Consider the following 72,089-nt stretch of genomic DNA (forward strand, 5'->3'; position numbering starts at 1 on the left):
AATAAGGCTCCATGTAATAACAGTTCATAGAAATGTTATTACATAATCTCTAGAAACTTTTTAAATCCTTAGCTGTTTATTATCCATTAATTAAGGGAGAAGGAAACAAAATCTACTGATTTCTTGCCAAATAGTGAACCAGATTTTATCTAGAGTTGTTATACTAAACATTTCAAACTTCCTTTTAAGCACAAAGGAAGCCGTACAGATGTGATTGGAAATAATGAAAAATGTTGGAATCATTTACTTAAAACGAGCTCCTATAACTTGCTGAAAAGTTACTGGTAAGTTAGTTTTGTATCATTTCAAGTGTAATAAGATATTTTCAGTAGTTGTTTTTGCAGCATGCTTTTGTTTTATTCCTCTCTCAATCATTTCCTGGTGTGATTTCCAGGTTAACTTTTGCTACCTGTTTGGAAGTCCTTTCCTCCAGCCTGTCCCTCCTAGAGCGAGGCGGTGGGAGGAGAATAAATGAGTCGGGTGCTGATGTTCAGCTGTTTCTTCCTTCTCCTCATGGTGTTAGCGCGGCTCGCCTCTCCTGTCGGTGGGTAAGCACTTTGCCGGGTGACAGCACCCATCCTTCACCGGGCCCTGCCATATGCTGTGCTGCTGTCAGAGGAGACAACTGCAGATGCTCCAGCTGCTCTCTCCCTGCACACTGAACAACACACACACAGCTTTCTGAGCCAAATAAAGAGGCAGAGGTGGAAAGAAACACAGGCGAGAGGAGTGCATGTTGACTTTAGTTTGTTTAAGGAAAAGCCGAGAGGTAGAAACCACGTTTGGGTATCGTAAAATCTGTATGTTAAGATGAGTGTTTGTTGAATAGAAAAGGCAGAGGTGAAACAAATGTTTTATTACTGGGACATAAAAAGAAATAAATTACAGTATTTTGTTTGTGTGAACAGAAGAAGTTGCAGATGGGAAATGAGTAAAATGAATTGGATCAAAGGAGCTGATTGAGGGCAACAGAGTGTAAGGAAAAAGAAAATACTTTGATTTGTCTGTCTTATGTTTACTATAATAGGTTTCTGACACACTGGCTGATGTGTTTGTATTCATCCAGCAAACATTTCCTTAAAGCAATAGATTGTTCATGACTCCTAAAGCTATTTCTCTTTCTGTTCTTTTGGAAGTGAAAACCAAAAAATGTTTAGCAAGAAATAAATATATAAAAGTAGGAAAGCCCAGTGGGTTTTACTCACAGTCAACATGCAGAGGATCATGACCGCTGCTGGTGCTGATACTGCTGAACGTCTGTGTCTGCATGTATATTCATTGGAACAAAAGCTGTCCAGGCACAACACACTTGGCTGTGAATCAGTGCTGAAACCACGACACTCATTCAGCAGCTTGGCTTCAAATCATGCATGAAATTTGCCTCTGTCTCGCAGATTCCCACAAATACCTCTGTGTCTCTGTGCCATCGGTAGGCCGACGAGTCCATGGGCCTGCTTATCAAAATCTGTGTTTCCATTGCAAATGTGCGCAAACGTTTGTTGGTGTTCAGCTAATGTTGGAAAAACACTATTTCACAATTAAATAAAAAATACAATTAAAATCACGTGAATATGTCAACACAATAAGTCATTAAAAACATGGCCACGCCATTATCCTCCTACCACTTCCTGTTGTCGTCTTTGTCGTTTCTGGCAGTAGTAACATCCAGTTAACATGATTCTTGATGCAAAAAAGTGTTTCCATGGCAATTTTGTGACATAAACCTTTTGACCTAGCGCAAAAATGTTTTATCAGAAAATTTGAATTTCTTTCAAAATTGGTTTGAACCGATTAAGCTAATTTATTAATACATTAATTTATTAAGCTATTATTAATTGCAGTGTTACATATGGGCATATGAACGTTTTGGTTTTTTTAAATTGGCGTGTTTTCTTTAAGCAAATTTATTTTTGGAATTCCAATTTGTGCAGTTTTAAAATAAATGGAAACAATAACCACATTTCCATTACAAATATTCTCAGAACTTTGTCGCTATTCCACAAATATAGAAAAAACACTATTTGATGATTCCTTTAAGTTTCGCAATTAAAACCACATGTGAATATGTTAACAGCAAGTCATTAAAAAACATGCTGGACCATCATCCTCCTACAACTTCTTGTTGTCTTCTTTGTCGTTTCTGCCTGTAGTAACATCCAGTTGTTAACATGCATCCTGTGATGCGAAGTAAGTGTTTCCTTTGCAGTTTTAGACATTTAAAACAAAAAATGAATAACTATTATTGATATTTACTTATATGAAGCAATTATTTAGCCATGTTGTTCACCGCTTTAAAACATTTTAACAAAGATTTAGGTGATTAAAAACGGCTATTTTATAGCTAATTGTACTAGCTTACATATAGGATATTTTAGGTTACTCACTCGCTCTTTGGTTACCTAGCAACAACCTGTTAAGCAGCTTGTGGTTACCTAGCAACACCCTGTTGAGTAACTTGCTCAGCAGCAGTTTCAGATTTCGCCACTGCGCCTCATAACTGCTTATAAATAAAAAAAACTGTGAAAACTGGTGGATGAAACAGGAAAGGTCATACCACCAGTTTGACAATATTTTAGACATTTAAAGCAAAAAAAAAAAAAAATGTATTGTTATTGACATCGACTGATATGAAATGTTTAGTGATACTTTTTTCAGCTATACTGTCCAACCCTTTAAAACATTTTAGCTGAGATTTATGTGATAAAAATATGTTATAGGTCATTCTAAGAAGCTTACCAATCACAAATCTTACATTAGAACAACTTTACTCAATTTCAGAAGATTGCTTTGGTTAATAATTATGATTCCAGCCTTCCTGTATCCAAATGCCTCCTAACTCAAACATCCTGTCATCGCTTGTGATGAAATTGTGTTAGCAACAGGATCAAAGCCTGGGCAGTGGGAAGGAACAGCAAAGGGAGAAAGCTTCGGAGTAGCTCCGTGACATGGAGCCTGTTTACTCTGCAGAGCCGGGTGAGACGAGGGCGAGTCATGCATTATAAAAAGCTGCTGATGGGTTTTGTGCTCGGGGGTTCAAGCGACAAGTTTAAAGATCACAGATCTATTAAGCTGCTGAGATGAAATGAGCTTGTGTGCATGTTTGAGGGTGCATTAATGTGGTTTTGATGAAAATACTGCAGTTACTGGTAACTTCATTATTTGTTTTAGAAGTTGACATTTTTTTCAACTCAGAGGATCTGTTTCATTTTTTATTCAAGTCTACGATGACACTGCACTGCATTTTGAAATTGTTTCATGATATTTACTTTTACCAGATCAGTAACGCACATAAATTAGGTTGACAATCAAGTTTACTGTATTTATTATAACAAAAGACGAAATCAAGTTGGTGGTTAACATCAAACCAGCAGCTTCTGCCTCTAATACATTAAATAAAACATAATTAAAAACCCTAAACAAACTACAAAGCAGTAATGAGCAGCTAGCATCAGTTAGCAGTTGTAAAATTAAACATAGCTTAAATGGACAACATTAATAACAGTTAAAAACATATTCAAAACATAGCAAAGTTACTCATGAAGCACTGCATATGATTGGATTTGTCTGAAATATATATAAAATATTTGTAAACAAAACACGGAGTTGATCCTCTAATACAAACTCAAGGCCCCAGGGCCAAATGTGGCCCAGTGTAGTTTTCTATGTGGCCCTTTAGAGTCTATATTATGTCAATAAATCACTCTAGATTTTCACAAACCTGCAAAATTCACATAAAATTAATAGATCCCTGCATTTTTTTTCAGATTTTTACTGCATATTTCTCTCAAAATTGGGCAAAAACAATGGGTTTAAGTGACTGCTGCCTCAGTCTTACTTGTGAAGTGATTGATCAGTAGAGATGAATAAAAAGTCACATTTAACATCATACATTAGCACAAATATTGTAAAAGTTTCTTACAAATATTTCTAAATTAGCACCACAAAAAACCCACAATCCTGGTTGGACGGATTGTGTGAAAAGATGTTCAATATTATTTAAACTTAAACAATATTTAGTGGGCATAGTGGGTTTTATCAACACATTCTGCCACAACCGGCCCTTTAAGAACATTCAGATTTTTGATAAGGCCCAAAATGAAAACGCACTCCTGCTCAGTTACATAATTACAAATGACAAACAGAAAAAAAGGGGGCGGAGCTGTCAGTTACTGGTTTCTATGGTAACCACCAACTGCCAAGAGCAGAGTAGCAGACCTGAATACACCAACAAAAGTCTGGAAAAACAACTTCCTGACTAAAGTACATTCAAATAATAAATAAACACATTTTGACAAACTTCACACCTGTAATATTTTTAAAATAAAACCCGGCTACACATGTAGTGAGCTGCCGTTTGCTCCCAACCGCCGTTGTGCTGCAGTGAGATTTTAAAGAATACGACGGAAATGATTTATTGGTCAGTGCCAGCAGTTGTGTTTGTTTATGTTTCAGGGGTTGGTTTATGTTTCAGAGGTTATCTCTATGGAGTTCAGTAGCATTTCTTCTTCCAGATGCCTCAAGCTGCCAGATTTAGATGACTTCCAACATGTTAGCATCCTACAGTTGTTGCTACAGGATGTCTTTTGTCAACTTCTGCGGAGAAATTTGACTTTTTTTTTTCTAACTTTGAATCCAAGTTGCCAGAATTTCATGTTATCCATTGAACTTAAAAGTATTTCTGTAGGCTTTCTGAAAACTAGTTTCGACTTTGGCTGCTATTTCATTTCCTCTCTGGAAATGAGTGTTGTCTCAATGAAGAACACACTGCAAAAAACAAAAAACAATCCAAGTATTTTTTGCCAAGTTTCTATGAGTTACAAACTCACAGTTTGTAATAACTGTGATAAGTCAATAAGTCAGTTGACTTATTGCTTTAAGTTAATAATGTCCTAATATTGATTAAAAAGCACTTGTTTCATTGGCAGATTATTTCACTTATAACATGGGGAAAGCATCATGTTATAAGTGAAATAATCTGCCGGTGGAACTCAAACTGAGTTGCTAGGCAACGGGCTTGGCTTGGCTGACGTTGCTAGGTAACGGTGCCAATGGAACTAGTACTTTATGATCAATTATAAGGAATTAGTGACTTAAAACAAACTCCTAAGTTTTGTCTTATTTCATGTTTTCTAAGATATTTCCTCTAGAAACTTGACATGAATACTTGGTAAGATTTAGATTTTTTTTTGCAGTGTACCAATGTTAAATGCCCAAGAAAAACAATAGGTTTCCATTTTATTAGTTCAGTTTAAGCTGATCAACAATACATCAAAAAAGTTTTAAACGATTTTTTAAAACGTTTGTAGAGCACTTTAAAATATGTGCAGCCTTACTTTCAGCTCATTTAAATTATATTGTTGCCTTAATGTTGCACTATGCAGACAAGCCGGCCTAATACGAACATTCAAATAGCAATTTCATTTAAACATTGGGAGCCCTGTGTTATTATAATTAGAAGAGAATGGAATACATTTAAAACCATGAAGCAGTGTCTGTGGGCTACAGCAGGTGCAGAGTGGTCCAGCAGTTTATATTCTGAACCGAATGAATCATAAAATGATTTCAATGATACTTTTCATCAGATGAGAAGCTGCTCTCAACCTTTCCTCTGATGCTGCAAATGACCTGACCTTGCAAATGTGTAATTTAAAATGCATTCAGAGGACAGTCTCTGTTCTCTCCGTTCTGATTATTTCCTGGTATGATTGAGTCCAACGCGCAGTGAAAAATGTATGCTTGTGTCATGATTATTCCTTTGTATTTTCAATCATATGTGCTGTGGCTTAAATAAAGTATTCGTACCCCTAAAAGGTTTCTTTCTTGTCATGTAAAGGTGAAACTTCACCCCCGTCTTAAGTTTTGTTTTGTTTTTTTGCACCGTTTAATAATTTTCTTTAACCTCCTACTTTCTTCCTATGATCCCCACAGCATGATACAGCCACCACCATGTTTCATGATCGGTTATTTGGGTTGATGTTTAGATAGACGTGGCTAATTAGTTATTCTTCAACCTGCTTTATTAGCACTAATAGAATAAAATGAAAATGTAACTTTTTAATCAACATGCAAAATGGTGGAACACTACCATTACACTGCAAAAAATGAAAATCATAGAAAACTAGAAATAAGGCAAAACTACTTTACAAATAACTTTTTAGCAAGATATGAGGTTTTTTAAGTCAATAATTCCTTAATATTGATTGAAAACCACTAGCTCCATTGTCACATTGTTTCCCTTGTTTCATTTGAATATTTTCGTGTTACAAATAAAATACGTTTTCATTAATATTAAATAATGATTGACTTAAAACAAGCTCCGTTTTCTTGGTGAAAAGCTACATGTAAGTTAGTTTTGTCAAATTTCAAGTTTTATAAGATATTTCTACTAGAATCTTAACAAAAAATACTTGGTAAGATTTAGATTTTTTTGCAGTGTAGCGGTAGAGTTTCACCATTTTGTATGTTGATCAAAAAGTTAAATTGTTGTTTTATCCTACCAGAATTAGTTGGTAACTAATTAGCCGCCTAGATTTGATTAAGTGTAACTGGGGTCAAAGATGACACAATTTTACATAATTTTTTACAAAACGTTTGGTTTGAACACTTTTGCGTGGTAGTTAAGTTGTTTTTCTCTTGAAGTTTGGAGCATCATTATTCATGACGTTATTTCTCTGGTTAGAAACAATTATAAAGCGTCTGGATTCTGGCAGCCGCTCTTTACCGACGCTGGCAGCCATTTCTGAAAGTTTCTGGCTCAACCCGCAGAATTGGACACCGATTATTTTCCTCCCCGTTTTTGTCACTTTAATAATTACTTTGACAAACGACTCAGAAAGTTAATGAATTTAAGCAAAATAATTGGCTCTATGTTGCAAAACCATATCTCAATCAAACAGGTGCTGATTGTTGAAGGAAAATGATATGTTGCGTGTAAAATGAGACTAATGGGGAAATTGGGACGTGTGATTTGCATTGCCAGTCATGCTGCTGCGGAGAATCGCACTGAGTCAGATCAGTGTGTGTTGTTTGATGAGGTGAGTGTTTGAATGCTTCCCTCCAAGCGTCTGAAGTGTCTGTTTGAACCGGCGACGTTTGCCAACGCTCTGGACGCAACTGAGAAAATGAGACTTGGAAGTTAAAACAAACAAAAAAAAGAACTGTTTCATAACTTAATGAATTTTATTAGATTTTATTTTCTCCCCCTCTCCCTTTTCAAACTATTTCACACATGGGGAAACACTGTAAATCCATAAACAAGCAGATAAACAAGCAGAAAAAGATTGATGTATTATGAATAAATCATCGGGTTGCTAAAACTCAATATTAACTCTGCGTTGCCTGGAGGCTTTAGCGGGAGCTTACGACAGATCCATCCCGATGTCTGAGGAGCTGACTGCAAGGCAACTGCTTTAGCAAGTACTTATCTTGGGAACTTAATTACCAAAACAAATGATGATTGTGATGATACAACGGCGATGATTCTTCATTACTGTTATTCTTTACCTAGGGTTGTATACAGAATGTGTTTTTGTCATTATGATTATCAGCGTCGAAAACTCCTGGGTAATAAATAAAACCCAGTCAGTTATTCAGTCTGCGGATTGATTAGCCGAACGCTTTCATATCTTCATCACTGCCGGCTGTGTTGCTGTAAGTTGTAAATATATTTTTACGTTCCAGGCAGCAAATCAAAATCAGAGTGTAACAATAGGTTTGTTCATTATGATGTTATTAAAGTTCTTAGAAATGTCAGCCTCTTCCAATACAGAGCAGAGCTTTTTATAATGAGCATTAGTGGAATCTGGATGTGGAAAACCTGAAGATAAGATTTTCATTGATAAACCAAAATTAGAACTGTTAGAACAAATGGAGAATGGTGAAATGTAGTGGGCAAAGTGTTTAACACAAACCTGCCAAAAAACAAAGATTAGGTTTTCTGTTATTGACTTAATGCCAAGTAAATACAGAGCCAGTATCGCCAATAATCAATATTTTTCATTTAAGTTTGATGTATCATCAAACGTCTGAACTCTGGGTGTTTTTTGTAGCTTTTTTTCTTTGAATTATTTCGTTCACACTATTAGAAGAAAATGAGAATTTGGTTAAAGCTCATAATTAACATAATTTTCCTTAACAAACAATCAGAAAATACAAAAAATGGTAATTTGAGAGAAAATTAACACAAAATCTGTTTTGAAGTGAGATGTAAAATAAAATCTAAAGAATCAATCTTTCCATGCTAGTATCGATCCAGTACTGATACTAACCTGGTGTTGATACTTTGGATCAATCCACCCACCTCTGCTTCTAGGATGCAGTAAAGATCAAAATGTAGAGGATTAGTTAGTAGAGGAATATGTTGTGTCAAACCTAAGGCCTGGGGGCCAAATCTGGCCCGCTGTAGCTTTTCATGTGGCCCTCTAGACTCAAAATTACATCAATTAGTCCCCCCAGGTTTTCACAAATCTGCAAAATTCACACAAAATCAACAGATTCCCAGATTTGATTCTGATTTTTACTGCAATGTTTTCTTAAAATTGGCCAAAAACATCAAGTTTAAGTGACTGCTAACCGAGTTGTTACTCAAGTAAAAGTAAAAAGTAGACGTCCAAATAATTACTCGACAGAAAGAAAGTATTTGGTAAAAAAAAAAAATACATATATAAATATAAAGTTAAGTGGAAATTTTGGTATTTTAAGGACAAAAATGACAATAATTTATCTAAATAAAAAAAAGAAGAAAATCAGGAAAAAGAAAAATTTTCCAAATCAGTTTCTTTTGATAGAAAACTTACAAAACTGTAACAAAAACTGCAGCTGTGTTTTGGTGTCTGGTGAATCTTTTGGTAAAATGTTTGTTCTTTCAGTGGGTAGAAAATCCAGAAATTTTAGTCAAGTAGGAGTAGAAATACTTCATAATAAAATTACTCAAGTAAAAAGTGAAAATAGTCCTAACGGTAAATTTTTCCAAAGAAGTTACTCAAGTAAATGTAATTCCTACCCAACTCTTGCTTGTGATGCAACAGCAATGCAAAAAAGGTATAATTGCATGTGGAAATTTATTTTGAAATAAGAAAATTACAACCTCAATTACACCAAACCATATTAATAAAGCAACCTTAAAAGCGTGGTGCAGTGCGTAAACTGGTAAAGTCGTGTGTTTTGAGGAGGAAGACGTTGACAGTGACTGGAGATGACAGCTGAGAGCGTGAAGCCTGACAGGGCAGCCGGCGTTTCTAAATAACCAGGTGCTGCGATTTGCTTTCTGCCTGGTTAAACACTGGAATAATTGGTCAAGTTAGCCAGTAATTAGACCGGCTCTGCCACGCTGCATCTCAGAACCCAACGACGTCTCTGCAATACTAATTGGGCTATTTATACCAAAACACGTTGACCAGGCTCTTTGGCTTCACTTTCAATTCGCTCTTCAGCACTTGTTTGTTTTTTGTTTTTGTGGCGAGTTCTCGGGACGTGGCGTTGGATTCTCCCTCTCTCACATTCCCTTTCCTCTCTCCTCTGAACTTCTGTCTTCTGCCCTCTGTTTCTTTGTCCTTCCATCTGTCTCCTTGTTTTTTCTGCTCTGTGCACAGAAGCTGCATCTCTCCCCGGCTTTATGTGCTGCTTATCAGTGTTTCATGAATGCCAGTTTCTGTCTCTTCCTCCTGTGATGTTTTGCGAGCATTCCTCTGTGAAAATGAAGAGATGGAAGTATGTCAGTCAGTCATCCAGACCTGCATCCCTCTGATTAAATAGAGCCAGCTGTGAAAACCGGGCACCCTCACACCCACATGGATTCCTGCTCCTTTCTTTAGAAAAGTCACATTTTCTTATCTCTCTATCTCTTTCTCTCTTTCTGCCCTTGTCATTTTTCCGCCAGAAATTAGCTGCGGCTAGAAGAGGCCACCTCAAACCGTAGATCCCCTCCAACATTTTGCTCACACTCTTTGTGTGTTATTAGTTTTCGGCTCTGTTTTCCACATGGCCTCCCTGTATCTGTATTATTCCTCTTCCCTCCCTTTAAGGCTTACTCTCAAACCCCCATCAGGACCAAACAAGGCTCCTTGACATTCAATTTCTTGCTTGCCACGCACTTCTCTTTTGTATGTACCTCGCCTCCCATTACAGGACTCTTTTTGTGCAGGTTGAATAGGTAGATGGAAGTGGCACTGGCTGAACAGCTGGGCAGATGGCTGAAGAGGGAACCTGGCTGTTTTTGTGCGCTGTTTGCATGTCAGTCATTTCTTTCAACGCTTTTCCACCAAGGTCAGTTTGGGGGGATGTTTTTGATGGATTTTTTTTGCCCATTTTACTGAAATAACTCGGGGAAACAGGGGAATGATGATTATGCTTTTATTTCTTTGATGCTAGGCGTCTCTGAATAGCTGTAATTGTGCACACGCTGATAAACAGCGTACTAAACGGTTTGATAGCCTAATAAAGTCTGCTGTAATAAAGAAGTAAAGGAGCCTCTTTAAAATTCAATTTTGTACTTTTAATATCTCGTGCTTAATAATTATTTTGTCATAATCATAATAGTGTTAATGGAACTTTGTATCACCCTGTCATAACAGAAATATTACCCAGTAAAGGAAACTGTTTGTAATTGCCTCAGTGTTGTTATGGCAATCTTTCCTCTTAGAACTCTATGTTATTGTTGTGATGGCACAAATAATGTAGAATAAAAGCCTTTGATTAATATTTAAAGTGTGCAGCTGAAGTAGATTGTTTGCATTATTTCAAAATTCACTTTATATTACTTCAGTAAGACTACAGAAGACAAGTAATCACAGATCTGGAAATAGTACTGTGATTGTTTCCAGATCTGAAAAGGGAAACTTTAGTAAATGATCTGTTTTATGTGTTATAGTCCACATTTAAAGAAATAAAGTTTAAACACTTTGTGCTACTGTGCCATTCATAGCATTGTGTTAACTAGCTGCTAATGTACAAAACAATCCATAATACCACTAGCATATCATCCCTTAAACACCCCTTAAACACTCTACATTAAATAATATCGGCATTAAACCCCACTGTGTAATAAACAAAATAAACATTGTGCTAACTAGCTGCTACTGTACAAAACAATCCATAAAGCCACCAGCACTGTCGTTAGCTTAAAGATAATTGGCTTAAACCAACATGTAGATCGAAAAACATTTAAGATGGCCATGGAAGTAGGTTGAGTTTGTGATTAGTGAATTATTTTTAGATATTTTTCCTGCTGAAAAACCCAACGACTTCCATTTTTGGTGTTGAATTCTCTCCTCTCATTCCACTAGGGGGCTCTATAGTCTATTTGCGTCGGTTCAAGTGACCTGACGTAAAACCGGAAGGGACTTGACGGCGAACCGGGAGTAGTTTATGTTGCCGCAAGCTGACGCAAGCTAGTTAAATTAATCTTAAAACCACTTCATACTGACGCTGTACTGTTGAGTACTGCCCAATGTGGTGAGTTAAATGTTATAAGTTATTAAGAGATATGTTTTCTGTTATCCACATAGGTTTAGGGCAACCAGCTACAAGCTAATGAAAGTGCTAGCGGTTTTATGGATTGTTTTATACTTTAGCAGCTAGTTAGCGCAATGCTACCTCTCGTTTATTTCACAGTAGGTTTTAATGCTGATGTTTTATTTACTGTAGCGTGTTTAAAGGGTATATTTTATAATATGCTGGTTAAATCAAGCATAATTTGTGATGATATGATTATATGGTTTACTTTAAAGGTTTATACCTGTGATTTAAGTTTGTTGACTTTAATATTGTACAACCATCATGTCCGCCTAATGCACATGTGTTAAATTGGAGGCCCGTGGGCCAAATTTGGCCCACCGTAGCTTTTTATGTGGCCCTCTAAATTCTAGACTAAACACTAAGTGTACTTAAATATTACGTTTTCAAACAAATCAATGCAGTTTTTATTGGTTTACTGTCATATTATATCAATCAGTCCCTCCAGTTTCTTGAGAATTATTGTGGAAATTCACACAAAAATCAACAAATCCCTGCAGTTTCTTACACTAATACACAACTGGGAGTTTATTGCAGATTTTTCTCAAAAACTTTCTTAGTTTGATTGTTTTTTTTAAATCACAAAAAGTATCATGAAATCCTGGAGGGACTGAGAAAATGTTCAGTAATATTTAATTTTAAGAATTAATTGATATTTTAACAGTCTGTGATCAGGTTTTATCAATAACTTCTGGCACAACCGGCCCTTTGAGAGCATTCATCATCTTGATTTGGCCCAAAACAAAAATGAGTTTGACATCGCTGGTCTAATAAATAAATAAATATCAATAAATAAAGATAATAACAAGAACAACAACTAACTTATGTTCTTTGTAAGACTGAGTTTTTCAAAGCGATTTCAACTCCAACACCGTTCCTCGGGTCTTTGGAAGGGAAACGGGCCTTTTCACACCACCTCCACCATTACAAAAAACCTTAATCAAAACTCTTTTGACCAAAACACATGATTTCAGTTTAGTTTCTGCGGTGTTTACCAAACTCCAAATTTAAATTTGCATTATGTCCTGAACAACAGCTGGCATGAAAGTAAACCATTTTTAAGTGGCTTAGGAAAACGAACCTTTGTTATAATTACACCTCAGGGAAGCAGAAAGTGATGGGTTAGTGTTGCATTTTTTTACACCACAGGGAGGAAACCCCCAGGGTGACCCAGAACTTGTGAATGTTGCATCCCCTTCTGGCCCGGGAACATCCTGGGATCCTCCAGGAGGAACTGAAGACTGTCACTGGGGGACGAGGATGTCTGGGTCTCACCCCTTGAAATGTTATTTCTGCATTGCCTTCAGGTGAACACAGACGGATGGATTTACAAAAAGTAGGGACTTTTGTTATGTTTGTAAAATATACAGCTCTGGAAAAAATGAAGCGCCCACTGCACTGAACCCCGCTGAAAACCTTCTGGTTTTTCCACCAAATATTGATTTCTGAACTCTTCCTGAGTTAAAACGTTCGTTTTGTTGCTTCTAAATGAACATGAACTTATTTTCTTTGCATTATTTGAGGTTTGAAAGCTCTGCATCTTTTTCTCTCTCTCTGCAAATAAATACAAACTTTCTGCTTGGAGTTTCAGAGACATGTCAGTAGTTCATAGAATTTAATAACAATGTTCACTTTATTAAAACATAAACCTTTAAAGAGTGAAATCCGAGAAACCGATCATTTTAAGTGGCTTCTTAATATTTTCCAGAGCTGTAATTATGCAGACACCACTGTAGCTTTTTGCTATGCAATATTTTTTTTCACTTACATTACAAAAAGGTAGCCACATTAAGTTTTGGTGTTTTACCTTGCTAATGTCCAGCTTTATTTCTCCGTTTTGACTGAAAACTCATTAATTTAGTTTGGCAGTAAACTTCATTCATTGTGTCCGGTCAGTGAATTAATGGAAAGCTGCTAGAACTAATTACTGTCCATCCACCTATTGTGAATAAAACGCTTAATCTCAGCTAAATATGAAGCGCTAGCTTAGACAACAGATAATAAATATGTAATTTAATAAGTATTCTAATTTTTGTAATTATAAACAAACACATTAGCTAAGTACATGTACCGTATGCCTCACCAACTGAGTGTTGTTGCCTAAACAGAGCTTCTGCCTGGCATTTTAAAACCGCAAGTCTGTCCATCGTTTGTCAGAAATTACCCAGTAATTATTGCATGTGATGTGTAGTCGTGTATGTGTGTGTTTCTGCAACGAGTCCTGCCGAGAGATAAATGAGTCTGGTTGACATTGTCTGGAACAGGTGGCGAAATCAGCGGGGAAGACGCTCAGACTATTCCTGTGCATGGAAAAAACGCACACTCTCAGGCTCTCCCAATTTGACTTGAATGCTTGGCTTGTTCAGGAGAGTTGCTAGTCTGATTGGATAAAGAGAGAACAATAGCATGTCTTTGAAACGCTTCCATACTGAGTGGCTGGTCTATTGATTACAGAGGCATAGAGACCACATTAATCATTCAAAGCATGTTTGATTGACTTTTTCATCTCTTCTAATGAACTCTGCTATTTATATTTCTTTGTATGAGGCGGTTTAGTTCCTGTTTTGAAACATTTTCTGTGTTGGTAAAATGTGTCAAACTCAAGGCCTGGGGGCCAAATGTGGCCCGCCGCAGCTTTTTATGTGGCCCTCTAGACTCCAAATTACATGAATAAGTCCCTCCAGTTTTTCAACAAATCTGAAAAACTCAAAGTTCACACAAAATCTACAGATTTTCAAATTTGTAATGCAAATTTTTTCTCAAAATTGGCGAAAAACATTGGGTTCAAGTGACTGCTGCCTCATCTTGATGTCAGGATGCAGTCCGATACGGCGATGAATAAAAAGTTACGTCTAACACTAAACATTAGAGTAAATATAAGAATTCCTTACAAATTAGCGCCACAAAATCTTTGATTTTGACAGCAAAAAACCCCAGAAAAACAGTCATGAAATCCCGGATGGATTTATCAGTGTGAAAAGATGTTCAATACTGTCACATTTTAAGAAACAAACAGCTATTTATTGATATTTTAACAGTTTGGTGGGTTTTATCAATACATCAATACATTCTGGCACAACAACCGGGAAATTTACCTGTCATTTAATACATGGTCATTAAATGAAAGGTTCTACATTTCTATTTTTTTTCTGTCAAGATGGGATGCTGAGAATACATTCATGAGAAATAATCTGAACTTTTTAGATTTTAGTTGATGACTACTATGAAACAAAAAGTGAAAAATTTAAAGGAATCTGAATATTTTCCATTCTCACTGTATTATGTGAAGAGAAATGAGTCCAAATGGTTGAACATGCTTTGATTTGAGTCTTTTCAGATTTTACTTCTGGGCCGTTGTCCTGCTGATAGATAAAACTTTACCCCAGTTACATTTTTCATTTGAACTCGCGCTTTAGAAGCACAAACTCTATGCACAGTTTGGAGATGTGTGCCCAACTGGACCTTATATAAAGTATATTGGGATTGAGATTTACATTTTTCTGAGATCCTTCTGGTTGCATCTGATGGAAAAGTAGCGTTGTTGCCAAGAGAATCACAATAAATTACTTGGGAGTGTTGCCAGTTCTGTGTTTGCATGAAGACATGTAACCAGTCCTTATTGATCTCTGATGATCAATAACACACCACCATGCTAATGTGAACTCTCCAACACACTATGAAGGTAATTTTTGGCTAAATTTTAACGTTGTGGTGAGATGTTTTTCTGGTGATTTTGTGAAATGACTGCAGACAGTGTGTTGTGTGCATACTGGGCAATTTGAGTCCAGATTGTTCTAATTTTTGGCTCCACAAGGTTGGAACGAGCAACCAAATGGTATCATAAAAGACGGGCCCATTGTGAATTCATATTCTCCAACAATGACATACGCTACTTTAGCATCATAGCATTTAATGATTTCCTATCCAACTTGGAGATTTTGTTATCGCTGAGCTGCAGAATATAATCAGAGATGCGTCTTAAAACTTAAATTTCATGTTCTTTTTTGTTGGTAGAAAGAAAAGAAATAATAGACTACAGACAGCTCTAAATCTTTACAAAGCCAAAAGTAAGAAAACATTGAAAAATATTGAAAAGCTAAGCAGCAAATTCCAGTTTAAAATATGCAAATTCAGAACTACAAGAAAAACTTTTGACGATGTTCAAACATAAAACTGTTAAAATTATTATAGAAACATGAGTACTGATGGATATAATCAATTATTTTTGGTATTTTTTTGTTATTGATACTTGTTTTGTTTATACCTCCACTCTCTCTCTTGAATATGTAAAACAAAAGTTTTTACATTATGCTTCATCCAGGTTTTTTGTACATATTCAAAAAATAAATGGATAAATAGTAAATATGTGTATTTAAATTGCTTAACTCAGTGGTTCCCAAAGGGTGGGGCGCGCCCCCTGGGGGAGCGCAGTGCCATCGCAGGGGGAAACGCGGGAAGCAGTATGGATGGGAAAAAAAACAGTTACACAAAAGTATTTCACTGTAAAGATGGTTTGTAGTTTGTTTTGTTGCAACCTGAAGTGTGAAATAAACTTCAGTGGAGTTTGAAAACAAAGTATGTGTTTAGGTTTATGTCTGGTTGAACGATGTGTGTGCTCAGTTGATTTTATTTTATTTTTTCTTCTTTGGGGGGATTTTATTGTAATCCATAGGGAGGCTCAGAAGACAATCTTTGGGAACCACTGGCTTAACTTATATCTTACGGTTTTAGTACGATCCAAAATGGAGGAAATGTTATTCATTCTGTTTCACTGAGACAATAATTACATTTTTACTTTAATTTCTTATCAAATGTCTAATTTTAATGTATAACTTTATGTTCTTATATTTTAATACATTCAGCATCTTTGTAGCGAACTACTGTGTCCTGCAGGTGAGATTAAAACTATTTTAGCTCAAACGAACAAGAACTAATTTCATATATTGCTGCTTTAATGACAGCCGGCGTCAGACTGAAAAGTTTGAGGAACTGGTGAACTGTGTGTCTCCGCGGAGACCAGGTGGGGGTGGCGAGGCTGTTCATTATTGGATTTGTTGAAACGTGTGTGAGGAGCCATTTTAATTATGTGCTGCTGTGGTTTGGGGTCTTCCCCTCTCTCTCTTTCTCTCTCTCTCTCTCTCTCTCGCTCTTTCGCTTCCTCTCCCTCCATCTGCGCTCGGCTTGGTCCAGGTGACGTCCTTCCCCTCCTTCTCGTTATTCCCTCTCTCACCTGTTCCCGTGACAACTCTCTGGGCCGTTAATCACTGTGGAGACGGACACAGAGGGATCAAACGAAGGAGGGAGAGCAGCTCAAATTGACTCAATGCTGGATGTGTGGTCTCTGTGCCCGATTCTCTTTGTGGCTCTTACCTTCAGTTTATTTATTCCTCTACACTTTCTACTTCTTATTTTGTCGCATTCAATTTTCCTTTTGTATTTCCTCTTGTTCCATGTCTTTTTCTAAAATTTCTTTCTCACCTGTCTACCTCTTTGTCCCTGCTTTGTTGTCCTCTCTCTCCTTGCCTCGCTCCTCTTCTCTCGCTCGCCCATATTTTGTTGCTGCAGTATGAGCTCACCACTATTCAGCTGCACAATAGAAACTTACCTGATATTCGTCCCAGGAGTTACACCTTCACATTCAGCCATGAGTTTGGTTTCTGTGGAAAGTATTTCAACTGCTTGGATGCAATAATCAGTAAAATTAGACGATTCTTTACTTGCCATCCACCGCCGCGCTTCCGTGGCAGAACAAATCGGTTAACAACATGAAGCCTGGAGATGTAGGTATTATTAATTCAGTGTAGCGCACCACAGCAAAGGGGAAATAACACAGAAAAACTGTTGAAGAACAAATCAAAACCACTGGTACCGTCTCTTTTTTTGCTCTTTGTGCCAGCTATGCTACACACAGAGCCGTTGCCATAGCAACTGACTGACAACAGCTCCATTAGCTTGTCAGGATTCAACACCGAAAAACACGCAAACGTTTCTCACTAAGGGACAGAAGATGCAGCCCGTTACAGTTTTATGTTTGTATTGCGATTATTTTATTTTTTTTCCATTTTTTTTCTTTTCTCCGAAGAGTTTTTGCGGTGCTAGTGGCTCATTTTTTTTTTTTTTTTTTGCGACAGTAGGCAGACAGGAAAGAGGGTGAGGAGAGGGGGAAGACATGCGGCAAAGGTCGCCGGGACCGGGAGTCGAACCTGCGACGTCCGCGTCGAGGACTAAGGCCTCCAAACGCGGGGCGTGCTAACCCCCTGCGCCACCACAGCACGCCCCGTATTGCGATTATTAAGTGATCGTCTGAATACTTGTGGTGATTGATTAGGTAATTTAAACCTCTGCGCTACTGATCATTTGTCAGAAAGTGGGTGTGTGGGTCTCCACTTTTAATTTTTTTTAACTGAACGGAAACACAACACATCTACATGTTAAGATTGTCAAAGTCAAGCTAGCGTAGCTCTCCCTCGCTACTTTTTTCCTGACCACAATGCATTGTGTTTATAGTTCAAGTCATACTTTCACACTCTGTGTATCTAACAGTTGAACAGTTGGATGGACTTTAACTGTCCCACATGAAAGTTCATTACTTTCATGTTCATAAAAGTAAAGAACAGAATCTGTGACAAAGGGCAGCCTTGGCGGAGTCCAACTCTCACCGGAAACGAGCCCGACTTACTGCCGGCAATGCGGACCGGTCATACAGGGACCTGACAGCCCGTTTCAAAGGGGAACACCCAAAGGGTCTCCGTAGGTTGTCTAGGCTCTCCCTTAGAGATAGGGTGAGAAGCTCAGCCATCCGGGGGGGGCTTCAGAGTAGAGCCGCTGCTCCTTCACATCGAGAGGAGCCAGTTGAGGCTCGGGCATCTGGATGCCTCCTGGACGCCTCCCTGGTGAGGGGTTCTGGGCACGTCGGGAGGAGGAACCGGGGAAAACCCAGGATACGCTGTAGAGACTATGTTTCTCGGCTGGCCTGGGAATGCCTCGGGATTCCCCCTGGAGGAGTTGGAACAAGTGGCTGAGGAGAGGGAAGTCTGGGCCTCCCTTCTTAGACTGCTACCCCCACAACATAACCTCGGATAAACGGAAGTCGATGGATGGATGGAGTTTCCCCAAAAATATCGTGTAAATCTGTCGTTTGGCACCAAACTGAACGCTGTTAAATGATTTCAAGATGTTTTCTCCACATTCCACAATTAAAAAAAAAAAAAAAACAATCAAAAATGTGACTTCTGCTCAAAAAGCCGTTAATTTCCTAATGCTTATCATAAAACACATCTTCATTTAATAAATGGTGTCAGCAGCTTAAGTAGCAGATTAAACTAGTTATTAATGTACTTATTTGTGGTTTTTCCTGAGGTGATGGATAAAACCAAATCCCCCAATGAGTCATTCGGTGGTTAGCTGCTTGAGCTACATATTATTAAGTAGTTGAATTAATTAACAAATCATGAACTTTGGCACATAATTAGTAATGTTAAATTTTAATCGCTAGCTAATTAAGTATTCCTTCCTTAATGATGATTCCGAGTGTTGCCCTGTGCGCGCATAATGTGCATTGAAAGCATCACAAAATGGGGACATGATGCTTAAAGCACGACCCTTTCTGCGGGGATAAATCTCCCTCCGCTGGTAAACATTTATCTGGTAATCGGCTCCATCTGTGAGGCCCGGCCGGTGCCGGAGCGAACCGCTGTCACGGCTCGGATGATAAGAGCAAAAATATACCGCGGCGGCACCTCAAGCTGAGGAGCGGCACCAAGATGAGGTGATTATTTTAATCTCGTAGAGTTATTATACAGCAGTGCTTTTAAGTAACAGAAGTTGGAGTGATTTATTAAATTTGAAGCGCTGTAGTTGGTCCGGTCTGACCCGTCTGGGTTGGAGATTAAACATGACCTCTCCTGCTGCGGTCAAGGCTGGAGTAATCGACAGGAACACAACAACCCAGGCGCTCTGCTTTCCGTCCATGCAGCTGAAGAATAGTTTTAGTTTTGATCTATAACAGGGGTATCAAACTTATTTTCATTTTGGGCCGTATCATAAATAATCGTGGATTTGCAGCGAACACTTTTTTTTATCAGGTAAGATGATTTAACGTTTATATATTTTATAAGTAAGTATGATTAGAAAGACATCAAATATCGCCTTATGCTGAACGCACGTCTAACCATTGGTAACCATGGAGATAAGCGCCTTCGTGTAGCCGAACATGTCTGAAAAAACCGATTAGCATCTCGTCTTCTGTACGTTTCAAAGGCTACTCCGGTTTAAGGGGAAAAACAGTTTATGTCACAGTGATATAAATCGTGTCGTGAATTCAAGCCAAGTCGGTAATTTGATCAACACGTCAGGAGGGAGAAGGTTCGGGTCCTTAGCTAGTTATTCCCAACTTATTTAAATACGCAGAGTATGAGCTCCTATCAGGTGTGTTACGTTCACAGACAAATTAACGCGACCTCGTCGCGGAGTAATACTTAATGTGCTTTGTCTGACTGACTTATCTGCTTAATGCGCCTTATAGTGCGGACAATACGGTACTCAAATAATATAAATAAAAATACGGTCCTCTCTAATATGTATTTCTTGTTTATATATATATATGTATATATATATGTGTGTGTGTGTGTGTGAGTGATGGGAATCCTTGGTTTCTAATTTTGTCCAACCAAGGACTGGGTTTGCAAATGCGGCCTTTTGCTAGAAAACCTTCATATACGACGGTTGTTTGTTTTATCATGTAACATTAATAAATGTTACATGATAAAAACATGATTTAAGTCTAATTAAATCAATAGACTTGAAGTTTATTTGATTAAAGTCAGTTTCCACATGATGCTTCTCCATCTCTCATCGCTGTCTATCATCCCGTTGCTCTCCTTGTGCCCTGTGGCAACTCTGTCACAGATATCAGAGACTCCACCATGGTAGCAACTTTACCCACAATATCACCCAGCCTTTGTCTTCGGTTTGTCTGTTTCGCTTGCTGATGTTTAGAGCAATGCTTGAGCATGAAATGGCAGAAAATATGAAGGTGCGTTTTGTTTTCTCTCTCAACAACCAGTTGCTTTTTTCTCCTGTTGGTTTTTTTTTAGACTGCACCAGTGTCATGTTTTACTATTTAAGTAATATGTGTTTAATTCTTGTGATTTTGACATCTTTTCTGAAAGTAGATTTTGTTTGTAGACAAAAAAAAAAAAAAAAAAGACGCAACTGTTGTTACTTTAAACATACACATTATTTTTAGGGACCTGATCTCACCTCAACTTAAATCTAAAGTAGAATATAAATTAATTATTCAGTGGGGTGAAAACACTTACAGATAAATGCAAAGTGAAGAACTTTCAGAATGTGTTACATTATTATGCCATTTTTACAATTATATTAGTTGAAAATGATCTAAATTGACAATATTAGCGCAATAATTACTGAAGCATTTTATCGTCCAGCAAAATATTATTGTGACAAACCTCGTCTCAGGAAACAGTTTTTCAGCTGTGATATTCTCCACTTTGCATCAAAACAATAATGACTGCCTGCTGTGCTTTAGAGAAAACAATTTCAAACACAAGAGTACAATTATTAACAAGAACAACTAGCTTTTTTATAGCAATTAGTGTGCTAATCATATTGCTGTATAAAAATAATCCGCCCTTACATCTCCTGTTTCTGTCGCACTTAAATGTTCTCACACAAATCAAAGGAAATTTAATGCATAAATATTGTGGTAGCAAATATTTTTTCACAGCTCTGTGATTTGCAATTCAGCCTCCCTAATTGGAATAACGCTATAGTTTCTATAAATCTAGGTAAACAAGCGTTTAATTGCCTGCTACGATTACGAATCTTTGTGAAATTTATGTAAATCCACCTAATATCCTCTGAAGTTAAGTTGTGAAAAGCTCAGAGTCCCCATGACACATTTTGTTGTTTCCATCCGGTGGGGGGTGGCGAGATTGAGCCGTGGTGATTTAGCCATCATGTCAGCAGAATATTGATGCCTGCGCAGCTCAAATGGGGAAATTATAAAGCACACGCCAGGAAATGCATCTTAATTGCTGCTTAACTGGGCATCTTCATCAGAAACAGGGAGAAATGGTGGGCCACGTCCCCATATGATTCAGAGAAAACGGATAGATGAGTTAACACTCCTCTGCAGCACTCTATAGAGCAGAGACAAATGAGCTCATAAAGAAAGGCTCTAATAGAGGGCTGCTCTGTGAATGTGGGGGAGCGGGAGATGCTGTAACTACAGGAGAGTTTTCCGTTTATGAGACAATTTCTGCGTTACGGAAGGAGATCCTGTTAGTTTTTTTTCTCATGTGACATCTGTGTGTTTGTGTGCTGTTGTTTTCTTTTATTTCATCAAGACTCCAACACTTTCAGGAGTCAGAAAGACGAGAGCGGTCGCCTCAACGCCAAACGTGAGCGAGCAGTAACCAACCAGGTGGATTTTCCCACCGCATTTGCAAAGAAGGAAACTTCAGCGAGTTCAGACAAGCTGCTGTTAGAGTTGATTATTTATCAGGGTGGTTGTGTTGCTGCTCGGAGTTGACACAAACGCAGTAAACTGTTAGCACACCCGGCCTGACCCTGCTAAAACGCCTTTGGGTGCCTGGCTGACAATAAAGCCTTGTTATAATTGGTTTATTGCTGTGTTCTTCCTCTTATTGTGGAGGGGAAGGTTCAGGTTACAGTCACTGTGACACGGAGCAATATAGCTGGCTTGGCTGGCCTCAGGCACAGTAGAGCAGTAAGGTGTACCTTTTAGAAATCAGTAGAAATGTTAAAAATATATTATAATGTACAGATCTTGAAACAGACTTTGGTATGATATTAATTTGCAGTTGTGAAATGATTTATCTGTTATTTTGCTTAAGTCAGTGGTGTCGAACTCATTTTCATTTTGGGCAATATCAAAAATCTGAATGTTCTTAAAGGGCCAGTTGTGCCAGAATGTGTTGATAAAACCACTAAACTGCCAAATGATCAATAGATAGCTGTTTGTTTCAGTATTCAATAAGCATTTCTTAAAATTATATCATATTAAATATCTTTTCACACTTAGTGCATCCAGGATTTTTGTGGGAGTTTTTTGCAATCAAAATCACAGATTTTGTGGCACTAATTTAGAAATATTGATACGGCTGTTTAATTAATAGCCGTATTGGCCACTGAATATAATTTCAGGAACCCAATGTTTTTGGCCAATTTTGAGAAAATTTTGCAGCAAAAATCTGAAAAAAAGTGGGAACCTATTGATTTTTGTGCCAATTCTGAGTGAGTTTTTTGAATTTGTTGATGTAATTTGGAGTCTAAAGGGCCACATAAAGAGCTATAGCGGGCCACATTTGGCCCCCGGGCCTTGAGTTGGACGCATGCAGCTTAAGTGGAAGAATGAAATGCAGCATATTGGTTCAAGATTTCTGAACTTGACACCTTGAAATTGGCATCACGTCATCACAATGGCTGCACTTCCATTGAGTACATAATTGTGCAATCTAAATTTGCTCAATGGAATGGTTTTTGAATGTGGACCAAAAAAGCAAGTCTGCCAAAATACCTACGTCTTGGTTTATTAAAGTGAACTCTGGTGCTGTTTGAATGCTTATGTGAATGCAAGCGGACTGGAGAACAATCTAATGGCAGGAAACTGTCACCGGACATTCTGGGTAAATAAATACAACTAAAAACAAACGTATGAGCCTCGTGCTAGCGCAAGAAATATCTTGTAGTCTTTTGTCAAAGACAAAAGAGAAATGCTAACAAGTAACGGTACTCCATTTCTGTTTATATTTTGAGAAGAAAGAAGTTGCGGTCAGTGTCTTCTGAGGTTTTCATGTTGTTTCCATCAGTGGTTCTTGGTGCAGCGCCCCCACAGGTGAGGAGGGGAACACAGTTCCTTTCACACAGTTCAGTGTAAAAGTTGAAAATGTAACAAATGTTGCGATTTTGGTCCCCAATCGAACCGAATCTACCAGACCATCAGGTGTGAAAACGCCCTGAAAGCAGTCAGCCTTTTGTTCTCTTGCCTTTTTTGTTGTTAAACCTTTGTAGGGTTTCACCTGTGGTGTCCTCTCCGTTCGTTCAGAGCCGCGCGGAGATAAATGAGCCAGATGTCTTCAAAGGGACGATGTGCTTCATCTACAGAAGCAAGACGCCCAACCTGGACAAGATGGCCGCTGACCTGCTGGCTGCAGCTGACTGGGTGGAGAATGTGTGTACTTACACCTGTTGCACTGTAGAAATCCTGCACTGATCAGCCATGATGTTGAACTTCTTGTCTGCTATTAAAAGCAGACTTTCAAACTTTTAAATCATTTGCTTTGGTGCCCCTGGCTCAACTTTCTTATTTGTTTCTAATTAGCATTTCAGCCTGATATAAGATATTTTTATAGTCTGTTTGTTTAAACTTGCTCCCAAGAATAGCTTCATAAACCTGCAAACGCCACATTAAAGTTGCAGTAAGTGTATACATTAATAATCTCAACTGAAACTAAAAATAAGCCAATTAATTATGTCCCTTCTTCTGTGTTGTTTACCATATATAGGAAGTGTTAAAAGAAAAATACAGTTGACATTAAATAATTGTAGAAAACTAGACAGAAATGTTCTGTAGTAGTACATAGCCATGTTGTTATTGTGTTTACGCTGTGTGACAGATTAAAGTCCCACCAAGCAAATAAGAAAAAGGAATGATTACCTTTGGAAGATTTTATTTAACACAAAGCATAACCAATGTGTTATTTTTCTGTCTGATACAAAGAGGCATAAAACATTTAACAACTCCACAGTAGTGTAAAATGCAGTGGAATAGTGTCATGTAAAATGGACGTTTTTGAGCTTTACATCGTGTTATAATGTTATTCCTGGAGTTTTGCTTTGATTCTTTCATGCCTATTTGAGAAATCCCTTAGTCTCCATGGCAACCACTCAGCTGTGAAAAACGCCTGGTTGGACCGAGCCCCGCCTTTGAGACTCAGCTCCTCCTCAGAGCTGCAGTTTCCAAGCTTCACAACTCCACCACTCGGCTCCTTCAGACTAGCCAGCAGCAATTAGCACACACCTGGTGCTGAGCTCGTTACAGGAGCTGCTTCTCAGTGAAACGCTGGAAAACGGTTAATGATGGATCTATGCTGTGATGACTTTCAGAAAGAGCAGTTTTTAAAGTGACAGGCGCCCAAATTTAAGGTGTTAATTTACAAAGTCGTGTTTCTTTTAGCATCTAAAGTTAACATAGTCACTTGATTTTGTTATAAAATGACTGGAAAACACATAATGCTGTCTCTTTAAGTGAAGTTCAAATACATGACCAATTCCCTCAGTAGAGCAAACTTTAGCTGCATTTACACGACTAATGTGCACAAAATTGAAATCGAAATTATGAGATTTTTCAAAATTGCAGTGTTTCCATTAAGATAATTTATTTTTTTACTCCAATTTGCACAATGTTATAGTCAGTGGAAATGCAGATGCTGACATCTGCAGCTTCTGCAGATTTCAGAAACAACTTTTGTCCTAAACAGTCATCAATGGCCTGAAGCTGAAGTGCAAGTCAACAGAGTGACTTGATGACTTATTTTTTTATTCTCTATTTTAAGTCCTCCACATTTTTCCTATCATTTCTCCCTCTGTTTGCATAATTATTCTCTCCTTCTCTGCCATATTTCCCCTCCCTTCAGTTGAATCGTCGCTGTTTCCACAGGGAAGTAATTCTGTCTGTGTATCAGCGGTGCAGCAGTAGCTGTCAGTGACGCTGCTGTTTAAGTAATTTAGTTTACCCGCCGTGCGTCGTCTCATGGTGTCGGCAGAGACTCTCGTCCTCCCTGACCTGCGCAGCGGCAGGACACACGATTTCAACTTCACCAGCATCTCAATTACATGCTTTAAATAATTAGAGCATTTATCTGCTTTGTCACCTACAAAGCAAAATATTATTTTTACTGACGAGCTGCATTTTCTGTTTTGCGATGAGTTATTATCAGACAGTTTAGTCACATCATGTTTGGCCATTTAATAATAAACTTCAGCTGAAACTGGTAATTATGCTGCAAGCTGCCTTTTTAGAGAAGAAGGTGCTTATTAGCATCGATAGCTGCTGTTTTTGTCTACAGAGAGGGGATTTATCCAGTGTTTCTGCAAACAAAAGCTTCCCCTTGGTCACCATCTAATTTGCTTATTATCTTCCCTGTGTTTTCTTAATTCTCTGTCTCATAGCCAGACACATTTCCCATCCTTTTGTTCTGCTCTCTCTTACCTTTTTTTCTAGCTTTCCTCCGTCTCCTGGCCCTCTTAGCTCCTCTCCCGTCTCCCCTCTCTTTTCCTCGCCTTTATTTCTCTGCTGTTCTGTGCTTAAGAGCTCATGTGTGCCGAAAGGTGTTCAGTAATGCAGATTTCAGCCCCTAATCCCTGTCATTAATTGTGGTTATGGGCGTTATGACAGTTTAATTTTCGACTGCGCTGTTGTGGCGCTGGGAAAATTGGCCACGGGGGACTCCTGGCCAGCAAAGCGCTATCAACCCTCCTCCTGCGGACACAATCGACAGCAACAAAAGCAGCAAAACAAAAATCAATTTGGAGGGTGAATATCGAAAACAGACGGCCGCAGAGGAACCAATAATCCTGCCCCCAGCAGCCCCTCAACCTCTTTCCAGACCCGCTTCTTACAGCCATTTAGTGAAGACAATCGGAGTTCGTTTTAGTGCAGCTCTGTCTCGTTTATTTATCGTCCTCAGGGACGATGCAAAGAGTCAAGAGCACAACTCTCCTTATCCACTTTGTTTATTAACTTAACCCAGTAAGACCCAGACCTGTAATATTTCTATTTTAAGAATTTCTTTTTACAAATATTGACTTTTTTCTGGTTTTTCACCCAAACTTAAAGACTGAAATGATCATAAAATACAACTTCATGAACGTGAAGCTCCTCCGTTGTGTTCTCTTAGTAGCAGAGTTTAGTAGTAATTAGCTACATGTACTTCAGTTACTTTTTTGAAAAAAATTACATTTATGAGTATTTTTACTACTCTGTACTTTTTACTTTTACTGGAGTAATTTGATTATGAAGTATCTCTACTCTTGAGTAAAATTTCTGTATTTTCTACCCACTGAATGAAAAACAAACATGTTTTAACCAAAAATCCACCAGACACAGACACACACCTGCAGTTTTGTTCAAGTTTAATAAGTTTTTTAATGATAGAAACTGATTTGGTAAAATTTTATTTTGCCTGATTTTGTTATTTTTTGTTACTTTTATGAATTACTGTCATTTTGATTCTTAAAATACCAAAATTTCCACTTAACCTTATAGTTTGGTCCGTCTGATGAAGTCATTTTTAAATATTAAATGATTGATAATTTGATCAATTACTCAGTACTTTTTACCACATACTTTTTTGCTCTCACTTTAGTAATTTCTACTTTTTACTGTTACATGAGTAAACATATGTTGAAGTAGTGCTAGTTTTACTTGAGTAGTTTTTGGGTCCTCCATCTTGTCCACGTCGTCAATCATGTTTTCATTCTTTGTCGATCCCAACAGCAGCCATTTTGTGGATATATTTCTCTCTAGCACCTTGGTGAAGAGTGTTTTTGTATTTTCTTTTTGTTGCTCTGGAAGCCATGGTTCATCTGTGCGGTTGCCTACTAAGATGGCGCAGATTATTTCCGGTTCAGACTTATGTTAATGATGTATTGTTATTCTCTATGTCACATGTGTCAAACACAAGGCCCGGGGGCCAAGTGCGGCCCGCCGCAGCTTTTTATGTGGCCCTCTAGATTGAAGACTTGTGCATAAATAAAACCTACAGGATAACAGTTGTGTGCTTAAAAATTATTTTATACATTAAATCAAAATGGCTTTTATTTGTTACTGCCAAATTACATTAGTCAATTCTTCCAGTTTTACTAAATTCACACAAAATCAACAAATTGCGTCATTTTTTGAGCTAATGCATAATTGTGAGTTTACTGAAATTTCCTAGAAAAATGGTCAAAAACATGTTTGAAGTGATGCCAACGCCCACCTGCGGGTGGCAGTGTATTTTACTTCTACACTTCTGCCTCGGCTGTACTTGATGTTAAGTTCTAATCAGTGATCGATTGTTTGCGACTAATGAAAAGTCACATTTACCATCATGCATAAGTGAAAATATTGCAAAATTTCTTACAATTTTTTTTTAAATTAGGAATTTATTGCAAAAAATTACAAAAACATAAGAAATCCTGGAGGGATTGATCAATGTGTAAAACTGTGAAATATGATTTAATTGTAAAAACCGGCCCTTTAAGAACATTCGTGATGTTGATGTGCCCCAAAATGAAAACGAGTTTGACGTTCCTGCTCTATAAAATTTATTTTTTTTCTGCACCTTTACTGCTGTCGTAGTACCACCAGTTTTCTGCCCCTCGTCACTTCCTCCTTCGTCTGTCGCTGCTGCTGTCTTACCCTTCCCCTCCTGCTGTGGCGTCTCTCCACTCGCCCTTTAGTTGGCCCGTCGCCTCAGCTGGCAGCACACTGGCCATTACAGTTTGCAGGGGTTCACATCCTCCACAGAGAATAGGGTCAGAGGTCGGCTGGAGGTCTGGAGCTGCTGTGTGGACGCCAAATGAGCACAGAAGTAAACTCACACTCCGATATACATGCCAAGAGATAAACACAAGCGACTATGCACAAGCACACATGTGGATGTTTGTTTAGACGCAGTAAATCATGAGAAATGTCATTAAAGGCCACACAGCAGCGTGCGTGATAGTGCAGGTCTGCACCCTGAGGGCCTCAGGAGGGTGAAGATTGCCTGGGGTCTCCTGGTTTCAGCTGACATTAGTGAGAGGTGATGACCACAGCATTAAGCTCATTATTATATCTGCTTCACACATGCTGAGAGGTCAGAACGGCTGCGAGGATTACCCGTGTTTTTATTGTCAAGTGCAAGGTTATTAATTAAGCTTAAAAACGACGGTAGGCGTTCATACTTTTCCAGTTTTTTTGGTCTTACTATGGAAAGTGAAAAGCAGTGAAGGCTTTTGGAACGAATAGCTATCGATTTTCCTTTTTTTTTTAATTTGCCCATTTTATTGTGACATTTAGCTGTCAGTGACATTCTAAACTTACACTTTGATTAATGTCACAAAGAGCAGTCCAGACTATTATACGCTACATGCAGCTGAAATGTTGTGTGAAACCAAGATGCAGCTTGTTTTACTGAGCAGAGAAACAAAGATGTGCGAAGTTGATGTAAACAACCTAATTTATCAACATTGGACTGAATAATGCCATAGTTTATAGAGTTAAGTAGACGATCTTTTACTTGTAGGGTAAGTGCAGCCATGATTTAATGGAGGGATTATTTGTAACGTAGCGGATGCACGCGCAACTTGACTGCAGAAAGAGCCGGAGGTGGAGCGCTTTGTTTTTTTTAGGGACGCAACAATATAATAATTTGGATTAATATTGGAATCCAATTACTGTTATGGCCAGTAACTAATATTTACTAGATACTATGTTAATTGGATTAATCAGTAATTGAAATAATTGTCACCTAATTTAGTAATCAATCGTTTTCATAGTCATCTGGAGATGTTGATCATTTTATATAGTCAGTCACGTTCCACTCGTATAAATAACTCAACATTAAACTGTGAGTCACCCGATGTTTCCATCATCTGCCCACATATTTATTTTAATGTTTCTTCCAATAAGTTGTCTAAAATAAAACATCTTATGGGTTAAATGTTTAAAGATATTAGGTAAACACCAGCCCTGCCAGCTGTTGTGACGAATCCTCACTCTCTCATAGCGGCGGTCTGTAGATATGGAGATGCTCAATCTGAGTGTAAAACTAAATATTTTCTTGCCCATTAACTCTGTAAACGTCTTTCTGCTTTCCTCACATTTATATGTTGTGTTAATTTTCTCTGCCATGCTGCTGATGTGATGGAGATCCTGGATCTTTCAGGGAAATGACAGCCTGCAGTAACACTTTTGTCCTAGTTCAGGTGTGACCTCACTACCCATCCTGACCTCTTCTTGCTCCTTTTAGCCTTCAACGATGTTTGAGACTGAAAATCTCCTGGCCAGAAATGACAGCAGGAGAGGAAATCTACATCTCGGGATTTGATAAACTCTAGTGTACGGTTCTGAGACAGTTTGTAGACTTGGTATGTTCTTATTTTTTCAACACTGTCAAAGGCTGAAACCTTAGGGTGCATTCACACCAGCCTGGTTAGTTTAACTTAAACTAGTTAAGTTGCCTAGAAAGTCTGGTTTATAAATGCGTAATTAAACTTTGAGAAAGTGAACTCTGGTGCGGTTCGAATGCATATGTGAACGCCAACCGCTTCCAAAGCAGGAAGTGAACTGCATCGTATGGAATTCTGGGTAATTACAACCAAAACGAAGAAGAGCGTGTAGCTCTAGCAGGAGAAACGGTTCGTGGATTTTTACCCAAAACAGAAGAGAAAATCTACATCCGCAAAATCTGATGCTTCTCTGTTTTTTTTATATGTTGTGAAGAAGGAAGTTGCCCTCAATGTCGTCTTCAGAGGTTTTCCTGTTGTTTCCTTTAGTCGTTCTTGGTGCAGCGCCGCCACAGGCTAGGAGGGGAACTGTTTTTCTTGATTGCTAGGATATTATATTTCATTATTGGCTCCCAATCGAACCCAGTCCACTGGTCTGAAAACTCCATTAGCCGTTATTATAATTAAATTGTCTTGAATATGGAATGTTTTTGAACAGTTCTCACTGGATGTCCAAGGTTTTGGTTATTGGTTTATAAGCTAATCCTGCTTTAAATTTCTCCCCAAATTTCTTGGTCGTCATGGAGACGTTATTCTATAATGTTCTCTAGCAAACACTGAGATGTATTTACTCACTAATAGTGAGTAAATACCAATTAGGTTACTTCTGAGACTTCACAAAATGTGATTTTAATCAAACATGTAAAAAAATAACAACCTATTCTATTAATATTTATAAATTTAATCTATTTTGTCCTCTATTTTTCTTTTATTTTTAGCCACATGTATTGCTAAGATTCCTATTATCTTAGTAATACATTGCGTTTTGCACTTTGCCAGAACATTCAGCCTGTTTTTATATTTCAGCTCCATTTTCATTCTGTGGTGATCAAAGATCCATCTCCTGTCTCCAGCTGTGCAGGACTCTCTCTCTCTTGTTTGACTCGGCTTTGTGGCTTTGCTCAGACAACAGTTAGCTTGGTAATCACTCCCCAGAGAGCTGGAGTTCTTCCTCTCTGTTGTCCATATTTTAACGGGGATTTCTCTGTGCCGACCAGACGCCCGCTCCCCTGGGATTTAAGTCAAGCTCATTCCTGAGCCTTGCAAATCACTTTCCATCAAACGACCAGCTTGGCTGCTGATCTTACGGATTTGCTGTTATTTTTGGTGGGGTGTTGCAGCAGAGAGTGGCTTTGTGGATTTGATTATTCATTAGTTCAGGAACTATTGAAGTTTTCTGAATTTGTAGGAAATCTTCAAGAGCAGGGATGCTGTGACTTATGCAAAAATGATTTCAATATTCAGCTGAAAAACACTATTTTGGAATTGCGGCGATTCCCTTAAATCAAACGTTAATAAATCTGGTAAGTCATTAAAAAATATTCAGTCACAAATTTTTTCCATGTGGGCCAAAATTGTAGACTCAAAAATAGTCACAGTACAAATAAAAACAATCTGAAATCAAGAAATAAACATCAATATTTATTGCAGATCTAAAACTTGAAAGCAATTTTTCTGACATTGTGTTAAGGCCTTTATAGGTAGAAAAAAGGAGTAAATATCCACCAAAAGCTCAGAGAATTTTTGATCAATCAGAAATTTTCTAAAAAACTGAAACTTTCTAGAAAACAAAAATTCAGAAATTTCCACGTTTTTTTTTTTGTAGAAAATTTCAGAGATTTTTTTTGGGCAGAAATTTACTACTTACTACTATAACTTTGCGTGTTTATTACTAAAAGAAACAACCTGCAGGATTTTGTGATACTTCTTGTGATTCTTTGCAATAAAAATCAAAGTGTTTGTGGTACAAATTTGGAAATATTTGCACTTATTTATGAAGGTAAATGCGACAGAAACATTTAGTTTTGATACTTTCATACATGCTTAACAGTTTATTTGAGATTTTAAGTCTTAATAGTTGTTTTTTTCTTGATAGATGAAGTGATCGTAAATAAATTATTTTAAGTATTCCCACAAAATCCCAAAGTTTAGTCCACTTTTAGTGAACTAATGAATTGCAGCTAATGATGCAGACTTGAAACCAACCAGCGTAGCTCTGTGTGCTAACATTGATCATGTTTGGCTGAGAAATCAGAGACAAACTTGACCTTTTAAAGATCTGAGAGAAAAAAAGACGATAAACTCCTAAAAACTGCCTGTTTTATGCTGAGTCATCTTTTCTAAAAACAAACAGGGAAAATAACTTGCAGATTAGGTTTTAAAGATAATAAAAAGTTAGATTTGATGCTTTCCCGTCCGAGTCTGTCCCTCAGCCTAAAATATTTATATAAAATATTAATTATATTTTGGGTATTTAACTTTTCAAAGGGTTGCATGTTTACACTGTTGTTGATTTAATAAGTATTAGGCCTTGATATGATCAAAGATTGGGAGAAACATTGATGTATTATTTATTTAATTGAACTGTCAAATTAAAAAATTAAAAAAAATAAATATCAGCATTGTAAAATCTGCTTCAAAATGTTATGCATTAATGTTGTTTTCATTTTAAGCAGGTTGGTTAACGTGTAAAACAACTTCAGGCTGGAATGTTTGTCAATTACTAAGGTCGGTGTAATCAAATTACAAAAGGTGATGTGAAATTTTCCATTTTTTTATGAGATAAAGTACCACTACCTGGTAGACAAACAAAAATAATACATTGAAATACCACACAAGATGCTGCTGCGGTGAAGTAAACAGACTGGACTTGATGTGAGTGAAAAGCTGAAAGAAAACCTCTGAAAAGAGCTTCAGATAGCATTTAAACAGTTTAAATTCCAGCCAATATTTCAGAGTTTGGTAATTTCCCTGGAAAGGTCAGTGTGTGTGTGTGAGGCCAACTGTGTGAACATGACAGCATGCGGTTCTGAGTGTGCATTCATGTCGGCTTATTTAGAAACGTCCATGAAAGAAGAGGAGGATCTGTTATCCTTGGAGCCGGGCCCGTCTGCGTGACCTTATCCGTGTGAGCTGAAGTTTCAGGGTGTGATTTTTTCTTCTTCTCTCTTTTCGTCTACCTTTGATAGTCAGCTTGGAGAGCAGCTTGCAGCCAATCGTCTGTGTCTTCTTTAAATGTGTGTTTGTGTGTCTCTGCTGGCCTCAGATGAGACGGCCAACGGGGGATGGATGTAGAGATGCATGTGAAGAGGTACGCTCTGTTATTATGTATGCTGCATGAGTCCCTTCCTCCCTTTCCATCAGCTCCATCATGTTCTACGCCTTTTATAGGGGGAGCTGGATGGAGGCACAGCAGGTCAGCGCTGTGGCAAGCTTTCCGTCCATGTCGGCTTGTTCTGACTGAACAGAAAGAAGATCCAGGTGGAGATTGATTTCTGCTGGCCTGGTGTGTCCATAGGGATGAAATGAGAGCAGAACACAGAGAACATTGTGTGTTCCTGTTCATCTGGCAGACTGAAAGCTGTGACTGTTACTGTATGTCGGCGCAATACGTTGGTCATCAATAGGCCTGTCACAATAAACAATAAATCAATGATAGATTCAGACGATATCAATACTTTCCATTTGGATTATTTATTGTTTTTCTTTTTTCTCTCTCTTTCTACCAAAATTGGTGATTACTTTATGCTTTTAACTATCTGAAACATCGAAAAAATGGTGTCATGACCTTTCCTGTTTTATCCACAGTTTTTACTCCATGCTGTTTATTGTTTAAGCATTTAGTGGTAAAACCTTAAACTGCTGCTGCGCAAGTTTCTGTTGCTAGGTAACCACAAGTTACTCAACAGTTAGTTGCTAGGTAACGAGAGACTGAGTGAGCTAGTTGCACCAATCCAGAATGCTGTGCGGTTCTGGATCTGAGTTCAGTGAAAGTATACATAGTTCCCACAGCTACGCTGAGCCACGGCTTTGAGAGCAACTAAAAGAAAACATATGGACGCTCTTGACCAATGAGCAAGAGAAAGATACATTAACAAAATGTCTGCTGTCGGAATCGACCCGTATGAAATGGGTAATGGAAATATGGCAGACGATGTGGACAAGCTGCCTCCGATCTCCTACTAAGATAGTTAACTAACACAAAGAGTGCATACAACATGGAGGAGCTCCATGTTCTGAAATCCATGAACACATACGATCAATGTTTCAACGGATTTGTAAAAAATGGACAGACTCACATGAATTATAAGGTTCTGGTGACTGGCAGAGTAAATACATGTAGTAACACTTAACACTAGGACTACCAGGATTTTGAGAAATTCCTATCTCTACCAAGTGGGGCCAAATTGGGTATCTTCCTAGAACTACCGAGAGAGGGCCACCTGGGTTATTAGCATCCAAATGTGGCCAAACTGACGACTGAATGGTCTAATTAGCATCCATGTAGATGTGAGGGGGGAGGAGAGCCAAACTCACTACATCAACTTTCACGCTGATTGTCCTTTGTCATTGTCAGTAATGGCCTTATTTACATAACAAAGGCGCCTCTTCACACCCTCTCTTGGAGGGCCAAACTGGCCCCTCTCTGGTACTTAGACGAAGATTCCCATTTTGGGAATCTTTGGTAGTTCTACACGTCGGTCTTAGCTTGAGGATACAAGTTACATTAGCTAAGCTAATTTTGCTAGTTCAGCAATAAGTACAATAAATATCACTGACATTTATCTTGGCATCACACGGAGGTAAGTCGAATACTCAAATTGTAATTTACTATTAATTATAACCAACTTATATTATTTATAACTTATATAGGACTAGTTCTAAGCTTTTGGCTTTTTATTGTTGTCATAGCAACTCCATAGCAACAGCCTACCAAGATGGCTGTCGGTTACTATGTTCACAGAAGTGTGACGTCACATGAGAACTACGAACCAAATATTCTACCAGATGTATTGTCTATTAATTTTAACCAAGAGCAACATTTTTGGTTTTTATAAAGCGTTTTTGTTAAAGATTTCCTAACGTTATTCTACTTATTAGTGACGTTTTACCCGTGGTAGTTGACACTAATCGTTCATCATGTAGCACCTGCAGACCAGCACTGCCTAATGCGACATTATTATTAAGAGCATTATAACCTTTGTGAGGAGATGGCTGACCAGCTATTCCTCATGATATCCCGAATAATCCACTCAGATATAATCGTCCGTGACAGGCAAGGAGAGCTCAGGCCTTGGGGCAGAGAAATGGAAGGATGAAGTGACAGGGGTAATGGATGGAGAGAGGGATGAAGAGTGATCGGGTGTCATACAGGTGGGATAGGGCCAGACAGATAGCGAATGAAGGTGCAATGGAGGATGGATGGCCGGAGCACCTCAGACTCTGACAGCGCCGGGAGATTTGTCTTCTTTGCACACCATTTGTCTTGTTTTTCCTTCTCCGCCATGTCCTCGCAAGTTAAATCTATTTACTCTGACAATTCAGAGGCGGCCTCTGTGCCTTTTGCCACTGCTGCGCTGGAGTGCTTGGAGCTGCCATTTTAGGCTCAATCTGAGGGTTTGCTTGGGAATTGGAAGACGTGCGCCGACAAACAGACTGTGATCCACAATGAACTGCCTGCTAATAACCCTGGATGGAGAAATTAGAAGCAGACCTGGGAGTTGAGTCGCACCCACACAATCACATACACACTCACATATTTATATATGAGTTGCTAATTGCTTCAATCCGTTGTGTGGATGTGCCGGTGCAATATTGCAGTGCTGTGGGTGTTTCCCCAGCTCATAACCGCAGACCAATGTGGCAGAGACAAGCTCATATATTAAGATAACCCCGAATCGGAATAGAATTGTATTTCCCCGGCGGTTCGAACGACTTCTGTGGTTGTAAACTGATAGTGGATGAGATTTGGCTTTAATGAAGCAAGACTTATTGTGCGTGGAGCCACAGAGGGGAGTGCATGGGTGTGTATGTTTCATTATCCGAGGGGTGTGTTTAGGACGTGTCCATTTTTTTCCCTTAACAAGGAGTGCTTTCATCCTTACACTGATTGTTATTGTCTCACTTCTTTTGTGTGTGTGCATAGAGGTCAGACTGTATGCATGAAAGAAAGCAGTGATTTGTTTTACCTGAACTAATCAAGTTAAAGTATTTTTTTTTCCTTTTATTTGCGCCCTTCCCTGTTGTAATTTCTTCCAAGGTTGTGTTTGTTTGTTCGGGGAATGCAGAGAGTGTCCTCTTCATTTGTTTATCGAGACGTTCCCTTCAGTCCTGGCTGTAATGAGACACAAGGAATGACCTGAAGAGTGATGGAGTTGAACTCAAAAGGACAGCAGATTCACAACAAGAGAAAAAAATGAGCTGCAGAAACATTAGGCTACGTTTACATGATACCACTGCCTGGAAACTTCCAGTACTTCCAGACAGCTTGAGTCAGCTGTAGCTGCCATTCCAGGCCACTAGATGGCGATGTCATTGAACGCGCTTTTGACCGTCACCTTCCACCTCATTTTAAACAGTTTATTTTTCTATGTATTTCTATGTTTTTAATCAGGAATTGTGTTAAACTTAGGTTAAGTAGCAAAATGTCACAATGCTCTCTGCGATTGTTTTTACTGTCGGCACATACATGTCATTTGCACAATGGCCGTTGTAAATGGAACAAAAAGAATAAATTTCCAACGACAAATCTCAGAAATTCTCTTTTTTTAAAAACACAAAAAATGTGGAAATTTCAGAGTTTGAAAAGTCAAAAATTTAGCTAGAAAAAACTCAGAAGTTTATATTTTTGGCCAAAATTTTTTGATGTTAAGCTTAAATTTTTTTTCTTGAATATTTTCTACTAACTCAGAAATTTCCTTTTTTATCTAAAAAAAAATGTATGAAATTAATATCAAAATTTCTTTAATCTTTTCTTGCAAATTTTTGACTTCTCAAACTCAGAAATTTAATCTTATTTCCAGAAATTTTGCAAAATTAATCTTAAAATCTCTGATATTTTTGAAGGAAATTAAATTTTTTTATTATTCTAATCATTTATGGCCCAGATGCGCCATCGTACATGTGTGCTTTCACGTCTGTGCAGAATTTCACACGTCTGCTGGGGGTGTCAGAAAAATTTCACTCCAACATCGTGTCTCTTGAACACTTTTCATCATGTTACAATTTAGTCAGTCCTGGAAGAAACCCTGACAGAGGCACCACAAGACTTGAGACTGAGGTAGAGCCACAACTGAATGATGTAGGTTATATCGTATTCTTGCACTAGAATGGCCCAGTCAAAGTCCAGACCAAATTGAAATGAGGAATCTATGGCAAGACAGAAGCTGAATGGGGAGGCGAGGAACCCGTTATAACTGCTTGCAGGTCTAGTTTTATTTAAAAACCAATCCATAAGTAAACACTACTTTGTTTTGATCTAGTTAATAAAATACAATAAAAGTGGAAAAACTTCATATGAACACTTGCAAAGCTGTTTAAGTAACAAGAGCATTTGTTTAATCAATTAATTTATCAAAGCCTGATTTTCTGAAGTATGAAGTTCTCTTCATTAGTGGGATCTTTTCTGTGATTGGGGATTTCAAACTAGTTGAACTGAGTTTTAAAGCAAAGGCTGACGCAGCTAAAAACCTCACAGGTAATTGGGCTCACATCATTTTTCCAGCGAAATATCCCCCTTTAATGCCACCTCATGCACTTTAGCGGCGGCTGAAATTCCTGCTGGGATTATTAGCTCAGTTACCGAGCTGCGAAAGGAAATATTTTACCACCCATCTCCCTGTGGAGTATTAATCCTGTCAGAGCAGTGCTGAGGAAAAGCAGTACAATGGAAAAGGAGATGAATGAAATACAAATGCAGGACTGAGCAGAGCTTTAATGTCTCAGAGCCAACATGTGGCTTTATTTATATATATTTCTATAAATAATACACAGACATCTCACCAGATCTGAAGATGCACCTGAACAGATTAGGACTTTGATTTAAATTCTACCGGCATGCCAACATGCTCACAATTTATAAAGTTTGATTGTCTCCATGGCAGCTGAACGCGTTAGCATGTCCAATCGGTGTTGTTGCACATTTTCAAACTGAACACAACCGAGTTTAAAAAACAGAAGGAACAGAAAGGAGAAAAAAGGCACAAAAAGACATGAGGTGGGACTCATTCTACAGAAATCAGAGGTGATTTCAGTATTAAAACAAGATTAAAACAAGATGTCGGAAGCTAATGAGAAGAACAGCAATAGCTTTTTGTGGAGCATTGACTGTAATTTCTGTAGAAAGGTTTGTTTGGATGTGTAGACAAAGCAAGGACGTCTTTATTAAAGTTCATAAGCAGAATTTTCAGCCGTTGTTTACATTTGGATTTACTGCATATGGCGTCTTCTGGTGCAGAATTATGACACGTGTCTCGCATCAAAACATTCATAGGCAAATCCTTAAATTGGATGTGAAATTGGCAGAGATTGGATTTTTTTGGAGGGTCGTTCAGGCAACTGCGAAAAAGTCAGATGTGGGTAAAATAAAAGTCCGTAAATGATTACATGAGATGGAAAAAGTGTCATATTTCAAGTCTTGATAAAGAAAATGGCCGAAATGAACGTAAAGGTTCCTGGAAGAATCAGTGTTCATGTTTGGTGTTGGATAAAAACATTGAACCCGAGGGGCTAAAGTGGTTCACACAATAGAGAAATTATACTGGAGACGAGAAATTTAAACTGCTGAAGGGCAACACAGCAAAACGGGAACCAGCCCTTTTCTTATGAGTACTGCGGTCCATTTGCTACCTGTGTGTGGGTAAATGAGAGCCCTCTCTCAGCCTCGTTAGGCATGATACACCGCCTCACCCAGTGGCACTGCGCTGATTAAAATTTACCCTCCCGAGCTGAAGGAAGCGGCTAGCTGAGACTGCATTCCTGCACCTTCAAAGCAAATGGGCTGAAAGGTCACGGCTCAGCGACCCCCGCAGCCATGCCTTATTTATTTAGCCCCGCACCTCGCCTGCTGCAGGGATACGAGGAGGGCAGCAGCTCTTCATTCATCTGACTCTGCAGACATAAAGACGTCTGATGGGTAAAGGAAACATTTCTGTCCTGTTGAACTCTGGTCTCTTCCTGCAATACGAACTCTGCAATCTGTACACTTGAATAAAAAACATAAATCTCCCAGTGTTTTTGATAATAGAACAAGTACTCAGACTTTAAGTTTTTAAGTGATTTGCCAACAGAAAGCATCACATCGTTAACACAAAATCTTACCAAGTATTTTTTGTCTAGTTTCTTGTGTGAATATGTTACTATACTTGAAATATGACAAACTAACTTACAAGCAGCTTTTAGCAAGATATAGAAGCTTGTTTTAAGTAAATTATTCCTTAATATTGATGAAAAAGTGCTTGTTCCATTGGCAGATTATTTTACTTCCAACAAGACATTTTTCCCACATTATAAGTTAATCTGCCAATAAAACTAACACTTTCTCATCAATATTAAGGAATTATTTACTTAAAACAAGCTTCTATATCTTGCTGAAAAGTTACTTGTAAGTTAGTTTGTGTTATTTCAAGTGTGCCAATATATTTGCACAAGAAACTAGACCAAAATTACTTGGTAAGATTTTGTGTTTTTGCAGTGAACTCTTTAGCTCTCAGTCAGTAGCTCAGTTTAAGTCCAGACTAAAAATTCATCTATTCTCCCTGACCTTTAACCCCAGTTAAAAACCAAAAACGGAAGGAAAAAAAAGGCAGATATTAGCACTTTACTGATTCAAGATTCTGCAGCTGAAATTAAGTACGTCTTAGTTTTTATTCACATTATTAGTTTTTGGTATTTTCTGATCCAGTAATTATTGCTGAACTCTTACATTCCTCAGTGAAGCTCGACACAAAGCCAAACTGCTCAAATAGCACGTGTGAACCATTAAAATAAAAACTGTTCAGTAAAGTCTGAATGAGAAAGTCACACTCAGCCATTTGTTTTTGTTTTTAATCCACATGTGTGCAGAAATGTGCGTATATTTTTAATCCAGATATTTATTTCTGACTGTAATCAGCTGATTCAGTACGGAACCTCGGTTTGGGTGAAGACATGGACCTCGCCTCGAAGGACTCTTACATTGAGAAATTTGCAAGTAAAGTCATTTCTCAGAGAGAGGAGCCAAAGAAGAGGGCTTTTGTTAATTTCAAGGGTGAAAGTGACGCCGATCCTCCAAGCAAGAAGAAAAAGAAACTAAAGAAGATTGAAGAACATTAAAGTCAGAATGAGAAAGTCACACTCAGCCATTACTTGTAAATAAAACCCACACCTTGTTGTGCTCAGCACTAGCTGTTAGCCACTCTTAGCGCTCACAGTTACAGTCTTTAAAATACCTTTCTGGTCTGTATTAGTGAATCCATGTTTGGTGTGGGTTTTTCAGTTTTAGTTATTTATTTTTTATCCGTTAAAGAGCATCTTAAAAAAGGCGATTTTGATAAGTTTAATTAGTAAACTGGAGTTGAAGCGGATGCAGCTGCCATTTTGTAAATCCCAAATTCACTACAGTGACGGGGAACGTACAGCTGGGCCTGTGGGAAGAACCGTCATCCTGTGTCAATTTTGACTGGCTGATAACTCTGTCAGTCATGCCAACTATGGCCTGTTGTTCGGCATTTTTCACCAAAGGGTAGCTGAATTTGTACAGCAGGTCCAGATGCATTTAAGGCACTTTTTAAGTAGGAAATTAAAGTGAAACCTCAATAATACCAATAAAAATGAAGTTATAGATAAAATTAAATATGATTAAGACATTTTACTTGTTTTCATTTTCCCACCCCTGAAAATCCAGCATAACAAAATGTTATGTGAATACTTTTCAAACGCGCTCAATGTCAAACCTTTTACATGAAAAGCTGTGAAAACATTGCCTGTAATGTGACCAGATAACTTATTGCTTTCACCTTATCTGAAATCTGGTAGCTTCTGCTCATTATTTTGGTTTTTTGGCATTCGCCTCCCATCATTTCACCCCCACTTCTACATGGTGCAGATTGTCTGGTGCAAACCTGCAGCGTCTGCCAGTAATCTGCCACATTTGAAGGTTCTGCCGTGTTATAACGTGCCAAGCGCCGTTGTTGTGAACAGCTGTGGCTGTAATTGTTTCTATTATACAGAAGCCAAGTTATCTGTGCTGAAATGATGACAGGAAATGGTCTCCTATAATCCATGTTTGCAAAACTCAACAGAAGGATATAGTTCTTCTACTACAAATCTGAAAGTCGAGCTTTTGCGCAAACTTCTCGTTGCTAAACAATGAAAGGCTTCCTGTGGTCGGTAAATGTTGGTCCAGATGATACTCAGTCTTGCCAAGAGCAAAAATTCGCAAAGAAGCAAGCTAGCAACTTTTAAGATGAATTAGTAGCGGCTTCCAAAAATCTCCCACCATCAGTCACCCCCAGCAGACCCGATAAACTGGGCTCACGCTGAGTAAAGACGATCCAATACCAGACGGAAGAAAAGCTGCGAGGCAACAGATTTTAATCTCCTCCTGTTTCATCGCCTTTCATCTTCTGTCCTCCCCGTTTGGGTTTGTTGCATGAAACTCTCTGACAGGTACAAACATCAACTGATGAATTACTCCCAGCACTTTGGGATAAAAGTAAGGAATTTGTTTCTGGAGAAATAACGGAAGAAGACGTTAACTTTGAAGTGAACGCTCATTACAGTCAGACTCCGACGTGTTGCAGCGACGTACAGCAACACCTGCAGAAGCTGGCCGTGGATTTGCACGCTGGCAGGAGGAAATGCTTTCCAAGTCACCAGCACATGCAGCTAAACTCCTGTCTTATTAGATTTCTGCGTTTCGAGTGCCCGTTTAATAACTTTGTGTACATTTATCTGCTTTTTATGTCTCTAGAAATAGTTTTTATATCGACTGAGAGTGAAACAAACTCGATTCACCTCGTTGGCTGTGGCTGGTAAATTATGAAGCAAGATTTTAAAGACTGCGCTTTGTTTTGCTTCAGGTTTTTAGAGATTGTACACATGAGATGGAAATGTCAATTAAGAAAACTGCAACAAAAGTAAAATCAATCTGTGCAGAAAGTGATCCAAATTGGATTCAGTTCTGCAAAGAAGAATCGTAAAACAGCTTTATTTAACCATAAAAAAACTTTTATTGAAGACAAAACCATAAAAACAAAAACTGGAAGAAATAAGACAAAATAAAAATACCAGTTTAAATGGCTTTCAGACATATTGATGTTTCCCTGAAGTAAAAATGGAGCGATGATGCCTGGAGTTTATTTATGAATACCTGTGTTGATCCACTTACTTTATTCAGGACTCAAACTGTTGATCATATAATTGCGCAAAATTGAATTATGAAAAAAAATTAGCTTGAAGGAAACATCGCAATTTAGAATAACTCTTGTTTTTTGGGATGAAGTAGTTTTTTTTGGCTGTGTCAAAATTAGATTGGAGACATTTTTTTGCATTACAAGTCATGTGACCAACAACAGGATGTTACTACTGGAGGAAACGAAGAAGAAGAAGTGGTAGGAATATGATGGCCCGGCATGTTTTTTAATTACCTATTGCATGAACAAACTTATTTACATGAGATTTTAATTGTGTTTCTTATTTAATGCAAACACGATAGTAGCCAAATTTTATTTTTTGACATAAGCAGAGTATCAAGAAAGTAATGCAAACGCAGCTACTGGAAGCCAGGAAAGTGAGAACAAATATTTAATGTTTCCCACACAAGTTGCATTTTAGTCAGTTTTATTCCAGCTTCCTGTTTTATAGGCTTCCTCATTTGCTTTGCAGTTTGGTTTTAAATAAACGTTAAAATCATCTGTACCAGCCTGCTTCAGATTTTCTGTGCGGTTTTGTGTCTTGGCAGTCAGATCTGCACTCCGACGTACATTAAACCGAGTCAATCTGTCAGCTGTCCATCAGATGTGAAGCTACATTTTATATGCGGTTAGAACTTTGTAACATGTTAGATTTCTCAGCTCTGAAAATCGTTAACAAGGTATCATGATAGATCAGTACAGATTGGCAGCTGGGTGGTCAGAAGCTCAGCAACCCAAAGAAAGGGAGGTAAACATGAACGTTGGGTCTGTTGTACTCTTTAGCGTTTTGTTCATTAAAAACCCGGTTGTGTGGGGAAAATGAGCATTTTGACGTCTCGCTGCATGATTCTGACTTTGAGAGCTTTAACTGTCTGTTAACGCCATCTTCTAGTCTGAGTCACAGTTTTTAAGCTGATTTTCCCCGTTACTTTTTGTCTGCAACATTTTCTTTGCCCTTTCCTTTCCTATCCATTACGGCTCGTCTGTAAAGATGCCACTCAAAGCTCTTTCAGCGCCTGTAGACTTTCTCTTAAACATCCTTCATCTTCGTATTTCTCCTCACTGGTTAGAGTTGCAGATTTGACAAGATGTTACTGGATCGTTTTGTCTGAGAGGAGCATTAATATGTGAAACCTGCTTATGAAATAAAGCAACATAGATTGGATTCTTTAATGAAATCACAATAAATAAATGAATATTCTTCCTGTCATGTATTCATTTATATTTTTGGTACATTTTATTGTTTTTTACTTTTTAAATTTTTATATATATTTTTTTATATGTTTATTTGCAGTAACATTAATTGCACATTGAGTGAATCTGAATCAGGAAGAGGATTAAGGTCACTTTAAAAAAAAAAAACTTTTGATCTCAGAAGATTAAAGTCAACATTTTGAGAAAAAGTCAGAATTTTATTTTGTTCCTTACAGATGATTCCTTAATTGCCACCATGTTTTAAAGCCAGTGTTGCACTTTTTCCTCCAGTTTCAATTAGGACTGAAACGATTAATCGTGATTAATCAATTAATGAAATCATCTTCAACTTATTTGGTAATTGATTAACTGTAGCAAACACTAAAAAAAAGACCATCTGCTGACAAAACAGCATATTCAGAGTGAAACTAAGTCGAAACTGTACAATAAATATGTAAATTTGCATTTAAGATTAAAAATAACCACCAAAACTTGTGAAACTGTGGTTTTAGCTTCAAATTGTGTAAAAATAATCTTAAACATCTTTTGCTATCTAATTATTAATCCGTCAACAGATAAGCGCTTCACCATTTTGATATTCAGCCTTACAGAAAGAAGTGAGCTTTTCACATGATCGTCTATAAATGATCAAGCGTTCACTAAAAAACTGCTAAGTTGTTTCATTTTACCCAATAAAATATTTACTTTCTTATTTATTTGCATTTCTTCCATGTATTTCTAAACCCTAAGTGGTTAATTGACAAATCTGCTATTTTAAAAAATGCGATTAATCAATTAATCGTTAGAATAATCGATTAATAAAATCATCGCTAGTTGCAGCTCTGGTTTCAGCGCTTTAAAAAGACAAGTGCAGATCCTGGTTTTGCAAGTACAACACATTAGCGCTCATCAGGTGGTGTTGACCTGATAATCAGCATTAAACTAATTTACCTGGGGCTTATAATTAGAGGTGAGCTGTCACTAATTAATCACAGTCCGTCACTCTCATCGTTATAATCTCTGGGTATCACATCGTTTTAAACATGCATCTGCTTCACTGGGCACCATTGTGATCGTCTCAATACTTGGCTTTAACCTGCTTAGTAAAGCACACACACACACACACACACACACACACTCTTCTGTTTTAGTCCTCATTCCTCTGCCTCAGAGATACACCGGCTCTGGTTGTGACCTTTCTTTCTCTTCCTCGTTTCTGCTGCAGCTCTTTGATTTATTCCTCGCTGGCACACTTATATCGTTTCACTTCAAACAAGGCTGCAAATCACACTCCTTCCTCCAGGCTGTCTTATTGTCATTTGTGATTAGTGCTGATTTGTCAAATTAGACCACCGTAATCTCACAATTAAATGATCTAATAAGTGCTGTAGTGGCATCAGATGAAACTTTGCTACTCATTTGTATGCTGAAGCTCATGAAATCAGCTCAGCTAACTGGATAATTTCTTCCACAATCAGCGATGTTTTGCTGCGTTTCCTGCCCTGCTCCCGTATTACTGAGTGATAGACGCGTTGCAAACTCGGTTTTTAAAAAGCACCTTGGAAAAGAAGGATAAACAGATAAACTTTTACCCAAGAAGAACGCACTTAAATCTGTTTACTCTCTAAAACAGATACAAACAGATCCTAATGATATGACTAATTAAATTTGTGGCGAGGATATGTTTTGAGGCGTTTCATACACTGACCTTATGACTTCCTTCTTCTCTCTGTGTTTCATGTCTACCCCAGTTTTGTACTCATTAGTAAAACTGCATACAGTTGTGAGAAAAAGAGCAAAGTACATCCCATTTTAGAAACACCAGCAGCAGCAGCAGTAACTCTGAGGAGTCGTTTACCATGAAGACAAACTTTAATATGTTAGGGCCTGCAGGTTCGGCTGTTAAGAGCTACTATCCTGTAGCTTTTGTGCTGCGTTCAGAGCGAACGCGATTTGAGCGACAGGGACTTCTGGTTTACTCACAATGTCGATGTGGACGCACGTCGAGAAGTTTACCGGAGTGAAATTGGCCCAAATTCTTCAAATCAGACTAAATTAGTATCAAACGTTTGTGCAGCAAAAATTGTTGTTTGTGCTGCTGTGGCTTTGAAGATTTTAAAGAAAGTTTAAAGGTCAAAAATCAACCAGCCACCCACTTTTACCAAATCAAAATTACCTTTAAACTTACATTAATATCTCCAAAGCCAAGGCAGCACAAACAAAATATTTTTTAAGGAGTTAAAATTTTAATACTTTGTGTTCAACTGTTTTAGCATTTAAAGTAGTTTGGTGACTCGATACGTCATTAAAAACACGCAACGCCATCGTCCTCCTGCCACTTCCTGTCTTCGTCTTTGTGCCAGTGGCAGCCAAGGAGTAAACATATAAGTAACCAAATAAATAGATCAAATCAGGCAAATGGAACTTTTTCCAAATCAGTTTCTTTCATTTTAAAATTTATAAAACCTTAATGCAAGCTGCAGGTGTGTCTGTCTGGTGAATTTTTGGTTAAAACATGTTTGCTTTTCATTCAATGGATAGAAAATCCAGAAATTACTCAAGTGAGAGTAAAACGTATTTGGTAAAAAGTCTACTGAAGCACTGAGTAACAAAATAATTACATCATCAGACGGCCCAAAATATAAAGTTAATTGAAAATTTTAGGTCAAAAATTACAATAATTTATATAATTAAGAAAAAAAAATAAAATAAAATCAGGCATAAAAAAAAATCTATGTCAGTTTTTCTCAATGAAAAACTGATTAAACTTCAGCTAAATCTGCAGGTGTGTGTCTGGTGAATATTTGGTTAAAACATGTTTGTTGTCCATTCAATGAGTAGAAATTCTAGAAATTTGACTCAAGTAAGAGCAGAAATACTTCATAATAAAACTACTCAAGTAAAAGTTAAAAGTACAGTGCAGTAACGGTACTCTTAAGAGTCAGTTTTTTCCAAAAACTTACTTTTTGAGTAAATGTAATGTAATTCCAGGTAACAGAGGCAGAGTGTGGATCTGCTCTAACTTCGGCATGATTACCTTGCTGCCTTTGCTCTTTTGGTCCAGTTTGACTTTGTGAGCATCAGTTGGAGTCGTTCTTTTTGTAAGAACGATTAAATGACGTTTGAATGGCGCTCAGTCCCGGCCCTCAGTACCAGTTGTCCTCTATGTTTTAGGTGTGTCCCTGCTGCGACACACCTGACTTTAATGAATGGGTGATTAACAGGCCTCTGCAGCACTTGATTGCCTGCTGAGGAGGAAGTGCAATCATCCGCATCAAGTGAGCTGGAGCAGAGACGCATCAGAAACATGAAGGACAATGAGCCCTGAAGGCCAGAGTTAAAAATACTCTCTTCCTTAATGTTTCCACTGACAATATTTGTGTAGTAAGAGCTACTAGAGATGCTGGATGATAAAGAAATATGTTAGAGGAGTTTAAATGTTTTTTTCTTTAATGTCATCACAGCTCTGTGTTTCTAAGCTCAGTGAGACTGTCTCAGTTGCAGATGGTTGTTGACTCATTAGTGCCAAATCAACACGCCGCCTTATGATACTTTTCATGAAAACTCTTCACAGTACAGTTTTGCTTAAAATGGAGATTTTTGCAACCAGCCAGACTCAAAAGGAAAGGACTTAACAGCTCAAAAACGGTTGAATTCATGTCTTTAGCAGAACATTTAGTTTGAGAAAATAATGAATGGCTGTTGTCAGAGATTATTTAATTTGCCAACATACTGAAATATAAATCGCAGAAACTGTTTTGACTTGAATAGTGAGTCTCTCAAATTCCAAATATAACTGTTTCTATTTACATCAAATTAAAATTTCTCTTCCTAGTACCGGGTTGGACCCCCTTTTGCCTTCAGAACTGCCTTAATCCTTCGTGGCAGATTCATCAAAGTACTGGAAACATCCCTCAGAGAGTCTGGTCCAGATTGACATGACAGCATCATGCAGTTGCTGCAGATTTCTCAGCTGCACATCCATGATGTGAATCTCTGGTTCCACCACATCCTAAAGGTTTTGTACTGGGTTGAGATCTGGTGTCTGTGGAGGCCATTCAAGTTCAGTGAACTCATTGTTCAAAAAACCAGTCTGAGATGACTTACGCTTTATGACATGGCGCGTTATCCTGCTGGAAATAGCCATGAGAGGATGGGTTCATTGTGATCATGAAGGGATGGACATGGTCAGCAACAATACTCAGGTAGGCTGCTAAGTTGGTACTAATGGGCCCAAAATGTGCCAGGAAAATATCTCCCACCAGCCTGAACCGTTGATACGAGGCAGGATGGATCCATGCTTTCATGTTGTTGACGCCAAATTCTGACTCATCAGACCCGGCAACGTTTTCTAATCTTCTATTGTCCAGTTTTAGTGAGTCTGTGCGAATTGTAGCCTCAGTTTCCTGATCTTAGCTGCCAGGACTGGCACCCGGTGTAGCCCATCCACCTTAAGGTCCAACGTGTTGTGTGTTCAGAGATGCTCTTCTGCAGACCTCGGTTGTAACGATTTGAGTTACTGTTGCCGTTCTATCAGCTCGAACCAGTCCGGCCATTCTCCTCTGACCTCTGGCATCAACAAGGCATTTGCCCCAAATAACTGTCGCTCACTGGATATTTTCTCTTCTTCGGACCATTCTTTGTAAACCCTGGAGATGGTTGTGCGTGAAAATCCCAGTAGATCAGCAGTTTCTGAAATACTCAGACCAGCACCAACAACCACGTCACGTTCAAAGTCACTTAAATCACGTTTCTTCCCCGTTCTGATGCTCAGTTTGAACTGCAGCAGGTCGTCTTGACCATGTCTACATGCCAAAATGCATCGAGTTGCTGCCATCTGATTGACTGATTCAACATTGGCGTTAATAAGCAGTTGTACCTAATAAAGTGGCTATTGAGTGTATAACTGTTGTTTATATTTATATCATATTCAAATTGATCTTTGCCACCTTATTTTTGGACATACAGTATATGTGCATGTATAAATCCCCAAACATGCATATTCATCCATGTACACAAAAAATGGTGGAAGTAGCATTTTCTAGTGTGCCAGACGTAAAAAAAAAAAGGATTATTTCTCCAACATATGTTGAAAAAGTGTTTTTTCCTGAAGGAATGAAGTTAATGGGTCTTTGAGCAGTCTGCCAGATGGTAACAATAAGTGAAGTGTACGGAGGAGTCAATCTTAAACCACCTCAAAGACAGAAGGTGCTTTCCAACACAGTGATTTTATAAGTTCTGGAGACAGAATTAGTTGGGGCCTAATCTGAGGTAAGTAGATCCAATCACTTCAATGGCCCAGTCAAAGGACAACAGTATTTGCGAGACTGCATTGTGCCAGGCTAGAAACTGGTGGAGGGAGGATTGTCTGTGTTTGTGGTGGAACTGTTTCTTTCATTAGTCCCAATGAAAGAAATAGTTCAGAGTTACATCATCCAGAGTCATTCCTGACATGGACATGAGTGAACTGTGCAAAGCGAAGTCTGTAAGAAAATGGATGAATGACTTTGGGCTAGTTCCATTTTGAGGCCTGTGACGATCTGGTATTAGAGTAAGGCTGTAACAATCCCTTGAATGATTCGAGTACCTCAATTATTAAAATTCCTCAGGGCAAATTTATTAGCTCGAAGCTTTGTTAAATTTTTTTTTATTATTTAGCGCACCGTGTTCCGACCGGATGATTGGTTATGTCACGCCATGTTCTCATTTCCGCCTATGAATTGTTGCTGCTACCAGCAGTGATAACTGCTACTAACATAACATGTAATTTTCATGTTCGGTCCACTGGGATTTTATTGATTGATGGTAATGTCCGGGTTTTAGTCGTTTTTCGGGAGACCAACAAGCATTCTTAAATTGACTGGCGCGACGCCTGGAGTACGGTAGCCTTTCTCCATCCGGTGCTGCCACCTGGTGGTCGACTCAGAGCGAACGGCGGTGAAGAGCGCGGCAGGTGCGTTTATACAGGTAAGCGGATAGACTGAACACAGCGGGTGGCTGTGCTGTTGATGCTTAACGTCAGTGTAGCTTTACGGACAAACCAGAAAAATAAATTTCATATCACCCCTTTCACAACAAATGGATGGCAGAGTGCATTGTGGTGGCGCGCAGCTGGTAGACGTGCTTCTGTGTGTGAAACAATCCTGTCACTATTTCAGACATAAAAGCTGGCCAAAGTGAGAGTTTGTCTATTAAATTGACTGAAGATGAATACATAAACTAAAAGCTGTTTTATTTGAATATCATTTCATATTTTTGTATAATTTTTGTCCAGGTTAACTTAAAAATGGAGCTATTATTGTTAAAGATTCATTTACCAAACTACAGAAATGACATTGTTAGGGATGCGCCAATATGAAAAATTGGGCTAATGTTGATATCCGATATTAATACCGCTGTTATGGTAGAATTTACCAATATTTTACTTTGTCCAATTTTCTATTCAATTATTCGATCATAAAATCATAAGAATAATCGATAGAATACTCGATTACCAAAATAATTGTGTACAAAAGCCTGTGAAAAAGCTACTATTGCGGTCTGCAAAAATGCACCACTCCCAGTGAAAAACAACCAATCAGAGCGAGGAGGAGGGTCTTAGCGCTGTCAATCATCTTACTGTACGCTGCTCAATGTGCTCATAGTGGAAGAACAACTTATTGTTAAAGAAAAACAGTTTATCCACCGTCGACAGTGGCTGTGCTAATTAGCATTAGCATTCATGGCAGGGTATGTTCTGGTGGACACAAGAGTGATTGACAGCAGTAAATCCCTCCTCCTGACTCTGATTGGTTCTGACTGAATGATGTATTTCTGTAGTTAGTACTCAGATTTTCTGTCTTATGACACAACAGATATATTTTTTACAAACATGTAAAACTTTTTATATAAAAGTTACAAACTGCAGCTTTAATATGAAAATTCAAACATATTTAGGTCAAGATGTTCAACTAGTTCTGGATTTTTTAAGTATTAGTCTTGAGTAAACTTTCATCTATGAAATATCTGACAAAGAAAAAAGCTTCAGTTTACAAGGGAGCACAAACTCTGGATTCTGGAGCAAAGTAAGGAGATTGTTGTCCCGTGAGACCATGTTCCATAACTACCGGAGGGTAAGAAGAACATGGATGAAATGGCGCTTCCATCATACACCAACACCGACCACACAAGCTGGAGTGGCAGCTTTATGATGTCAGTTACTTCAGGATGAGGTTCAGCAACGTTGTGCGGTTATAAAAAGTAGGTCAGCTTCCAACCAGCTCCGGTTCTGAGCATTTCATGGAGCGTAAAACAGTCCAGAGTCCAAACTTTAACCCAGTTGTGGGTCTTTGGGTTTTGCAGATTACTTCACACGCTGATCTGTCATCATTAGAAGATCTCAGGGGAAAAAACTGACGCAGCAATGTGTGGAAATAAATGTGTCGTTGCACCAGCTGAAGGTGGTAAAGCAAAATATAACCGGGGTGTGGTAGCTTCTTTCGCGGTAGTTTATAAATAAGAAACACCATCACCTTCCTGATTCTGTATTAGAATGGGGGCTAAACTATAATTAAGCCAATAATATTTTTCCAACTTTTCTGCTCTTTTTTGTTCTGCTTTGAAAATAAAGATAAAATCATTTTGAGCAGCTCAAAACGGTATAAATTGTCTCAACTTTCCATTGTAAATGTGCCCAAAAACTTTGACAGTATTCTGCTAATATTGAAAAAATATTTTGGTGTTTCCTTTAAATAAGATACGCAATTAAAATTACATGTGAATAAGTTTGTAGTCATTAAAAAAACATCATCCTCCAGCTACTTCCTGTCGTCGTCGTCTTTGTGTTCTTTTAAAAAATTATTATTCACCAATTAGTGATATATATACAACCAACATTATAAACTGACAAAAATCAGGAAGGGGTATTGAACTACAAAATAATTAACCAGATAATAAAACGAGTAATAGCTATAAAAATAAAATAACCGACCAAACAAACAAGGAGGTATATATCAAAACCAAGAAATTCAAAACAAAAACGAAACACAGAACTTCATCAGTTGGTGTCACAACAAAAATTAAATTGATTAACATGTGGATTAGGAAATATTTTTTTCTTTCAATAATGGCAGTTATTTTCTCATTTGAATTATTTTTAGTTCTCTAATTGATTAATTTAGCGTCACAGATATTTCTGGGAAGAAGTGGAAAATAGGGGAGAAAAAGAAAGAAAAATAAAAGTATTAGCCAGAACAAAGAATAAATTAATAAAGTCTAGCTTAAAAACAAAACAACAGCAAAATAAACTGTGATCTTATTATTAGGTTCTCTCATTTTCCTGCTCCTCCCCTGGTCTTTGCTTTTGCTTCTTCATGGTTTTTGCCAGTGATCGACGTCTGGATGTTGATCACATGACTTGCGATGCAAAGAAAGTGTTTCCATTGCTGAACCAAAAAAAAAAAAAAAAAAAACCTTATCCAAACACCAAAACCTGTTTTTCATCGAAAAACAAGAGTTTTAAAAATTTTGTGTTTCCATTAAGCAAATTTATTTTCAAAATGTCAAATGTTTTGTGCTCAATAGTAAAAGCAGCTGCTGAGGGTCTTCAGAAATACAGAGGAATAAACATGGAGGAGGCCTGTGTGTGTGTGTGTGTGTGTGTGCGTGTGTGTGTGTGTGTGTGTGTGTGTTTGAATGTGAAGGGAGTGGGACCAAAAATCCCTCATTTCACCGCCGTGCAGAGGGATGCCAGCATGATGTATGAGGTCACTCGTCCTTCAAGAGGCTTTGCTGTTTCTGCTTTTATCATGCATGCTGTTCCCTCAATACACACACACACACACACACACACGTTTCTGCGTACCTGAAAGGTCACCGTGAGGATTGTTGGTCCATCTTTTTGGCTATTACCCTTCATTAGTCGTAAAATATTCCCATCCAGCTGACACAGTTGCTGCTTATGAGACATTTCTGTCCGACCTCATGAATTCTTCAAAAAGCCAATAGCTGGCTTCTGCAGAAGTCCCGGATCGCTCTGGTGGGCTAATGGGCCCAACCAGATCATCACAGATTCTCCTCACAAGTTTTCCAGATCGCGACACAAGCCGTGTTTCTGATAAACTGGCAGGAAAATTAGAAGCAAATGCCTAAAATTTAATCTTTCTACTTCTTCTACAAAAGAAAAACTGGTCTTCAACTACCTGGTCTTAAGAATTAGACTTCCTTCTGTCTATTTTAGCACAAGAATACTTAAAACCACATACCCTGTTGGATTTATCAGCTGGAGTTAAAGCTTTTGATCTAAAGCTCAACCACTGCACCCCAAAAGCTGCATTACTCTGATTATTTCTGTAAACATTTTGCTGTTTCTTCACTTCATGTTCCACTCATATATGTTTCACTGATGTTGTAGGATTTACCTGCTTTAGTTTCATTACAAAACAATAGACTTGATTTTTCCAAAAAATTTTACAACTATACCAATGACAGAAACTATTCCTCCTATCATTGGCATTGCAAAAAATGTGAAAAACACAATAAAAATTAATAAATGGGTCAAGGGCAGCTTAGCCGAATCGTAAAGAATCCTTAAAACATTGACCAAAAATAATCAGCTGTCCTGTTTCAAGATCTTAAATAGTTTTATACATAAATGATCAAAAATAACTAAATTCCACTATGGAGTTCTGTACCATAGCAGCGGAAATTACCTAAAAATAGAACCTAGCGCTAAAATTAACAAAACTTAACAACAAATCCAAACAACAAGTAGCTCATCGCTTAAGTTGGTAAAGCCATATCAAGTTTTCACCAATTTTTGGGACGTAAAAAGTAGCACTTTTATAAAAAACACTTTTATAACAGCGCCCCCGGTGGCTGGATGAATGAACAGGTCACAGATTTGGTGAAGTTGGTTAAATATTTGTCGCTACTATATTTGTTTCTTCCTAATGTAACGTAGCCACACCCAGTTGTTGATCACATAATGTGAAAGAAGAGTTTCCATTGCAGTTTTGTGAAATACACTAAATGTTTAGTTTTTATTTTTAATGACTTATTGCATGAACAGTTATTTACGTATGATTATATGTAGTTACATTTCTTATTTAAAGGAAGCATCAAAATTGTGTTTTCCAACATTATCAGAATACTGACAAAAGTTCTGCACACATTTATGAAAATGTTTTTGGAGTATTGAAAGTCACATATACTTTAATAATAATTTTTCCAGTTTTTTAATTGTGATTACATTTCACAAAAGATCAACAAAAGAGTGATCTATTTTACCGCATCTCTATTAGGGATGCTCTCCTGTGTGGTTGAAATCCAGAGCCAGAGTTGTTTACTTTCTGTTTTTCTTTGTGCTCATTCCTTTATTTATGTTCAATTCACAGTTTTCATTAAAATGCAAAGGATTTTTGACTCCCTCACTTATTCGTCGTCAGCCTCCCAGCCTTCCTCCCACTGCACCAGAGCGTTATCTGGACTTGTAAGGATTTGAAAGTTTGTCATGCTGTTCACTCATTCTCATGCTTTTTTTTTCTACACAGCCAGGGAAATGCAGAAATCTAATCAAACTTAAGATGTTGCTTACATTGTAATGTCGTGTAGCTGAACTTGAAGCTATAAATATTTTTCTTTCACTCCAGAATCACAAATAACTTAGAGTTAAAATACCTTAAAATGTCTCCACTGGACAATGTGGATGGTATTTGTTTCCTGATTATGAAGTGTTATGTTATTTTACCAAAAGATGGATTTGTTTTGCAGGTTTGTGTTTGTACAATCTTTTCTCTCACATGGTGATGCATCCATGGCCGGTGATTTTGTGGGATGTGATTGTTTGTTGTTTTGTCTTTTAATGGGACAGAAGATGAAACATATTGTATTAATGGACCACATCATCATCATGAGATGCAAAGTAAAAAAAATTAAATAACAGTGAGTAAATTACAGATGGTGCACAAAGGTACGCATGCAATGATGGGAATAATAATCATCAGTGTGCTGTCGCTGCAGCTAATGACTATGACCATGATGCCTTGTATAAAATACAGCAGCGCTCCTTTGCTGCTAATTTAGACTGTAATTGCAGTCTGCAACGACTTTAAACATATTTCCACTTCTCATTACTAGTATGATTTCTGATTTATTTTATTTCCCGTTGATCATTTTTCTTCTTCTTCTTCTTCTTCCTAAAAAGTAATAGTAAACTGTGAGAATGTCTTTTTTAGTCCCATAAATGAGTGTTTTCAGCATGTGAGAGCTCTAACGCAGTGGTCATGCAGTAAGTAGGTTAAATCAAACCTGTGCTGTAGCAATCAGTGAGTTTTATGCTGCTCCGAAGGGAATTCATTAATAAACAGCTGACAACATCAAGCCCACTGCAGAGCAAAACCAGTGGGGAAGATGGTTGATTATAACGAAGGACTTCAACAAAAGGCGCTTTAGAGGAGCTTCCTGCTCGCCGACCTGGGCAGTTCAGTTCAGGTCCAATGGCTTGTATTGAGTGAATGATTTTCTTAAAGGTGACCTATTATGCTACCCCGAACAGGTTAGGAGAGAGTTTATGGCCTATAGAAAACATGTTGATTACATTTTATTGCACAAAATCATTCTTAAATAACGAGATTGTAGCCTGCTCAGTTTGAGAATGAGCCGTTTTAGGGCATCTTGTCACTTTAAATCCCAGTTATCTGCTGCTAGCCACGCCCTCCAGCTCAACATTTACACTCACATGTGGAAATATCTCCAAACAGACGCACAATTATAAAACCGTACATCTTTGAAAAGCACAAGTAGAGCCTCTTCCACAACCATTTACAATATAGAAAGTGGTTTCTGAATGATAAGTCAAGAACAAAACCTTTGTCTTTTCCAGCAGCCATTGTACAGTGAATAAAACCAGTTGTCCAAACATCCTGGAACTCTGCTTGGTTGCTAGGTGACGGGCTGGGCTTTTCTGGGGTTGCTAGATAACAGGCTCAGGTTGCTAATCTGTGACGTTACATTCAGGAAGTTTTTGAAATGGCTCATTTTCCAGACACCAAAAAACATCAACGTACTACCAACAACCGTCTGGATTTTTGTGTGTTTTGGCTCCTTTTAGAAGTAGTAGAAACCCAAATGAAAGTACAGAAACGTGCGTCTCTTTTAAATTTTTCTATTTAATGTGTAAAAGATTAAATCTCAACTCATCTTTTTTGGAAATTCAAATGAAGAAAAATGTCTTGGGAGAGGATGTGTTGGATTTTCTCCACACATATAAAACATATTGATAAAGAACCTATAGGCTGTTTGGACTGAAAGGGTTTGATTATTTGAGTTGTGGCATTTGATCAATTGACGTATTTTGCTTTTTAAAAGCAAAATGTGTGTGCAGATAGATGGGAAAAGGCACACGGCATAAATAGTTTTTGTTGTAATTTGCCAGTTTTGAAACATTTATTTCTTACCTTTTGATCTAATTTCTCCAGAGGTGTGGCTGCTTCCTGAAATGTCCTTGTTCAGTGCTTGGTACTCTGACTGTAAGTCAGTAGGAGTTACCAGCTGTCACTTTAAACATTTTTTGTCACTGTGCTGCTCATAGACGCCTCTGGATTTAATGGGGCCCCAGCAGATTTGATTTGCAAACTCACATGCTTTATTTTGTCTGCATTAAACACCCAACACAACCCTGATTGAGGTTTACAACAGCGATTAAATAGGTGAATAATATACGCACAATTTTTTCAGCTAAATCTGTTGCTTGACTGTGTTTTAAAATAGAGAAGTGGATAGATGCTGTAATGTTTTTTTTTTTTTTACTTATTTGGATTTTAAAAATTAAGGTTTTATGAATAAACTATAAAGGCCGAGGAAAACCCATCGCAGTAGTTTCTGTAGAGAGTTACACCTCCACAGAATGCATCATAAATTCAACTTTTTATCAGACGGTACTTGTGAAAAATATGAGACAATATGAACTTTATAGATTGTTGCCCAGAGCAGCATGAAAAGAAGGGTGCACAGACTCAAAATAATAGTAAAGAAGGACACTAGATTATCTACTTTGAGCCGAATATAAATGGTTTAAAGCTGTTTTTCAGCTTATTTTCCCGTTGTTGTCGCGCACTGCAGCTGCTGTAACTTTTTAAGCCTTTAATAAACAACAAAAACTGGACTATAAGGTGTGAAAACATCCTAAGTTCTGCCTTTAGATAATTTTTTTAAAAAGCATACACTAACTGTGGTTTTTGTGATGGAAATATTTATAGTCCAAACAGGGAAACACAGCAAGCAGCTAGCGACCTGTTCATCAGAAACAGTAACTGCATGTTTATCTGATATTCAGAGTTTCACGCTTAAATTTAAGGGTTAGCATCAGAAATGATCTCTAAAAATTTGTTTCCATGGATGTGAGGAAGATCCAAATCATCAGGCAGGTTGCAGATTCAAGTCATGACTCTGACTGTGCCTCTCCCAAACATTAATATCGCTTCCAGTCACAAGAAAAATGACAGTAAAAATAAACGGTTACTTTAAAAACTGAATCTGTCATGGCGATGAATAATTTTGGTTTGTATGGAATGTTTTTATTGGCACCCAGGCTGGATAACATGCAGAGATATTTGCTGCTGGATGCATTTCAGCGCTAAAAAGACACATTTTAACACAATCAAACGTGTTTTAACCAAAAACCTGCAGTTTTTGTTAAAAAAGTATTAGTTTTTTATTGAAAGAAACTGATTTAGAAAAAAAAAGAATTTGAGTGATTTTGTTATTTTTTGTTACTTATCTGAATTATTGTCGTTTTTGTCCTTAAAACACCAAAATGTAACTTTATATTTTGGTTGTTCGATGATTCAACTTGTAAATATTGAATAAAAGATAATTTGATCAGTTACACAGTACTTTTTACCAAATACTGTTTTCTCTTAAGTGATTACTCGGATGGCTACTTTTTAATTTTACTTGAGTAAAAATATGTTGAAGGAGTGCTACTTTTACTTGAGTACAATTTTGGGGTATTTTACCACCTCTGGGCGTCTATTAAACCCCCCAAAAAGAAAAAAAAATATATATTTTTATACCCAGCTGCAGGGTCCTCTGTGTGTCACAGACGGTCTTTTGTGAAGGCCAAGGGTGGAAGATATGAGATTGGCATCAACTGGCCCTGAAGCCAAAATGATATTAGAGCACAGTGGGGGTCTTTAGTGACAGAGGCGTTAATAAAATAAAGATGAGCCCGGGCCCATGATATTTACACAAGGAGAATCCGATTATGGGGGACTGTTAGTTCTGCTGGGAAGCTCTTGGGTTTTGATGAAAAGCAAGGGGAACATATTAAACCTTAGCCGTTTTGTAAAAGCCTGCCTTTTGCCATCCGCGTCGGCCTCGGAGAGAACCTCTGTGTCATGTAAATAAAGAGGGAAAGGAAGAAGGATGATTGCTTCCCAGGGAGAGGGACAGCACTCCGTTAGGGAAGGACAGAATGAAAAAGCGAGAAAGGCTGAAAAATGTGTCAGGGAAATTTATAGAGAAAGAAAATGGAATCTTCTGAGCGATGAAAGATGGCACATTGAAAACTGGGAGGGAGAGCGCTGGAGCCGAGGTAAAGATGAACGACAAGGCCGCGTGGAAATGACAGAACCTCCACTCAGCATTCGGGGCAGAGCAGAGGTTTGTATGTGGACAGTCAAATGGAGCTGCAGCGCTCTGCAGCTTTCATTCAATACTTCAGCTTAAAAGCAACAGAACTCCTCTAATTATGATTAACAATAGAACACTGCAAAAATAGGATACATAACGATTTGGTTGCTATGGCCACCTAATGAAAATTAGGGTAGAATCTATATATATATATATCTATATATACTGTATATATAGATATATATATATTTAAATATAATGCATCATTCACTTTCAGAGTGACAGAGGAAATTTTGGGTAATATGTAAACTTTAAATTTTGACTTTAAATAGATTAAATAATTTGTTAAATCCAACATTCCTTCATAAAAATGAATAGATACTGCTTTAACCCTTTCTGTCCTAAATTAAAAAATCTCCGCCTGGATATTTTTGCTTATTGTAATTGTCTTTAAATGTCCTGTGAGTAAATACAGTTGCCAATTTATCCATAACAACTGGAACCTTCAATATCTAGCAAGTTATTTTTGCAATTTGCCATCTATTAAAAGAGCACCTCAGATTAATTTCACTTCCTGTTACCCCTGGGGTGAAATTACCGTAATAACCCGATATTGGCAGGAAAGCGCAATGTCTCCCCTTTCAGAAACGTTAGAATTTTTCAAATAGTGCGAAGTGTGGCGGAATTACGGTACTGCAAATTTAGCTGGATTGTCGGCGCTCCGTTTAGGACTTGGAGGGTGAAAGAAATAAAACCTTTCATGTAAAAACATCCAATCTTAAGTATTTTTGGTCTAGTTTCTAGTGCACATATCTTAGTACATTTGAAAATCCTCAGGATTATATGACAAGTCTTTTTTACTGAGATAATATGGATCATATGCATATTTTTTCAAGTTACCTCGCCTGTTCCAGCCCATTTAGGGCATTAGCGACCCATTTTGCTCTGTTCTGAAAAAGAGAAGTCCACTTCCTGGCCCTCATCTGAATTTTGCGCATATATGACATTTCAAGGTTGGGGCCATGATGGTGTTGAATTTTTCTACATGAGAAAGAAAGTTGAGATTGTGTGCATTGTAATACAATCGACTGTTGTTTACACGCCTATGGTTGGATATCTTTTCACATCATTAAATTGCAGAAACATGATGGGGTTGCTACATTAAAAATAACCAGATAAAACAATAAGAACTGTTTTTTCTCATGTCCATTTCATAAAATGTCCAGTCTGTCGTGTCTGGGGTCAGTGAAAGTTTGAGGCCCTGAGCATCAGGCCTTTCCAGGGGCTTCAAGGTCACACCACTCCACCAGTGCTGAAAGCTTTGTGGTCATTTTTGCCCTGCTAATAGAATTAGCAGGCCATCTGTTTTTGTACGGCGTGCCAGCCCGGATCCCCTGCTAATTATGTTATAATATCCCGTTCAGCGGCAGCCGTCTTTTTAATATTCCCCCAGCAAACACTCCGGGGGCAGACTTCAATAAAAGCAGGTGGCTGGAGACAGAGACGCAGAAACAGTAACCCACATGCTCCGTTCTAATGAAATAACAGTGAAGCTGAAAGTGTATATCTTACCCGAACTGGGAAATATGCTCAGAGTCTGAGCCATGTTGCCAGGCGACTGTTGCCTGGAATGGCGTGTCTGGAGTGACGGACAGATGGAGGAAGGAAGGACGCGGTGAAGCCAAGCGGCTGGAGTTAGACCCTTTCCAAGTTTATGAGTCTGGATGTTGCTCTGTTGTTGTCACTTCAACTACAAGAGCAGCGTTTGCAGTGTCACATCAGGGGAGGCGTGCAACACAGTTTAATAATCTGAGTCCTCTTCTCTGCAAAATCCGGTTACAGCCACAAACATCGCTCACTGTGTCTGCCTTTACAGTTTAATTATGGGATACTCAGAGCTGCCAGCGCAGCTTTTCTTGTTTGCACTGTAGGTGGTTTGTAATCTGAGTTTAGTCACTTTTCCCCCCCCCTTACAAGCCAGGTCTTTGTTTAGTTGTTGTTTCCTCTGCACATTGACCTTGCTCCAGACAAGTGAGACAGATTCACCCGAGCACTCACATTGCGCCTCATTAAATTAGAGTACTGTCAGAGGGGAGCTGAAATAATGCTGCTCCACCCATTGTCTGTCCCTCTTTGTCATCTGAATGAGGCGTGTTGTATCGCCTCTCTTGTTGCTTCGCTTCTCTCACAAATGTTGCTGTTCATGAGAGGTGTCACATTTTCTCTCCTGTCTGCAACTTGTTATGAATATATACGTATGCTTGTATGGTAAGGTAATTTTATTTATATACCACATTTTCAGCAACAAGGCAGCTCAAAGTGCTTTACATGAATTAGAAGGAAATACAAACAAAACAACAAACCAAAAGAAGGACAAAAAGGTAAAAGTGTAAAATTACATAGTGATTACCCATGTTTAATAGCGATAAGAATAAGTAGTTGATCATTTATAAACTAGTAGGGGTTTGTCTCGATCTTAAGTTTATCCTGTCAAATTTAACATCATACATTAGCAAAACTCTAAAAATTCCTGACAAATACCTCCAAATTAAAATCTGTCAATCAACCTACCAACACACCAGGCAACCAACAACCAACCTACCTACCAATCAACCAACAACCAACCAACCAACCAACCAACCACCAACCAACCAACCAACCAACCAACCAACCAACCAACCAACCTACCTACCTACCTACCTACCTACCTACCTACCTACCTACCTACCTACCTACCTACCTACCTACCTACCTACCTACCTACCTACCTACCTACCTACCTACCTACTGTAAAGGAAGAATTATTTATTAAAACTTTGAACAAAACGTTTGGCTCGTATCTTCCTTTAAAAGCCGGGTCCTCTCGGCGAGCAGCGGGGCAGCTGTAAAACGAAACTAAACAAGGCGTGTTGACGTCACAGATCACAGAGTTTAATTTATACAAAGCAACGCATGAATCAGTTAACAAAGCTGCAGAGGTACAGAGATATGCATTTTATCACAAAATAACAGACACACAAGGGAGACAGACACACACAAACACAGAGACAGACAAAGGCGCCCACGTGGAGAAAAATGGAAAAACTCTCTCTATATTAGCGTTACATTGTACTTTATACTGACTAGGTGTTTCCTCACTTTAATATATGCAAAGAAGGCGTTCTGTTGTTCAACCAAATCAGAGACCTGTTTCGGCCCCCCAGAGAACCCCGGAAACTCCCCTCCTTATAGCTCAGCTCCGAGGTGATCTGTTCTCTGTCAAACCAAACAGGGGAAAAAACCCTTAATCCTGGGCGTACCACGCACGAATGTCCCCAGCACCGAAGTCCTGATATAAATCTCGCCGACTCCCCTGGAGTTTCTTCCTCCCACATTCCAGCTGCCGTTTCCATGGAGATGCTAATTTTATGGCTTTTGTGTGCTCTTAAGCAGACAGTGGAAGGCGTCTGCTTGTCTCCTTGGGCCTCTCTCTGGGTCACACAAAACCTGTTTTTCAAATAAGAGTGCTTAATATACCTTTACACATGTTGTAAGTATTTTAGCACTAAAATAATCATTTTCCTTAACACTCCCTACCTACCTACCTACCTACCTACCTACCTACCCACCAACCAACAACCAACCAACCAGTCAACCAGTCAACCAACAACCGACCCAACAACCAACCAACCAACCAACCAACCAGTCAACCAACAACCAACCCACCAACCCACCAACCAAACAACCAACCAACCAACCAACCAACCAACCAACCAATCAACCAACAACCAACCAATCAACCACCAACACATCTTACATTTGCACAAATATCATAAAACATCCTTACAAATATCTAAATTAGTGACACAAAATCTATTATTTGAATGCAAAAACAGTCACGAAATCCTGGGAGGCCTGATTAGTGTGAAAAGATGCTCAATATTATTTGATTTTAAGATACGCTTACTGAATGCTGATACAAACAGCTATTTATTGATATATTAACGGTTTAATGCTTTTATCAATACGTTCTTTTATAACCGGTCCTTTAAGAATATTCAGATTTTTGATATGGCCCAAAATGAAAATGAGTAAAGGAGTCACTTTTGTTTGTTTTACATCAGAATGCTTCTACATTTGTCTATCAGCTTAAACTTCTGCCTCTAAATGTGCTTGTATTGTTGTAAAAACTGTGATTTTAATACTTAGACACACAGCAGGGAAATTTCACATGCACAATCCTCATTAATGCTAAACCTCAGGAAATTGTTCTGATAGGGAGGAGGTTCTTTTATCGCCGCAAACATCCCGCTTGCTAAATGAGAACAAATTGTCCACTGATTAACATGTCAGGAAACCGGCCACAGCATTCGACTCCACAATGTCGCTACAAGAGCAGAGAGATAAAGAATAGAGAGAAAAAGAGGAAAATTAATATCCCTTTGAAACTGACAGTGGGAGTACCAAATTACTATGCTGCTCCTGCATCCAAGTGTCTGACCGGTTGTGTTGATTGGGATTTCTCCCCTGAGGTAAAAGGCCCTCTGACAGGATCCAAAGCTTTAGCTTACCGTCAGACGCCTGTCTGTAATTTGTGATTACGGCACAAGCAGAAGTGGTGGCAGGGATTAATTCAATCCCAAACACAGATCTAATTCTTCACATTTGCATATTAATGATAAAAAAAAAAAAACGTTGAGTCTTTATGGCAAGTGGCAAAGCAGAAGATGGTCAAAACGTGGAAATTTGGGTATTTACTTCTCCTGTGTCTGGTGAGCTGAGGTCAGTGTCTAGTTTTGCATGCATCTGCATACATCTCCATCTAAATGAAGTGATTTTACTTGTAGATGTTCCAGTGGCTTTCTGCTGCCACCATTTCCTGTTTTATTATTACAGTTTATACAGTGATCGCTCATTTGTAAAATTCTCGAGCAAATTGTTTTCAAGGCCCAGAGTATGTTTCGTAAAGTGCCGACCCTGAGCGAGGTAACAATCTGCTCTCTCTTTCCGATGCAGTAATTAACCTTGAACGAACGACAGTAAATGATGAATGGAGCCCAAGTTGAAAGTTGGGGTCGAAAACGATATTATCAGAGATGCTGAATTTATATTTTTTAAATCGATTAATGGCTCTAATATTTTAAAATTAATTAACTGCAGTGTTCTTTTAGCGACCCCACTGAAGAATTTGTCAAAACTTTGTTTTAGTTGATCAAAGTTAAAGCTGTTAAAACTGTCTTCCTTACTTTAGAGAAGCGGTGTCAAACTCATTCTCGTTTTTAAGATTCTCAAATTAAGATCAGAAATGCTGTGAAAGGGCCAGTTGTTGTACAAGTTTCTAAAACTTGTTCACAAACTGTTAAATTATCAATGAATCTTAAAATTAAAATATTATTTAACATCTTGTCAGTTACTCCAGGATTTTGGGATACTTTTTGTGATTTTGTGTAATAAAAATCAAAGTGTTTGTGGTACTAATTTGGAAATATTTGCACTTATTTATGACGGTAAATGTGACTTTTTATATAGATCATGGACTATAATCTGACCTCAGTTAAGGCTGAGGCAGCTGTTTAGTCCAAGTAAGAAAGTTTTTGAACACTTCTGAGAAAAATCTGCAATAAACTCATAATTATTTATTAAGATTTGTTGATTTTTGCGTGAATTTCCACAATAATTTTCAAGAAACTGGAGGGAGTGATTGATATAACTTGGCAGTAAACAGACAGAAAACTGCATTGATTTGATTGATAACATAATATTTAAGCACATTTAGTGTTTAGTCTATAACCTAGAGACCACATAAAAAGCCATGGCGGGCCGGATTTGGCCCACGGGCCTTAAGTTTGACACGTGCTTTAAGGTGCTTGGTTTTCATATGATTTACATAAAAGTTGTCAGAGCCAAATAATGTTCAATTAATGCCATCTTGAGGTGCCAGCTTCTTTGTGGGGTTGATTATTTCTGTGTTTATCTTGGCTCGGCGCCACATGGAAATTCATGAGCTTCATTTATATTGCAGTTCAGATGGAAGCGCTCTCCTGAGACAAGGAACATAATTGTTGTTATTAGCCTGCAGAGTTGGGCAACAATGGAGCTCTTAGACAAATAAGCTTAATCAGGGTTTGGATGTACAGACTATAATTTCATTTTGCTTTTTTGATTAACTTCAGATTTTCTTATTGGATTTATTGTCAATCATAACATATAAGGTTAGAATATTTAAGTTATTATTTCTAGAGGGTAGTTTTTAATCTGAGAGAAGCTGTTTCTTTCTAATCGGCATTCATTTCCAAACAGGGGAAGTACATGGAGTCTAAGTTTAAGCAGAGAAATGTTTGAACAAGGAAATCAGATCAATCATAATTGTCAAATCATAGCCGATAATTTGATTTATAGAATGAAACTCACTTTATACGTAGTTGAAAGAAGATATTTTAGGAAAGGACTTCATTTTATATTCTTACTAATATGAAAAAAGATTAAACTTTGACTTTAACTTAACACAAAAAATATGCTTCTTTACTAAATTATTCACAACATATCACAACAAAAGAGAGAGAGAATTTCTCTGTAGTGTTTCACTGCTTTCCTCAAATTCTTTTCTTTTTTGACCTACAAAGGTATAAATATCATCACCTTCCTAAAATAATGGCCTAAAGCATTTTCTTTGGCCAAAAGTGTTTTTGACTAGAAACATCATCCACTTTTATTGCCAAAAGACAACCAACCAACCCAACCACCCACCGACCGACCAACCAACCACCCACCGACCGACCAACCAACCCAACCACCCACCGACCGACCAACCAACCACCCACCGACCAATCAACCCACCCACCAACCACTGACCAACCACCCACCCACCCACCAATCAACCCAACCACCCACCGACCGACCAACCGACCCAACCAACCACCCACCCACCAACCAACCGACCAACCAATCAACCACCCACCGACCAACCAACCACCCACCGACCGACCAACCAACCCAACCACCCACCGACCGACCAACCAACCACCCACCGACCGACCAACCAACCACCCACCGACCGACCAACCAACCACCCACCGACCGACCAACCAACCCAACCACCCACCGACCGACCAACCAACCACCCACCGACCAATCAACCCACCCACCAACCACTGACCAACCACCCACCCACCCACCAATCAACCCAACCACCCACCGACCGACCAACCGACCCAACCAACCACCCACCCACCAACCAACCGACCAACCAATCAACCACCCACCGACCAACCAACCAATCAACCACCCACTGACCAAATACTAGTGTATTTCACAAAACCAACCCAACCACCCACCAACCAACCAACCCAACCACCCACCACCGACCGACCAACCACCGACCGACCAGCAGCTGTTTTTTTGCCTACAGTCACGTTATCCTGGGTTGTTTTTTTAGATTTTCAACACTCGTCTCTTTTAAACCCGACTGTCTGGATTGAACTTCAAATCTTTATGACTCTGATTGTTTTGGGAGAAACTTATCCTCGCATCACTTCAGGTGCTCAACCTGGAAGTTGTTGCCTTCTTCTCCTGTGGAATCAGCTCTATTATTTAAAGGAATTACGTAAAGTTTGTCCACTTCTAAATACCTGGAGGATTGTATTTTGGGAAATGTTTAAACAGAATCCACCCAAACGCAGCGTTGCACCACCTGGGTCTGGTTCCTGTGAGTTCTTGAAGCTGTAACTATCTTACTGACTCATGCAAAAACATCCAGTGTTGCATCATTTCTCTGCTGCAGTCGTTTGTAAAGCTGACTCTTGGTTGTGGTCGGCTGTGCCTGTGGTTTATGAGCCACGCGATGAGCCCATTAAACCCACCGCTCTTTTGTAAAGGTTGTCTGCCTCTTAAACGGTGTCATCTTTATTGATGTTTCTCTCCCCGAACCTCCTCCCCAACCTCATGTAGAGAAATATGCAATATGGCCCTGGTTTAAATTCAGTTCTCCAACGCAGGTTGTTTATTATGGCAGACAGGCCAGCTATAGAGCCATAGCTTTAGAGCGAAGGAAAAAAAGTGTCTGTGTGGAAGGGGCCGACTGTCCCAGCATGAAATGATACAGCAAATTAATGTCTTCCTTTTACAGATAGCTACACAACTCCACACAAACACGCAGAGAAATACACACAGCAGTGGCTCCACATGCCATATCCCGCTTAGCCCTGACAATGTAGCAGCTGTGAAAGTGGCCGCCTCTGTGACCGGACGCACAAATCACAGCAGGGGGGATGAGATGGTGCCGTCCTGCCGCTCGGAGACCCGGGGAGAGCTGATGCAAAGGACAAGCTGCCACTCTTCTGCCATAAAAACCAAAGAGGTTACTTTGCTTCTGCCTCCATCAATGCATCAGTCATCTTCACAGCCACTCGTTGCTCTCTACGTCCATGGAGTTGGACTTTATCTTTTAGAACAGGCTTCAAGGTTTGCTGAGGATGAGAACCTTTCGTGTTCATCCTGCTCTTATTATCTGTTACGCTTCTTTAAGCAAAAAAACCCCCACAAAATTTTACCGAGTATTTTTGGTCTAATTTCTAGTGCAAATATCTTTTTACACTTGAAATAAGACAAACTAACTTACAAGTGCCTTTTCAGCAAGATATAGAGGCTTGTTTTTAAGTAAATACTTTCTTAATATTGATGAAAAAGTGTTTGTTACATTGGCAGATAAATTAACTTATACAGGAAAAATGTCTTGTTATAAGCAAAATATTAATACAAATATTAATCAATTATTTACTTAAAATGAGCCTTTATATCTTGCTGAAAAGCTACTTGTAAGTTAATTTGTCTTATTTCAAGTTTACTAAGATATTTGCACTGGATACTAGACTAAAAATACTTGGTAAAATTTTATGTTTTTGCAGTGTTGATGGCTTTTCAAGATCTATAGTACAAATACAAATGTACAAATATACCTCAGAGTGATACCTCTTCCTAACAATACATCTTTATAGATTTATAGCTACATTTCCATCACAAATGTCTGCAAAACTTTGGCAATATTCTGAAAAAAAGGAGAAAAACACACTTTCACAATTGTGGTGTGAAAGTGTGTTTTTGTGGTGTGAGCACTCATATGTTCAAGTGAGTCATTTTAAAAAAGAACATCCTCCTACAGCTGCCTGTCCTCTTTTTCATCTTTCCCGCCAGCAGTGACATCCGCTTGTTGATCACGACTTTAGGGTCAATGCTTGTGTGAAATACTCCATCTGATCAGTTTCAGTCCATTATATGTACTTTCACTGAATCTCTTGTTTTTAACCAGTAGCTGCATTTTCATTGACCAGATAACTACGCAATTTGGAAATTTGGAAAATAAATTTGCTTCACACCATTTTTTTAATACGTTTTTGTGCTTAGACGAGGTGTTTGTTTTTTTAGCTTCATCCAAACTAGTGTATTTCACAAAAGGCTTTTCGTCATGTGGTCAGCAACTGGATGTCACTACTGACAGAAATGATGAAGAAGACGACAGGAAATGGTAGGAGGATGATGGCACATATCCTTTTTGAACAAACTTATTCACATGTGATGTTAATTGAGTTTCTTTTCAATGGAGACGCCACATTTGTGAAATTGTGTTGCTTTTTTTACAGACTTGACCATTCACAGACATCAAATGAACTGTGTTTGCTGGGATGGAGATACAGTCTTGATGAGCGCTGTATGCTGGCCATGACGCTCCAGTCTACCTCTGCTCTGCAGCCCCCTGATAATCTCCCCAGTTCCTCAGAACTGCTAATGACTGCTAACTGTGGCACAGCAGGCGTTTGGTGGTGGTGGAAAAACTGGATGCAAGCAGCCATGCCTGGCAGCAGCACTGCCCACCGCCTGGGAGGCTTTTGGCCCCTCAGATATTAGCACTATCAGAAAATATCGTGAAAAATTATTAGCTGGAGTTTTCCCTGTGAGAAAAGAAACTGGACCACCTGAAATTACCCATCAACTACTTTGGACTAAACCAACTACAGACGTAAAACCGACATAAAAAACCAACAAAAATAGCAGGAAAAACATTTTATTAAGTTACACCAATTCTTAAAATTACAACATAGTTATACACTGCAAAAACACAAAATCTTACCAAGTATTAGTCTAGTTTCAGTACACTTGAGATAAATCAAAAGTCATGCAAATGGACATTATTGAGCATGCGATTAATTGATTTATTGATTATTGTGACAGAGATACTCACAAAGATGTGCGGACTCTGTTGATTTTGTGTGAAATCAACAGAGTTGTCAGTTATCATGCGTAACTGATTGATTGACGCATGTTTTTACCAATAATCCTGTCGTGTTGGTTAAGATTTAAAATACACTCTAACACCACTACGTTTCCATTAACACTGAGTTGCTGCTGCAGCTATTAGCAGGCAGATGCGACAGGATCAAAATTGAGAGATTGCATGGGAGTGGAGGTCCAGCTTCACGGAGAGCCTGAAGCACAGCCTGCAACCGTTTGGCATGAATACTCCAGCCTGGGCTGGAAGATTTGTGTTTGGGAAGTGGACTCACGTTTCGCTTTTTTCCCAAGGCCACAGGCGGACGGGAGCGGACAGGGACAGCGCCGAGTCTGCTGAAGGCCTCCCTCATACAGGGGGATGTTTCAGTGCAGCCCTACTTTGTATTTCACATACTGCTTCAAAAAGGTTCAATATTTTTTGTCACTCATATCAGAAAGTGAAACTCACACAGCATATAGATTCATCACACATAGAGTGGAATATCTTAAGCCTTTATTTCTAGTTATGTGGATGAAAAAAAAAACAAATTCAGAATCTCAGATAATTTATGTAAAGCTATATAATCATAATCATATCCCACTTTATTAATAAAGTGGGATATGATAAACCTTTTATTCGTAGTATGAAGAGATTGTATATAACTACTGGAAATAATGTATAAAACAAGGCTGTCAAACTCATTTTTGTTTTGGGCCAAATCAAGATCATAAATGCTCTTAAAGGGCCGGTTGCGCCAGAATTTATTGATAAAACCTGATCACAAACTGTTGAAATATCAACGAATTATTAAAATTAAATATTATTGAACAGTTTTTCAGTTCCTCCAGGATTTCGTGATACTTTTTTTTTCAGTGTTTGTGGTACTAATTTAGAAATATTTGTGTTTATTATGGCAGTAAATTCGCCTTTTCATGTAGATCATGGACTATAATCTGACATCAATTAAGGGTGAAGCAGCTGTTTAGTACAAGTAAGAAAGTTTTTGACAATTTTTGAGAAAAACCTGCAATTATGTAATATCCACGATAATTCTCAAAAAACTGGAGGGACTGATTGATATAACTTGGCAGTAAACAGATAAAAACTGCATTGATTTGATTGATAACATGATATTTAAGCACATTTAGTGTTTAGTCTAGAATCCAGAGGGCCACATAAAAAGCCATGGCGGGCCGGATTTGGCCCACGGACCTCAAGTTTGACACATGGTATAAAGCATTGAACAAACGTTTTCCTTCTGTCCGAAATTGTTGAAAAAAAGAGAGAATAAATGTAATTTACTAGGTTTGCTAATATTGGAACACATAAAGAGGAAAGTAGAGTAAAATCTAGATTTTGTTTCAGTTATCGGTGTCAAACTTTTTATTGAGCTTCAAAATAATAAAAGCTTATACTGCCTATCAGCAGGTTTTTTTGATCTGCCTGCTATTTGGTCACATTAAGAGAAAATTATATTTTTCCCAATCTTGCGTTTAATTTAAATAAAACCTGAAACAAGCTTCTTCCTGTGAAGCTGAATCTTGCCAGAGCTCCAAATTATAAGGCTGTATTTTTCTGGTATTTTGTCCTAACTTGACATTATTGTTTCTGATCGATTTGGACTTTAAATGAGCACAGCAGACTTTCAGTCAGAACAGGCCTGGATGGGCATAACTTCTTCTGTGATCGATCTGACAGCAGCAGCAGTGGGCGGCTGATTGATATTATGCTCCTGGATTTCTTCATAAGGGAGAAAAGTTGATTTCCTTCCACTGACTAAATAATAGTGAAAACAGAATATTTGTCTGGTTGAGGACTTTCAGAAAGTCATTTGCTCTACATCTATGTTAGTTTATTTATGACAACATTTGAGAGACTTGCACCTGGACTGAATGATTGTTAGGTTATGAGATTTTAATCTGATCAGTTCTGCCCATTTTGAGTTGTTTTAGAGCATCAAACTTGAGGCCCGTGGGCCAAATCTGGCCCACCGTAGCTTTTTATGTGGCCCTCTACATTCTAGACTAAACACTAAATGTGCTTAAATATCATGTTATCAATCAAATCAATGCAGTTTTTATCTGTTTACTGCCAAGTTATATCAATCAGTCCCTCCAGGTTCTTGGGAATTATCATGGAAATTCACCTAAAAATCAACAAAAATCCCTGCAGTTTTTGCACTAATACATAATTTTGAGTTTATTGCGGATTTTTCTCAAAAGTTGTCAAAAACTGTCTTACTTGTACTAAACAGCTGCCTCAGCCTTAATTGATGTCAGAATATAGCCCATGATCTGTATAAAATGTTGCATTCACCGTCATAAATAAACGCAGATATTTCCAAATTAGCACCACAAACACTTTGATTTTTTGATATATAATTTTTGGTCATTTTAAATCCAAATAATCTGTTTCTGGTCACACCCTCAAACTCAATGTTTACGCTCACATATGAAAATGGCTGCAAACAGATGCGCAATTACACAACTGTACTATCTTTGAAAAGCAGAAGTGGAGCCTCCTGCACAACCAACAAGAATGCAGTAAGTGGTTTCAGGATGCTAAGTCGACACCAAGACTCTTGTCTTTTCATACAGAACCAAATGCGTGGCAACTCAGCTTGGGTTGCTAGGTAGCGGGTTGGACTTCACTGGTTGCTAGGCGACAGGCAGTTTCTGCTGATTTGTGACGTTACATTCTGGAGGTTTTTGAAATGGCTCACTTTTCGTTTAGCAAAAAGCATAAACGTACTGCCAAAAAACGGCTTGGTGTTTTTAGAAGCTGAGAAACCCAAATGAAAGTACAAAATGTGAATTTTCCATAATACGTCCCTTTAAATGTAATCTTAGTAATGCGCAGATAGTCAGAACATAAAAATAAACAAGTATTGGATCTATATTTTTCGCTTTAAATTGGTTTACATGCCGTAAAAGGGACATGTTTTTATTCAGTGGCGCTTCGCGGCACACATTCAATAAAATGAAAGCAGATTTAAAATGGCAAATAAAAACCTTAAATGGCAACTTGTGGCTTATGTTTCGTTTTATTTAAATCACATTTATTTATATGGAAATATCTGCAACTGGGGTAAAAAAAAAACAAAACCATAAAAAGTAGATGCTCATTCTTTGCAGAAACTGATGAAACACGTCTGTGTTAATGGGTGCAGTGAGTGAAAGTCCTGTCATTCAGCGAACACCCCCGACAGCTTCCAGCTCCTCAACAAATTTTGATGATGTCTGCAGCCATGATGTGATAAATTGTATATAACTGCTATGCTTGCAGTTTGATTCACATCACCTAGTTGGTAGTTATGAAGTTATTCAGCTTTGTGTCTTTTTGTATCTCGGTTTGTTTCTGTGAGATCGGAAACTTGTTTGCTTCATGTGTGAAAGGGAACAAAGCTGACCTTGAAAACCCATGTTGTGTCTGGAAGAGACGCCCAAACCAGTGGCGTCAAACTCACTTTGGGCCAAATCGAGATCCTGAATGCTCTTAAAAGGCCGGTTGTGCCAGAATGTATTGAAAAAACATGTGTCAAACTCAAGGCTCGTGGGCCAAATCCGGCCCGCCGTAGCTTTTATGTGGCCCTCTAGATTCTAGACTAAACACTAAACACTATATTATGTTATCAGTCAAATCAATGCAGTTTTTATCTGTTTACTGGCGAATTATATCAGTCAGTCACTCCAGTTTCTTGCGAATTATCGTGAAAATTCACGCAAAATAGTCCATGATTTATACAGCGAGAAATAAAAAGTCACATTTACTGATATAAATAAGGGCAAATATTTTCAGATTAGTACAACAAACACTTTGATTTTTATTACAAAAAAATGACAAAAATTATCACAAAATCATGGATTTATTTTTAAGAGTTTATTAATATTGTAACAGTTTATGAACAGGTTTTATCAAAACATCCTGCCCTTTAAAAGCATTCACGATTTTGATTTGGCCCAAAACGAAAATGAGTTTGACACCGCTGATTTAGAATACTAATCAATTCTTAACATTTTATATTATTGAACATCTCTTCAGTCCCTCCAGGATTCTGT

General features: G+C 38.2%; 2 long non-coding RNA genes across 2 annotated transcripts; one reads left to right on the forward strand and one right to left on the reverse strand.

Annotated features, from left to right (window-relative positions):
• The first annotated feature begins 11,320 nt into the window (after nucleotides 1-11,320).
• Nucleotides 11,321-23,831, forward strand: LOC114159636 (uncharacterized). Its single transcript, XR_003598627.1, has 3 exons — nucleotides 11,321-11,451; nucleotides 12,661-12,847; nucleotides 23,603-23,831. It is a non-coding gene; the product is annotated as an uncharacterized LOC114159636 (long non-coding RNA).
• Nucleotides 23,832-37,556: 13,725 nt separating this feature from the next.
• Nucleotides 37,557-52,505, reverse strand: LOC114160200 (uncharacterized). Its single transcript, XR_003598737.1, has 3 exons — nucleotides 52,495-52,505; nucleotides 47,117-47,223; nucleotides 37,557-37,567 (listed from the first exon to the last, which is right to left on the reverse strand). It is a non-coding gene; the product is annotated as an uncharacterized LOC114160200 (long non-coding RNA).
• Between the last annotated feature and the right edge of the window lie 19,584 nt (nucleotides 52,506-72,089).

The sequence above is a fragment of the Xiphophorus couchianus genome, chromosome 16 (assembly GCF_001444195.1).
Source record: "Xiphophorus couchianus chromosome 16, X_couchianus-1.0, whole genome shotgun sequence".
Lineage (NCBI taxonomy): Eukaryota > Metazoa > Chordata > Actinopteri > Cyprinodontiformes > Poeciliidae > Xiphophorus > Xiphophorus couchianus.